The sequence below is a fragment of the Prinia subflava genome, chromosome 12, assembly GCF_021018805.1.
Source record: "Prinia subflava isolate CZ2003 ecotype Zambia chromosome 12, Cam_Psub_1.2, whole genome shotgun sequence".
In the NCBI taxonomy this organism is placed as follows: Eukaryota; Metazoa; Chordata; class Aves; order Passeriformes; family Cisticolidae; genus Prinia; species Prinia subflava.
The window spans coordinates 10754039-10825226 of NC_086258.1; the positions used below are offsets into that span (position 1 = coordinate 10754039).

A 71188-nucleotide genomic window follows, 5' to 3' on the forward strand; every position below is an offset into this window, starting at 1 on the left:
ATTAATTATTTACAATTATTCACCATATCATTTCTGAGAAGAGTTTTCGGACTCTCACTTGTTTGCTGACAGTTTGTTCAGGTAATTAATATTCAGACCTTTCCAGGCAGTGTTTGTCTCCTGCAGTGAGTGTGGTGCACTCCGGGCTGGGGAGGCTCAGCTGCCACTTTGCAGCAGCTCCCGGGGGACAGGGAGGGCACTGGCTCCATGGACATGGCCTGGGCAATGCCTGGACGGGATTCTCCCACGTGAGGCTTTCACCCCTGGGAGCAGGGGATACTTCTCAGGCTCTGCTCTCTCTGAGCAGCTCTTTGCTTCCACCACTCATGCTCGCTGAGCTCTCCTTTGGCCTTTGGCACCCTGGATCAGATTCACAACCCCACAGCTCTGCCCAACCTGACCTTACAGACCCCAGCACAGTCCTGCAGACAAAACCAGAAGCAAGGTTTGAATGTGTTCCCACAAGATTTAATCACCTGAATATGTGTCCATGCAGCCCAAGTGAGTTTGCTCTCCATTAAGTTAATCTCAATGACTCTTGCTATCCTCAAACACATCTGAGTGTCCCTTCATGTTTTACTTGGAACAGTTGTTAATTGCTCTGACACTGTTGTTCTACTCAGATTTGGTGTCCCTTTCTCATTTGGATGCACCACCTTTGGTTGGGAGGAGACTTTGAAGCTACTCTCTTTAATTGTAATTCAACTACTTGTGATATTTTGGTACCAATTAATATTGATTTTACAATTGGTTTACAGAGATGTTGTTTTATTACTAATATATTTAATGTGCAAATCAATAAGAACACTTGTTTGGCTCTCTCCCTAGAAGGTAATAAAATCAAATATCTCAAGAGTAAAATGCTATCTGATCCATAAATGGCAGCAGCAGATGCTTAATGTAATAGTTAAAGACTATGCAGCATTCTTGGCACCTTCCACGCGTTTTCCACACACACTGTAGTAAAGTGACACTCAATAACTTCCTAGTTACAAAAAGTTTAGCAAATTTGTTGGCACCACATCAGCCTTAATGAAGGCTTTAGTGTCAAGGAATGATGTTACATGGACAAAGTGGATATTCCCTCCTGCTCCATGGGCAGAGCTCCTTTGGGTTTCCCAAATGGAGATTCCACAGCAGAAGACAAAAGCTCTTCACGTCTCTCCTGCTTCCTGAACCCCAGTGGATGGTGAGCAATTTTGTGGAAAAAGCTCCTGAAAGGGGAGAGGCAGAGGGGCTGCCCCAGACTGACAGCTGTCCAACCTATTGGAGGGATTTAAAGCTCTGCAGATGCTTCTGGGAGCCATTTGCAGAGGAAACCCTCAAAATGAAGTTGAATCCACCCAACATTTTAAACAAAAAGAAATATCAAAGTTCTCTGCAGAAGGAAATGCTGAAGAACACTGACAACTACTCAGGTCTTTAGATCAATTATTCTCAATCCAGTAAAAATACTGCCCAACTGCTCCAAAGAAAGACCAACTGGATTGATGCATTTTGGCTTTAAATCCCCACTGTGATTGGATTTGCCTTCTCTCACAAAGGACTTCAGATTGGCAAAGCTGCCTCCTCCAGCAGAAAAGCCTTCCATGCATTTTTCCAGTGCTGCAGGTTTATTGGACCTGCCACGCTCCTGCTTTCCCCAGAAGCCAGTGAGGAGTGCCCCAGCCCAGAGCCCCTGGCTCACACCGTGGCTCTCCAGGGCCTTGTTGTCACTTTGAGTCTGAAGATGTAATTCCCTGCAATTAACCCAAGGACACGGAGTTCCCATGAGTGACCCCACACTGCTGCCTCTCTCTGAAGGGCCTCTGGAGAGACCAAGGACCATTTTGCCCAGGAGCTGCTCCAGCTGCCCAGTGCTGGGTGGGATTGGGAGCCCCCTCACACAGACAGACTCTCTGGGCGATGGCAGCTCACTGTGTCCCCTGAGTGTCACAGCCCCCTGCACAGACACCATGCCTGCAGCTCCTGCCTGAGGAGCACGAGGGGCTGCACATGAGCTCTGGCAGTGTCCCTGGCTCTCGCTGGCACAGCAGGCATGGGGGCCCAGCAGCACCTAAAGCACATTTGGGCATTCCCCACCTTGTAACCAGAGTGCCCAGCTTGTGTTCTATTGCCACTGTCCCACAAGGAGGCCTGTTGTTACTGCCCTAAGAGTTATTACTTTCATGTTTTTAATAAAAGATGCAATTGAAGTGGATGTGGACGTGTCCTCCCGTGTAGCAGCAGCAGCTGCCAACAGCCCGGCACTCTTGTTCTTCTTCCATCATCTCTTGTCCCAGACAGGTGCGATGGGATGACTGCCATTGCAAGAAGTCGTAAAGTATAAAATGCTTCATTTGCTCATGAAATGGAAATTTGAATGGCCAGGGAAGGCCCTTGCAGTGTGTGCTGCTTCACAGGCAGCCCTGGGGTGGGCATTGTCCTGCTGCCTGCAGGGCAGGGACCCATCAGGGACCTGCTCCAAGGCGTGCAGGGGCTCCAAACAGGTTCCTGCCCCAAGTGCTTGGAAGGGAAAGGAGAGGGCTTGAGAATTCAGGTTTTAGGAGACACTCAAAAAGTGGCTTGTGGCAAGAGGGGGCCTGATGACACAACCTGCATGCTGAGCCCCCACACCCCGCCAGGCTCAGTGTGGCCCGCAGTCACACTCCCTGGGCAGAGATGGGTGAGCATGTCCTGGCTGGGGTGCAGAGCCCACAGTCCCATCTGGAATATGCAATGTGGAGACAATAGAGCAAAGTGTAACCACTGTTTACAGAAAAAATTGTCAAGGATTTATTTATTGGAAGTGACTGAGGAATATGAATTCTACACTCCATTTAAAATGCTTTTTATTTCTCTCAGCCTTGGGGCTCTGAGTACATCTAATTTCACCCATAGCTATAATTCTCCACCAAACAGTTCCTGCTTCTCCTCTGGGTTCCTGAGGAGTCATTTTGGTTTATGTCCTCTCCCGGTGCAGCTCGTGCTGTGGCTGGAGACAGTTACACGCCGGTGAACTTTCCCAGCTCCCCCCTCCCCAGTGGGGGCACACACACGCAGTGTGAGCGAGTGGCATGCACTGGGAACAGCTTGACACCTCACTATATATTTATTAAAAAAAATAAAACTCCAAATGTCTTTATCATGTAGGGGTTTCTCCTGAGGAGCCTTGTATTTCACCGCAGACACTTTGATTGTCCCTACCTTGCAGCTAACAAACTATTAGTTTTGTTAGTATATTTATTCCACTAAAATTGGAGCCTGTGATTACAAATCCAATGCTGTGATTGAGTCGGGGTTTGAAAATAAATCTGTCTGGGGCTCATCTGGCATTTTGGTGCTGGGAGAGCAGCATCAGGCAGTGACTGTGTTGGGGCAGAGGTTGTTACGCTGCCACAGTTTGCTCCCAACCCTTCCAGGGCTTGTTGCTCCATTAGGCTTGTGGCACTTGAGCAGTATCTTGGTGACATGACAACCTTTCTGCCAAGCCAGGAGATGCCCCTTCCCAGGAGGGTGCTGTGAGCTGGGGTGGCTGCTGAGCTCCAGGACAGGGAGCAGGATGCTCTCCTTCCCCATGGCCAGAAGGATGCAGAAAAAGGACAAGGTAAACACATGGATGTGTGTCAGAGCAGGATTTAAACTCCCATTCTTTGGATTTTTTAGGAACAAGTTGTTATTTCCCACTGTTTCAGTTTCTTCTCCAAAAGCAAGGATGGCAGCTCATCCTCAGCTCATCCTCTGGGATGGGAGCTCTGTGGCAGCTCTCTCTGCAAACGGGCACACACATTCTCAGGGACTCAGTCTCAGCCTGGCCCCCCAGGATGGCTGTGCCAGAGGGGTGGTGGAAACTGGGGTGCCCCTGACTGGGACCAGGCCAAGGTGAGAGATAAGGAGAGAGACAGGAGAGGGACAAGGTGCTGCTCTTGCTGTTCTGATGTCCCTCCAGATTATTTCCCAGAAAGCTTCTTTGCTGTGGAGTTTTGCTTGCTTTGAAATAAACGAGCTGTTCTGTTTGTGCAGGTAGGCAGTGACAGCATTTCCACTGCCTGGGTATCACTCCTTGCAAGCTCTCAGGAGAGGAACGAGGAAGACAGGAATCACAGCCCTCACAGGTAATGCAGACTCCCCCGGTGCCACGTGGCGCAGGGGGACAGTGACCTCGCCCCCAGACACCTCCCCTGTCCCTCAGCCCGCTCACAAGAGCTGCTGCTCCCCTCCCCGGCTGCAGCACAGAGCTGGGGTGATGCAGAGGCTGCCCCTGCACCCTCCTTAGCTGGTGCCCCCCTGAACCTGGCCATGGGGTCCCCATCCTGCCCCCAAACCTGGCACCCCCGGCTGTGCCACCTGCGGCTCCGGGTCCCCAGACAGGAACACATGCACTACCTATGTACATATGGAAAAAACCTGTCAGGGAAGATTAAAACCCCAGACAGTCTTTATTGTAAGATTGTTTTTTCCATTTATTTATCCCTTTTTTTCCCTTTTAGCAAGAGTAGTCAGGGTTTGATATGATTAGAATTGCAAATCTTGCATGTTAAAAGGGAAGCACTGAAGTAAAAGGATGCTGCTTGTGTAATGAGACACGTTTTAAATCCAGGCTAGGTAAATTTGGTGTTGAGCATAAAGGGTATGAAATAAACTCGCAGTGAGCTCAGCAAATGCCCCAAGGCGCGTCCCCATTAGTATTCCCATTTGTGAGCTCACTTCATAAGACTAATGGAGTTGCTACCTGGGGACATTAATTGTGCATGACACCATTGCCGAGCCTTTGTGCACTCTTACTAATATCACAGTGCCTCCTTGACAAAACGCCTGCAAAGATTACAAACATACCTAAAATAACTGCCACATTCACACTCATATTTGACAGGGATCTTCGAGTTCAGTTACAATAGAATTACCATCATTTCTTACACCTCTGGCTTTTTATTACATTAAACAATGGTTGATATTGCTTCCTTAAACCAGTGTCAGATTGTGTAAAATCTCTCTATCTCAGGCTTTTCTATTAAGCCTCCCATTTATCAGAGGAATGTATAGGTTCCATACTTGACTCTTACTACAAATATTATATATTATATTCTTAAGCACGCGTGCACAAGCACACATCACCTTTCTTTTGTGTTAAAGGCACAGCAACATTTTTGAGTCTTTGCAATTAATACGAAAAGGCTCTGCCATCATGTGAGGTGTTCACAGGTTTTCCACCATTAATTATAACATGATCTCTGGGGGAAAGCCTTCCTGGGTCTGGGCTCCCTGTTTTGAATCCCAGTGTTCAGGATTAAGATGATGGATGAGAGGATTTGCTAAATTCACAGCAACCAGGGCAAGATTCTGTTGAGGAAAGCAGATAAATTGGGGTCTTCTGGAGCTCTGACATACCAGGCTTGGCCTTTGCAGGGCTCTGTGGGGCTCCCCACCAGTGTGTCCCCTGTCCAGTCCTGTGGAGCTCCCCTGCAGCCCCAGTGGCTCCAGGGGCTCTCACAGCTGCACTGAGAGGCATTGGTGGAACACCAGGGCAGATCTCATCCTTGAAAGAGATGTCAAAACAAGGTATCAAAGTGAATTGCTGTAAAACCTTTGAGGATTCAATGCTCAGATTCTTGGAGGAGGGGTTCAGTCCTTCACAAATCAATTTTTAAAATATATTTATGAAAAAACCTAAATGTTTGTGGGTTTTTTTCTGGCACTGGCACCATCTGTGCCCCAGCAGCGTTTGATTTTGCTCTTTCCTCTCTGCACTAGAGCCTTGTCTGAGGTTTCCTCTCAGAGAAGAACCTTGACAAGCTGCAGATAAGGGAAAACTCATTGATGTGCATTAGAAAGCTCTTCATCCCACCTTCCCTCTCCCAGAGGTGGCCATGGCTTTGCTGTCAGCTGCCCAAGGACATTCTGACTTTAACAGCATTAAATGCCCAAAAGAAAAGTCCAGCTCCATATCCTCTAGACAACAAAACTTTGTCTAGAGAAGGACATCAGAGTTTTCTTCAAATTCCTGACCTTTGAGATGAACCAGGTAAGGACCTGTGGAGACATGAGATAGAAGCTGTGGTTCTGCTCTTGGGGTTACAGCTGGGAGAGACTGGGGTTGGTTCTCAGCTATTGATCAGAATGGCTATTTCTATTTCTATTTCTATTTCTATTTCTATTTCTATTTCTATTTCTATTTCTATTTCTATTTCTATTTCTATTTCTATTTCTATTTCTATTTCTATTTCTATTTCTATTTCTATTTCTATTTCTATTTATATTTATATTTATATTTATATTTATATTTATATTGACAGGATTTATTGGAATTAATATTAATTATTAGTTTGCAGTGGTGCCTGTCAGCAGTCAATCACATATTTCTTCACAAACTTGTTCTACAACTTGCAGCAGCACGAAAAGGCACAAGGTGATCACGGGCAAAGCTGCCTCCAGGGTTCGGAGACCCTTCCTTCCTCGGGCTGGTCCTGTCCCACACCTCCTAACCCCAAACAAATGCAAGGCGGGAGGAGCCCCCAGGGCAGAGCGGGGCTTTGCATTGGGCATTTCAGAGGAGCCCTGAAGAAATGAGCTTGAGCTGAGAAACACACAGCGCATGCATACGGCTGATCCGCCCTGTGGAGCTGGCACAAAGTCTTTTCCTGCTGTCTCATTGACTTCTTGCCAAAAAAGGCTAAAATGCTGGAGTTTTCTCTGGAATTCTGAAGTTGGGACTTAAAAATACTTCAAACACTTGGTTTAATAGACCTTCACATCAGCGTATTCCCAGTTTCACACAGCTCCCTAGTGACACGGGACCTTTTGTCAAGCACATATGAAATTAAGTGAAATAAAAATCATATTAAAAATTATTACCATCTAACAGCCATTAGTCTGCACATTGCTGTCACGTCTTGATGGATTTCTCACTTAGTTCAATGAATGTTCTAACGACAGTGATAAAATCACTCAGAAAAAAAATATAATAAACTGTTAACCCTTCACGTGGCTGCTTGTTTTTCAGATCCCTTTAAGAACAGTTCAGCAGTGAGTTGCTCCCCAGGGTACTCTCCTGTAGATGAAAACCTGTCTCTGCCTGACTTGGGCACGATGGAGAGGGTGGAAATCCTGTTCCAGCCCTCCCCAGTGAGGGACATGGCAGGGCTGGGGACCGTCCCGGCAGCACAGGTGCTGGAGTGACACAGCCCTTTGTCCTTTCAAAGCAAGCCCAGGAGCCCTTGGGCTCCAGTTCCCTCGAGGAGCACTGCGCAGGCTCCACGACAATGATTCTATGGTGCCCAGCACCTCACAGTGCAGGAAACAATCACTGTGTTCCCAAAGGCTCAGTCCCTGGCTTGGGGAGCATCACAGAGGTCCGACGGCGTGTGAGAGAGGAGAGGTGGTGCCTTGGGTCCAAGGCACGATGAGAACAGGGAGATGGAGCCTTGGGTCCAAGGCACGATGAGAACAGGGAGATGGTGCCTTGGGCCCCAAGACACATGTGAGAACAGGGAGATGGTGCCTTGGGTCCCAAAGCACATGTGAGAACAGGGAGATGGTGTCTTGGGTCCCAAAGCACATGTGAGAACAGGGAGATGGTGCCTTGGGCCCCAAGACACATGTGAGAACAGGGAGATGGTGCCTTGGGCCCCAAGACACATGTGAGAACAGGGAGATGGAGCCTTGGGTCCCAAAGCACATGTGAGAACAGGGAGATGGAGCCTTGGGCCCCAAGACACATGTGAGAACAGGGAGATGGTGCCTTGGGTCCCAAAGCACATGTGAGAACAGGGAGATGGAGCCTTGGGTCCCAAAGCACATGTGAGAACAGGGAGATGGTGCCTTGGGGTGCTGGAGCTTGACGGAGCAGCTGTGGAAGTACAGCATGGCTCCCCGAGAAGGGCATCTGCAGTGGGCTATTAACATCGAGCTACTTAACGGGCAATCAGCACGGCCTCGTTAATAAAATACCTCCATTTGAATGCCATGAATTACTCCGTGTGCTGCTGGAGCTCTCTGGCTAATAGCAGCCTCGGCAGCCTGGCATTGCTGGGTTTGTTGTGTCCTGCAAATTTAATGCATGCTTACTGTTACGGAGAATAGCGGGTAAGATGTAAATGACAGACTGCAGGAGCAGACGTGGCGATATAATAAACTCAGTTGGCACTTCTCCTGAGCTGTGTTTAGCCTGCCACGTTCCGTGGAGGCCTGGCAGTGGGCCAGCATGTGCGGGCGCCATGCATGGGACATGCACGGGTGGCAGCAGGACCCTCACGCTCCTGCAGGTGATGTTGGCTGTTGTCACAATGCCTCCTCTCCGCTGGTGCTGCCTGTCAGAATCCATTCCACACAGAACAGAAGGCAGTGTTTAACTCCCTCAGTGTTAAACCTTTGCTCTCTGAGCAGGAAGGTCCCGAGCCCTGAGGGCATTGCTGGCTGCTGGAGCCGGAGGGAAGTGAAAACCTTTTTGTGACTGTTGTCACTCAGCAAATTGTTCTGCAAGACACCTGATTGTGGTATTAGAAAGACAGATTGATGTTCTCAGGAAGATCAATGAACTTGCCAGGCTTTGTGATGACACGCAGCTCGCCTCCCTCTCAGCGCAGTGACAGCCCAACATCCCACTGAGGGGACACCGAGGGCACCTCCCGACACCCCTGGACCAGCTTCCCCAGCACCCAGACACTGCAGGGCATCGCTGATGGCGGGAGGGAGCTTGTAGAAGAGTAGCAGAAATCAACAGCATTTGGAGAGAACCAGAGATAGATGAAGTTTTGGGCAAACTGCCTTAGGAAGAAAGCAAGCTCTGGGCAGGGGAGCCACCAGCCTGGTAACCACTGTGAGCACAGCCAGGGGTGGCAAGTGTGAGCTCCACCTGAAGCCGTCGAGAGAGAAAGCCCCTGGGATGCTGGAGAAGAGGCAGGGCTCCTCTTGGTGCCTCAGGGGAGGTGGTGAGGAGGCCGTGCAGAGGCTGGCGGGCAGAGCTGGGCTGGCACAGCCCCCCCGGCCCTGGGCCTCCCCTGCCAGCGCCGGGCCGGGGCCGCGCTGCGCGGGAGCGCCTCGGCCGCGGAACAGCCAGGTGCTAAATGGGAAATCTGATTGTTCATCCTTTGTCTTCCTCCTTCCATGCCGAGAGTGAATTAAGTCAAAGCCAATTCTGAGGAAAAGCGGATCTCTTCTACCATCCATCATGGACGAGAGCACGGCTGGGCAGATCTACAGGCCTCTAAAGGCCTGTACGGATATGTTGTCCCAAATCTCATCTCCATGGCTCATGGTGATTGATCTCAGCTATTCAGACCTGTGGAGCTCAATGATTTCTCTCTCCTAACCTCTACCTGGTTCCTGCTGTATTTCATATGGAGAAGATTCTTGTAGAGGTGTTATGTGTTGAAAATAAACCTGATCAGGTCCTAAACAATGGGGCTGAATCCTTTTGCTGCTGTAGCTCCAGCATGGATGGCAGAGTTGCCCGTGGTTGTCCTGTGCTCCCTGGCTGAGCTGCTGGGCTGGAAGGTCTCTGTTTCCCACACCCTTGTGTTTGTTTGTAGGACATGAAGGAGCTGTATCCCCAAGCTGGACATTCAGTAGTGTTTTTATGTAAAGAACTACAGACATGTAGGCATGGAACAGACCTCACCTAATCTGTCTCTCTGCAGTGAGGCAAGATCACAGACTTAACCTGCTTATGGTTTGGGAGTTGCTGCCTTATCTCACCTAGGTTTTCCTTCCTAATGGCCAGAGCTCCTCTGCTCCATGCTAGGTAATTCCTGCCCCACCAGCTTCCATGCACTGCATTTTCTGAACCTGCTGAGTTTCTGTTGCCTCTGGATTCTTTCCCATTTTCTGTTCACTTAAAAGGGAAAACTGAGGATGTTCCTGGAAAGACCAAAGTTGAATTTTCTCTCAGGCTACAAATGTGGGATACGTTTTCCCTGCATTTTATCAGAGCATCACATTCCTGACAGATGCCATGGTTATTGCAGAACCTGGATCTTCCCCAGTTTCTGCTTACTCAAGCAGTAATCCCTACTCTGCATTGTGTGTGATTTTTTCTCTCCCATGTAGAACTACTCTGTGTCTGTCTTCACCAAATTGCACCTCACTGGTTTCAGACTATTGCCAGTGACATGTGGATGAGTTTAAATTCTGTTCCTGCCTCTGAACTGCTCACAAACCCCTTTGCTTGCTGGGGCCTGGGCAGCCACATGGGTTCTCCTGGGGGCTGCTCAGGCTCTGCCAGGCAGGTGACACTGGTTCCTTGAGCATGGACCTGTGGGGGGTAGGCACTGCCCTCAGAGTGTGTGCCCGCTGTGCCGTGGGACTGGCAGGGATGCAAGGGATGTAATGCATCTCCTGCCTTAGGAGGGACTTCATGGGGACAGCCTGGGCAGGGAAAGGCAGAGGGAAGGGGAAGAGCGGGCTCCAAGCGTATTGCCAGTGTAAATTATCTCAGGCTGTTACTGCTGCCCATAAAGAGGTCTGTGTAACTGCAAGTGCACCACTCCAGAGACAACTGCAGGGAGCTTTATCACTGCAAACCAAAGAGGATGCCCTGCTTAGAGGTTCCAGAGGATAGGTTACAGAAATGAACAGGTTACAGGGCAATGAAAGCCAAAGGACTCAGGAACAAGGCACTTCAAGCTCTTCCTCCTTGTGTGGCTCTGCAAAGAGCAGAATCTGGAATCGTTAGCTATGCCCAAATTCTGCTGAATGCCCGAATTCCTCTTCATGCCCAAACACATCTTATTTGTCAGTGGAAAAGTTTCCTCCTAATGAATTTGCTACAAAAAGGAGAAAAAAATGCCATGGCCTAACATGGAGAAAATGGCAAATCTGATGGTGGCAATTATGCAGAAAAACGAGACAGGGATCTGCAGGCGGCCCGGAGAGGAAGGGGTTAAATTGCCATGGAAACAACCAATGCATTATTTACATGGCCTAATGAATAAAACATTTAAGTAGTAGGCTAATAAATTTTCAGAACACAAAAGCAAAGTAAGCTATGATTTAAATATATGCCTCTGATGAATATAACTTGAGTTATAGAGCTGAAGCAGTGGGAGACCCAGCTCAGTTTTACACCCTCACTCACTAACATGAAGGTATATCTTCTTTTTAATAAATGATTTTTCCAACGAGCACACAAATTGGCATGAAATTCTCTCCTGTCAGGCATCCTGAAGCCTTTTCTAATAGCTTTTCTTGTGAATTTCTGTTGAGGTAGGGATGCTTTTGTTTTGGTTTTTTCCCCTCCTGCACATTCTGCCAGATTTCCGAGCAGGATAACATTAGCAATCAATTTGTTAAACTGTTAGCAGAACATATGTCGGAAGGTTTCAAACAGACCCAGACTGAAAGATGTGTTGTTTATTGTGTATCAGATATACGTGTGATCCATATGGCTCCAAGTGCAGGATCCCTTTGTTTTCCACCACTGCAGATTTCCACCCGTGTTCTCCGCGTGGAGCTGGGGGAAGCGGATCAGTCAGGGACACAATTTCAGTAGGGCAGACCACGGCACCTCACAGGAGCCCGTCCCAGGAGCGCTGGTGCTTGCAGGGGCACACGGGGTGCCTCAGGGGGGTAAGGGTGTCTGGCAGGCTGGGAGGGCTCCCTGTGTGCTGGTGGGACACGGTGCTGAGCTCCAGGAACGAAGCAGCGTGGCCAGTGCAGGGCAGGCCGGGCTTTCTGTGACCTGAGCTGTGCCAGCTGCTGAACAACAGCCCATCCACCTTGGGGGAGCAGTGGGTAACGTCCCACAGGCGAGGGACAGCAGTGCTTGGGAGCATCCCTCTCACGTTTCCCTCTGCTTCAGTGGTCGGTTGTGAGAAGCCAGGCTGGCCCACACGCCGGGGAACAAAGCACAAGCCCACCAGTGACAGAGTTCCACCCTCTGGAGCCATTTCCACCTCTGCCTGCTGCTGCAGAGCCAGCCCTGTGCCGCAGCCACAGGCGGCAGCGGTGACGGCGCCGGCAGGGCTGGGCAGCTCCAGGCAGCCACAGGGCAGGGCCCAGGAGCTGGGCAGGTGTGTGCCAGCCAAGTGTTCCAGGGAACTCCCAGCAAATAAGGGAACCCTGGGGCTCCTCTGCCGGTGGGGTGAGCAGTGGCTGTGCTCGGGGTGCTGCGGCTTGGCCGCCTGCCTGGCAGCCAGGTGGGACTCTTCTATTTCTTGCACCATTTTTCCTTCCATGGGCAGGTTGAAATCTGCTGTTGCTATTTTTAGAAGGATGGTATCTATCAATCCATGGAGCAGATTGCTGGCCACAAAGATAGATGAAACAACAGCTGGTGCTTCGGAGAGGGATCAGGACAGTGGAAAAGCTGCTGCTTGCTGAGCCCACATACTCAGCTGTCAGTGGCCAATTTGAATGTGGGAGCTCAGCAAGCCCAGAGGCCCTGTGGTGGTTTGCTCTGCTGGGAACCCCAGTCACAGCAGCCTCCACTCAGGCATGTGACCAGGCTGGGGTGTCCCCTTCCTTCCCTTCCTTCCTTCCTTTCCTTCCTTCCTTCCTTCCTTCCTTCCTTCCTTCCTTCCTTCCTTCCTTCCTTCCTTCCTTCCTTCCTTCCTTCCTTCCTTCCTTCCTTCCTTCCTTCCTTCCTTCCTTCCTTCCCTTCCTTCCTTCCTTCCTTCCTCCTTCCTTCCTTCCTTCCTTCTTCCTTCCTTCCTTCCTTCCTTCCTTCCCTTCCCTTCCTCTTCCTTCCTTCCTTCCTTCCTTCTCCTTCCTTCCTTCCTTTCCTTCCTTCCTTCCCTTCCTTTCCTTCCTTCCTTCCTTCCTCCTTCCTTCCTTCCTCCTTCCTCTCCTTCCTTCCTTCCTTCCTTCCTTCTCCTCCTTCCTTCCCTTCCATCCTTCCTCTCCTTCCTTCCTTCCTTCCTTCCTCCTTCCTTCCTCTCCTTCCTTTCCTTCCTTCCTCCTTCCTTCCTTCCTTCCTTCCTTCCTTCCTTCCTTCCTTCCTCCTTCCTTCCTTCCTTTCCTTCCTTCCTTCTTCCTTCCTTCCTTCCTTCCTTCCTTCCTTCCTTCCTTCCTTTCCTTCCTTCCTTCCTTCCTTCCTTCCTTCCTTCCTTCCTTCCTTCCTTCCTTCCTTCCTTCCTCCTTCCTTCCTTCTTCCTTCCTTCCTTCCTTCCTTCCCTTCCTTCCTTCCTTCCTCCTTCCTTCCTTCCTTCCTTCCTTCCTTCCTTCCTTCCTTCCTTCTTCCTTCCTTCCTTCCCCTTCCCTTCCTTCCTTCCTTCTTCCTTCCTTCCTTCCTTCCTTCCTTCCTTCCCTTCCTTCCTTCCTTCCTTCCTTCCTTCCTTCCTTCCTTCCTTCCTTCCTATCCTTCCTTCCTTCCTTCCTTCCTTCCTTCCTTCCTTCCTTCCTTCCTTCCTTCCTTCCTTCTTCCTTCTCCCTTCCTTCCTTCCTTCCTCCTTCCTTCCTTCCTTCTTCCTTCCTTCCTTCCTTCCTTCCTTCCTTCCTTCCTCTCCTTCCTTCCTTCCTTCCTGCCTTCCTTCCTTCCTGCCTTCCTTCCTTCCTGCCTTCCTTCCTTCCTGCCTTCCTTCCTTCCGCCTTCCTTTCCTTCCTGCCTTCCTTCCTGCCTTCCTGCCTTCCTGCCTTCCTGCCTCTGCCTTCCTGCCTTCCTGCCTGCCTTCCTTCCTGCCTGCCTTCCTGCCTTCCTGCCTTCCTTCCTGCCTTCCTTCCTGCCTTCCTTCCTGCCTTCCTTCCTGCCTTCCTTCCTGCCTTCCTTCCTAGCCTTCCTTCCTGCCTTCCTTCCTGCCTTCCTGCCTTCCTTCCTCCTTTCCTTCCTTCCCCCTCTCAAAAATAGTATTTAATCTTAAATAAAAAAATATTTACTGAAATTATATTTTGAATAGTGTATCTCTTTGCAAAAATGCCATTTTTGGTCCTAAAAAGTGAAGCCTGAAGGGAGAAGTCTGAAAGACCAAGCAGTGTTGCTGACAAATCTTCAGAGAGACAGTCTGTTCATTGGGTCAGGATGTGCCCAAAAATAACTTCACCTTTAACAACTAGTCAGCTAGTAAATAAAAGAGAGTTTAGCCTTTGTCTTGATCATCAGGACCATGACAGTTTTGGTTCAGAGAGAATGATTTTCTGGATAAATCCAGAAGATTGAAAAAAGAAAAAAAAAAAAAAAAGAATGAAGGATCACATTGCCGACTGGTAGACAGGAGATGTGGTGGGGGAAGAAACCCAGATGAATTGTGTTGTCTAAACAATTTGTTATGAATTATCCAGTCAACTGTAAATGAAAACATATGGGCAAAAATCACAAGAAACTCCTCCAGTGTTTTAAAATGTGAGTGATGCTGATATTGACTGGGGGCTCTGTGTATTGGGGTTGCAAGAGGGGACACTGAAAAGACCTGAGGGGACCCAATTTCCAAAAGGGAAATGGAGGAGTTCTCAGCATTCCAGCGAAAGCAAAGCACTGCTTTCATTGTATAGGAGGTTTAGAAATGGCTTTTTTTGTTCTGATTTTGAGAAAAAGCATGGGAACCATCAGAATTTTCCCCAAGAAGAGGACTCCAAGCCCTGCCAACAGGCAGCCTCTCTTGGGCGGGCTTTGCCTGGCGCTCAGGGAGGCCGGGGCCCTGCAGCCCTCCTGCAGCACCGAGGGGCCCGTGCTGAGCCCCCTCCTCTCCCCCCGGGGCCTCCTCAGGGCTGGGACGCCTCTCCTCACCATGGAGCAGTGGGGACAGAGCTGCGCACGCCACGCCACGCCACGCCCGCCACGCCACGCCACGCCACGCCACGCCACGCCACGCACGCCACGCCACGCCACGCCACGCCACGCCACGCCATCCATGCCCATGCCATGCCATGCCATGCCAGCACTTCTGCCAGCCGCGACCCCTCTGCCCTCATTAATACCCGCACAAAATTAAGTGACAGCCATGCAAATGCAGCGCGGGCGTGGGGAGTGCTGCTGCCTGCAGAACAGCCCTCACTCTCCTCCAGGTAATTAATTGCCCTGTAAAGTGCTCTCAGATACACTGGATGAAAAATGCTGTATAAAAGGGACTGATACAATAGAGCTGTTGGTACTTAAACTGGTAAAAGCCAAGATAGGATGACTGAGGGAAATACATTTTTAGTGACTCTTTAAATTAGAAAGGTGCATCAAGAGAAACTTGGGCAATTCATTGCCCCTGACTGCTGCCATGCTGTGTTTAAGGTACACACATAGGCAGGCCAGAATCACAATCTCCATATGAAACAGTTATTTATAACTACAGACAGGAGGAATTATGTGAAATAAACATAATTTATAGTTATTCCAGGAAAAGCCATCAAAATGAAAACTAATAAGGATTTCTTTCAGCTAAAAAGATGTCAATTTGTTAAAAACCAATGGCCAATGTTAGTGCAGATGACAGAATTATTAATATATTGCAAACAATGTACATGTTTTTACACAGTCCACTTCTCTGGGCATGGGGATGCAGTAGAGAATCCAAGGGCTGTATTCATTCAGACACTTTTTTCTTCTTTAAATTTGCAACTCTCATTTTTTACAGCAAACACTAAAAGCATCCCCAAAGTCCTGACAGGCATGAACTGCTCACAGGGGCTGGAACAGAGGTGACAAGTGGGGCAGCACCAGGAAGCCGAGAGCTGTCAGAGCCTCCCCGGCAGCAGGGACTGGGAGCTCGGGTGACTCATTCTCTTTTCTCCTCCGTAGTTCCCCAGAATGCTGCAGGGAGGCGGTGACATCCTCTGCATCGCTGCTCAGAACGTGCCGGCAAAGGCTTCCCAGAGCATTTCACCTGCGGCTTTTGCAGTTCGAGGGCTCCCACCTGTGTTTCGTAGAATTTTGTGTTGACAAAAAATTGGAGAGAGCAGCCGCAAATTCAAAAGATAAATGAGTGAAGAGAGACTCCTGATCAGCACCACGTTTCTCCTGAGGCACAGGAGAGGCCAGGCTCTTGAGGGGCAGAGGCACGCGTGGCGCAGGGAAGCTCCCGCCGGCTGCCCGGCGCTGGCAGTAACGGGCTGGCCGAGCTCCAGGGCTCCTCTGGACACGCTCCCTCTGTGACTCCTGGAAGTCCAGCAGTGCTCCCATGGTCATGGTGCTCCCTGGGAGCAGCAGGGAAGATCCCCATGCCCACAGCAGTCGGGCCACCTGGGCAGAGGGCTCTGGTTCCAGCCCACGCCAGGGTCCCTTTCTGCAGCCTGGCAAGGCTGGCTGAGTGGGAAGCAGACAAACCCAGCTGGGATAGCCCCGTTCAACAAGACGGACCCCAAAAGACTCAGACTTTAGCCCTGATTTGGGATCTGTTCTCACACTGTTGGGTCTTTGTCACTCGATGCTGCTGCTGAAGGTATCCCCTCGGATCCCATGTGAGCACCGTGCCTGGCTTATCTGATGCTGCTCTCAGTCGGTTCAAATCTTATTTATCAAATAGACAGCATTTTGTTTCGATGGGTGATTTTTCATCTTCCATTAGTGAAGTTGTTTCCAAGGTTCCCCAGGGCTCTATATTGGGCCCGTTGTTATTTTGTGTTTATATGCTGCCACTGGGTTATATTATTCATCAGCGTGGAGTAGCTTTCCATTTCTATGCAGATGATTCTCAAATTTATTTGTCTGCTAACCCTCATGCTGTCTCAGCTGTCTCCACACTATCAGCCTGTCTCTCTGACATCACAAGATAGATGTGGCAAAACTTTTTGCTGTTAAATTCAGACAGAAGAGGTGAGGCCTGCCTCGATGCCAGCATTTTATTTCCTGGGATGACATTTCCAATACGATCACTTCCAGGATCTCATCACCGTGCTGCCCCTCGTGCGCTCCGGCTTTACCTCGCTGCTCCCTCCATGATTTGTGACCCTGGCTCAGCACTCACCTCTGTCTGCAGCGGGATTTGTGGCTGCTCTTGGCATTGCTGTTCTGATGCAGATTAAGGCAGCGGGCTGGGGACCAACCTCCCCAGCTCTCACTCGCTGGCACCCCCCACAAAGACCTTTGTTTGTTCCTGCCTGCTGGCAGAGGGGATGTCCCATCTCACAGAGCCACGTGGGCACTCGGCACACTGATGTCAGCAAAGTGGAGAGGTTCACACGTTTCTCAGAATCTTTCTAAGTTTTTTAATGTTTACAATTCAGTGGGATTTATAAAACATAACAGCAGATAATACGAGTCTCACATAGCACCATGCATGGCCTTGCTGCTTGCAGGGATTCTTTGGTAAAAGACAATGAACACTCCTGAAGTGCTGCTGAGGAGTGGGGCCAGACCCCTCTGTGGGGACCCAGCATCTCCTCTGGGACCCTGTCTGGGTTTGTTCCTCTCCGTGGCAGCGTGGTGTACTGCATGGCACAGCTCTGCCAGCATCCAGGGCCCCTGAGCTCATCCTTCTCTGAGTGATCCTCCCAGGCAGCCCAGGCTCCCCTCCCCAGTGTGCTGCCCGCAACTTTAAAATCCTTCAAAAACAGTCAATTTGTTCCTATAAGGATGAACCAACTAGTACTCACAAAGACATCAAATAAATCTACTTCATACATTATTTGTTAACTTCATCAAATAAAGTACAATTTTATGGCTTAAATGTCAATCTCCACAGCTCATTGAGTTCTTTAAAACAGCAGAGACTTGTCTGTTTACAGAAGCAAAAATTAGGCAGGCGACTTTCAGCTGGTGCAGGGATCCCATTGGCTCATGTACAAGGAAGAATCATAAAATGCATTTGATGTGGAGACTGTGCAATTTGACAAAGACAATTTGATTTGTCCATGGCTTTTAAAATATTCATCCCACTTTGATGGACTATAGTTTTATAAATATGGATTACCATTAACTGGCACAGGCGGTCTCTGCCTACAGAGTGTTCCGTGAAGCTTGTTGGGAATGAAGGCCTCCAATAAAAAAAATCATTATCTCTGCCTAAAAACACTAATCAGTAACATTTGGTTCATTTGCAGCTCAGAGGTCAGTAATTCACTTTAACTGCTTCTGTGTTTGCAGTGTTTGGGAGGAAAAAGAGTTCCCAGTTTTACTGCTCAGATGTAGAACTGGCTGCTGCCAAAGGGGAACTGCTGAGGCAGGTCAAGAGGACATGTGCAAAATTTAACTGCTGCTTCTGTCAGACAACTAAATAGCTTCTTTTTTTTTTTTAAGAAAAGGAAAAATTAAGAAGTTCATAATAAAAGAAAAAATAAATTTTGAATCCAGGAAAAATAATTATAAGATTTGAGAAGGCTTTTGTTGGCTTCAGATCCAAACTGAGGTCTGAGAGACCGGGTTAGGAGCACATTAGGCACTTCTTCAGACCCATAACAAGCTGGTTCTTAGAGCCAAGAACTCTGTCTATAGCATGTCCATAGAGCCAAACACCCACAGCAGAGGTGGTGAGTGCAGTGTGCAGTCCAGGGATCTAAATGAGCAAAAAGCTTTGAGTTTCTAACAGCAATTCAACAGTAATTCAACTTGTGAAGTAGATTCAACTTCCAGCCCAAAAGTTTATTCAAGTTAAGAAAACACATCCTTAGATTAAAAAGAGTATTGCACCACTGTCAATTTTCAGACGTTGCCATCAGGAAAAAAAAATTACATTTCAGGCTGACGAGCGACTAATCAAGGCAAGTGAAACGGTGCTGCAATAAATTACTCCGCAGCGAAATAAACCACACAAACAGACCGATGATAATAAATGTAAATTATTTCTCTGAAGAAATTTTCTTGGTATATGAGTAATACGAACCATCAGGAAGGAGTCTTCCTTAACATTAATTACAGAAAATGACAAGTGAGCTGATGACTGCGAAGGCTCATTATCTGAGAACATATTCACAACTTTGCAATTTGCGCGAGATGTACTCGGGCTAAATTAATCTCCCTTCTTTGCATGAGCCTCTTCTAATTTTCATGTTATTAACAGGTTTGCAGTATCACTCAGTGCTTGTCACTCTAATCAGGTTTCGGCATGTTCGCAAAAGCGAAGTGTCATTTATAAGGATAAGCCCTCATAATGGCGCTCTCTTTCATGTGGAGAATTCTACAAGGTTGCTTTTAATAAGGTCCTTTAATCATCTCCCTTTGCTCAACTTTTGGCCCCTCTGTTTTTTCATGAAGAGTCATTAAAAGACTTTGAAGTTCATCAAGGATGAAAAATTCATGACATTGTGGCAGGAAGAAGGCCAGGGGATGAAGGGACACGCTGGGCAGGGGATGGGCACAGGCGCGGACGGGCGCTCCCGGGCTCTGCCGGGCATCCCCGCGGTGGAGCCGCTGCCGGGCCCGCCCGGGCGCTGTCCTGTTCCAAAGCACCGGGCTGCAGAGCCGGCAGGACAGAGGGGTGCCCGGCAGGACAGAGGGGTGCCCGGCAGGGCCGAGGGGTGCCCGGCAGGACAGAGGAGTGCCCGGCAGGACAGAGGAGTGCCTGGCAGGGCTGAGGGGTGCCCGGCAGGACAGAGGGGTGCCCGGCAGGACCGAGGGGTGCCCGGCAGGACAGAGGAGTGCCCGGCAGGACAGAGGGGTGCCCGGCAGGGCCGAGGGGTGCCCGGCAGGACAGAGGGGTGCCCGGCAGGACCGAGGGGTGCCCGGCAGGACAGAGGAGTGCCCGGCAGGGCCGAGGGGTGCCTGGCAGGGCTGAGGGGTGCCCGGCAGGGCCGAGGGGTGCCCGGCAGGACAGAGGGGTGCCCGCCCGGCCGAGGGGTGCCCGGCAGGACCGAGGGGTGCCCGCCCGGCCGAGGGGTGCCCGGCAGGACCGAGGGGTGCCCGGCCGGCAGCGGCAGCTGCTCCTCCCCGCAGCCGCCAGCGGCTCTCCCGGCGCTCCCCGGCCAAGCACGGCTCGGGAGCGCTGCCACTGACGAGTGTCGCTGTCCCTCCCCTTCCTGCCGCAGCCCGGGGTGCGCTCGGGGGTGGCACCGTGGCTGTGACGCCTGGGCTGCCCCGTGGGGACACCGGGGTGTCCCGGTGCCGCGGGCACAGCGCGGCACGGCCGGTCCCGGGGCGGGTCGATTCGGCCGCCGGCAGCAGCCGGGGGGACAGCGGAGCTTTAGAGAGCAGCGTTAATCAGAGGCGACATTCCTCGGGGTCTGCGGCATGGCTGGGCTCCTCCAGGTTAACCTTATTCTTCTTCTGTGATTTGATAACACTGGACTGGTGTTTATGCTGGAGCATTTGAACACAATGGAAGGAGGGGGAGAACTTTATTAAATTTTTGAAATTCATTTAAGCGGGGCCAGCATAATGAATTGCCAGATCTTGTGTGCACATTGTCCCCGGAAGCAACAATAATTTAGGTGGACATAAACCAATATGTAGATTAAAAATGTTTAAGCCAAGTGTCGTAAAATATATAAAAACATAAGGCAGAATTAACATATCAAAGTTTAGCATTATAAGTAATGACGGGTCAGATATAAGGTTATGTCTGCAAAATTGCATTTCAATATAATAAATCCATTCAAACTCTGTCCAGAGACATAAATTGAATCTATAGACAAAGCAACTGCAATCCATTGAATGCTATGAAGTATTCAAGTGAAAACAATGCATTTAGGAAAGGAAATTGAGTGTATTTTAAATATACAGGTGCTTGGAACTTCCATATCGCTTTATGCTCCTGCAGATTTGTATACACTGCATACACAGCCTACTTTTGACAAAGTCCTCAAAATGATGAATTTCTGATGGAATACTTGATATTGCAGCAGATCTGTTATGCACCGCTTATCCTGTAACACAAACCATTAATAACAATCACGCTCCCGCTGCACTGAGCTCTCTTGTTAAGATTTCAAAGCTTCTGCAACTCTGCATGTCCCGCAAGGATGTGGCTGCGGCCGGGTGAGAGCTGGCCCAGCCCTGGGCACCCCATCCCTGGCAGCTGCTTGGCTCTGTGGGCAGCCAGGGGCTCCCAGCTCTGCACCCCAGCACCTCCATCCTCCGCTCTGCCCCACTCCTGCTGAGTGGCGTTTTTCCCCCACACACCAACCTGTCCCGTGGGCAGATGCTCCCGCCCACGGTGCCAGGGCTGGGGCGAGGGTGCTGATGAGAGCAGCAATCCCTGGTGCTTTATCAATATTTGATAGGCACAGCCCTTCCCAGGCATCGTTGACCTGTGCTGGCACTAATGCCATGCTGTGAGGGGTGAGCTGGGCAGCAGGACAGAGGTGGGACCCTCCTGCCCCAGCTCCTGCTCCGTGCTGTGGGCAGGGGAAAGGCTGAACCCACAGCAGCCCTGCCCTGGCACCCACGCCATGGTCCGGCTGAGCACAGGCCACGTGTGTGCCCAAATCCTGGGCACTGTGGAAGCGTGGGGAGGGAGAGCCCTGCTGGTCTCCCTGCTGGGGACTGCAGAGGCAGGAGGGACCTGTGGCTGCATGTGCCAGGATGCCCACGCTGGCAGGGGCAGGCAGGGAGCCCTGCTCGCTGCTCCTCGGGGGCAGGAGCAGCCGTGCCTGGGACCCCTGCCCTGGGACCCCTGCCCTGGGACCCCTGCCCTCGGCACGGGCAGGCTCTGGCAGCAGCCATGGGAGCAGAGATAAAAGGTGCTTTTGGGATCTGGCATGATGGGTGGGGAGCACAGGCTTTAATAGACATGTTCATCTTTCAGCAGTGTGTTTTGCATGTAATAATGTCAGCACACTTCTCACTCTGGCAGAAATTCCACAGATAATTGGAAAGAAGTAAAAATGAAAACATTAGAATTTGCCATGTCATATGTTAACTTTTTATTATTGTATGATGCCAATGGTCCACTGACAGATGCTGTGTTATTAACATTTGATTAAAAATCACTTCAGGTCTAAAGCAGCCTGTTCAGAAGAGAACATCTTGACAAGCCTGGTGGTTTGTGATTGACAATTAATAACATTCTGTATGTCACAACACAGATAGTGTGACTTATTGGTGCTGGTGTAATGCAACACTTTTCATCTGAGCTCTTCAAATTGGTACATAGAAATAGGAGAGAAGGAGCCTAATTCAGCTGACTTTGATTACAAACACACCAGCCAGTGCAGAGATCTCCATCCCAGAGCAGATCAGCAGTGCTCAACAAGACAGGCCCTCATCCCAGACCTCCACTGCACGGGAAAGGACTTCACATCCCATTTCACCACCAAACTTCTGTGCAGGAGCTCACTATTCAAATACATGGTTACAGCAGCTACTTGCAGCAAAAAACTACGTATCTTATTTCACCAAAACTTAGAAGGAAAACATTAATTCACTTAGATATTAAAATAATTTGTAACTGGAAAGATGAATGGTCAATCCTTCAATGGTTTGGTCAGGAACTCGTAATTGCACACTACTGCCAGTGAGGTCTGATGTTCATGTGTTAATAGGGAAATTCATTAAAAACATGTAAATTACATTCTTTGGGTGAGAGTTGGAATGTACCATTTCAATTGTCTCTGCTCTAGCAAAGGGGAAATTCTGAGAAACTTTGCTCATGCTTTTCCTGCTTTGAAATAAAGGCTTTGGCAGCCCTGGGCACATTTCTGTCCAGAAAAAATGCTAAAAATGCTGCTGTGGACTCACATGCTGCACCATGGCCACCAGAAGTCTGGGCAGCCCTACATGTGAGCAGGCTGAACCTCTGCAAATCCAACCAGCTCCAGACAAATGTGTCCTTGCCATCTTCAGTGCAGGATTTACTGGAAACCCTTTTCCTGGCTGTATGGCCCCAAAGGGCCACGGTGTCTGCCCTGTCCTGCCCTGTCCCACACGTGGCTGCCACCCACCTCGTGTGTCCCTGCACTGCTCCCCTGGCAGGGCAGCCACTGCCAGCACCACCTCGCTGTGCTGCACCCTGAGCAAACAGTTACGTGCTGGAGCAATGCAAACACTTCCCAGCCCTAATGCAGTAAGCAGGGGAAATAATTACAGATTTCCAAGGTTCAACAGGGAATACTTCTGAGAAATGCGTCCTCCACTGGGAGTTTCATAACCATTTAATCTAATTTTTCTTGATGTTTTGATCTTCCTCTTAAACAAGGCATTTGTCATTAGCTTTCAAGGAGACAAGTTGCTAATACATTACACTCTTAAAAGGCCCACAGTTAGTGTCAATGTCTTCTGATGGCTGTTCACTAACAGTACATGAAAGAATTGCCAGTGTCAGTTCCTTTCCACATGGCTTCAGCCGTGATGGCAGGACGGTCCTGTCCCAGCAGTGCTGGCAAGGACACTGTGCTGGGGGGCCCAGGGTCAGCCTTGTCCCCTCCACCGTCCTGTCCCCTCATTGTGGTGGTTTTGCCACCTGGCTCACGCTCAGGTGATTCTGAGTTTCTCCTGATATTTCTGGGCAGACATAAAGCAAAGATATACCAGGAAAAGGAAGCACAGGAACCTCACCACAGCCATTCCTGCCCCCAGCATGTTCTCTTGCTGCCAGTACAGGAGCACCTGCAAAACCCATGGCACGTGCTGTGCCCTCCACCAGAGAGCCAGAGAAACCCTGGCTGGACTGCCCAGACCCACCTGCAGTCTCTGCTCCTTCTGCTCTTCCAACAGTGTCAACAAAGCAGGTGGAAAATATATATTTTTAACTTCTTGGATGACATAACTTGCATATTAAATAATAATGAGCCAATAAATTACAAGAAACTAAACAACCAGAAGAATATGTATGTGAAGTTTGGAGTGTTTATAATCGAATAAATCATTCATGATGTATAAACTCTGTATAGCTAAATGCATCATTTACTGAACTTCATCACCTTTCACAACATCCCCACCTCTACCTGGCTGGTTTCGGAGCAGCTGTGGATCTCTGCAGAGAGGCTGGTGATCAGCGGATTACAGAGATTGGCAGGATTTAGGCAATGGAAGGAAGCATCATAGCAGGAGAGGCACATCCAAACAGAGCATTTGCTTTTTACTTGGGAGGCACCACAAACCTTTCCAGCAGCTGCTGGAATTCCTGATGCTGGGGCTGGCGGCAGCAACCCCTGCAACTGTAGAAAAAGCTGCTACACCTGGCTTCTCTTTCTCTCCCTGGTGTTGACTTTGCAGTGCAGAAATGTCCCTGTTCCTGCCGTGTCCTCCCGGCCCTGCACACCTGCACACGGCCGGTCCGTGCCCAGCCCGGGGCAGGCGGGGCTGCTCCAAGGGGAGGGCGCAGCGCTGCCGCTGCCCTGCGCACAGCGGGACAGCCCCGGAGCCTGCCCCACCCTGGGGTCCCGATTCCCCACGGCCCCGGTGCTGCCGGGCTCCCAGGCCGGGCTCGGGACTGACCGTGGAGGAGCCGGTGGCACTGACCGTGGAGGAGCCGGTGGCACTGACCGTGGAGGAGCCGGTGACACTGACCGTGGAGGAGCCGGTGACACTGACCGCTGCCCCGGGCTGGTGGCACTGACCACTGAGGAGCTGGTGGCACTGACCGCTGTCCCAGGCCGGTGGCACTGACCACTGCCCCGGGCCGGTGGCACCGACCGCAGAGCAGCCGTGGCCGGGGCGATGCTCTTGGCGCACCTGTCACACGGTAATTAATGGGTGGGGGATTGCTTTTGACAGGAATTCAATGGCCTGGAACAGACTTTGTGCCAGTCTTTTGTGCCTCAGGCAAAATGCTTGCTAAGTAATTCTATGGATACCAAGCTCAAACATTTCACAATTAGCACTTTGTTTGCGCGAGCTGGGGAGAGGGAGAGCCTGACTGCTGCCCTGCCTGAGCAGCTGCACCCCAGAAAGGCTGTGGTGCCCCAAAAGGGCATTAACGAGAGCAGCAGGGATTGCTGCGGGGACAGGGCAAACAGCCCCGAGGCAGCGAGGAGCCCCGAGGGTGCTGTGAAGCCTGAACCACCCACAGAGGCCCCCGGGCAGCAGGATGGGCAGCAGGCAGCTTCCCACCTTGGGCGTGCAGATGTTTTCCGTGCTCGCAGGTGGAACGAGACCCATCCTGCCTGCAGCCAGACACGGGGCCAGCCTCGGGGGCAGAGCTGCCCACCCTGCTGGCCCTCCTGCAGGCCACCCACGGCCCGTCCTGCGCACCCCTGGGAGTGACTGGGAAGCGCAGGGTGTGTTCAGCTGAGAGATACCTTACTGTAAACAGAATATTGTTTTGTATGAAACCATTAAAAAGGTCCCCGAGGGCAGCCCTAAGTATATATTTTATTTTACTCTGAACCCCTGTTTTGACTTGGCTTTACAACAAAAGTGTGTTTTCCGTATTTAAGCAGATGCAGTAAAGGAAAGGTCGTGACTGGTGCTGACATGGAAATCTCATTTGGCTCATGGGTCCCCTTAGGGCCTTTATGCTGTGTGGTACTTCAAACATATTTCAAAGTACAACACTAAATGTCACTCTTTAATAGACAGAGGCATTCCAAGTGTTTCTTGAATTTCCTTGGAAAGTGCTTCCCTGAAGCCAAAGGCTCAGCACCAGTTTGGTTCACCCCCAGCACAGCAGGGACAGCTCCATGGCAGCCAAGGATGGCACCCACGGTGGCACTGGGAGGGCCTGGGGGCATGGAGCCTGGCAGCTGCTTATTGCAATAGCCAAGAATCAGGAAGAAGTGCAGAGAAGAAAAAAAGAAAATAACCCAAATCCCTTTGAAACATATACCATATTTTGAATTAATTTCCATTTTTCCCTTTCCTCATCCAATTCTTCACACTCACTCAGCAGCTCTTTTGGGATGTGAAAGTTATTTAGATTTTTTTTGAAGTGTTTCACATCTTACACAATCCTCACAAGTCACTACAGCCCAATCCCCAGTCCTGAAGACTCTTGAAAGCAGTTGGATCTTTCCCTGCTGCTAAGCTTAGGCTGTAGTGAGGATGAGTAGCCAGCCAGATGGCATGGAAATTTATTTAGCTAATTCCTTCTACAAATAAGGAATTTACTGATGAGTCAGAGGGATTGACATCGCTCAAGAAGAACCTGAATTATTAGTGAATAATTTCTGCTTTAAAATGTAGCTAAAGCACTGAAAAAGTTTATTTTCCTTTTGATAGTTAAATTAGACTTAGTCTGAAAATGGACATTTTCATTTGCAGTTTATTCTACACAAGAGAGACACAAACACTCTGCAGAGCCTCAGAGACCAAATGGCTCCTGCTTAGCCAGGCTGATCCCAAAGCTAGGGGCTGTTTCTCATTTTTCCTTATTTCTAATTTGGGCAAGGAAAATCAGGAGAAACCTGGTGGCTCCAGCTTTGACTCAAGTCAAGAGCCATCAGCTCTGGCATCTCTGCCAACAGTCTGGAGGGGGGAATCAGCAGATTCTTGCTGGTGCTCTCCACAGGGCCAGGATTTACAGTCAGTTTATGCCATGTGTACTGTATGCAAGCTTATTTTTCTCTTAGCTGCTATAAAAATTAAAGATTTAGCTATATACTGCAAAAGGTACTTCCAATTTTACGTAGTAGCATTTCTCTCCTATGACCAGGGCATAAATCCAGCTTTTTCATTATGTCTATAAATTACTCCATATCAACAGGGCAGCTACAGGTCACCTCAGCAAGGTCAGATAAACCTGTGTAACTTCTGGCTGCTCTGCTAACATTGAATTTCTCACACACTTTGGGACTACTTTGTGTCTTTTCTCACTATCAAACACTGCTGTTGGAAAGGGCACTTCTAACAGCAATTTCCAGCTCCTGAATATTTACCAAAGGCTGCCCAGGGCAGTGGTGGAGTCACTGTCCCAGGAATGATTTAAAAAACATGTAAATGTGGCACCTGGGGACATGAGTTAGTGGTGGCCTTGGCAGCACTGGGTTAGCAGTTGGACTTGATCCCTTCAGAGGGCTTTTCCAGCCTAAACAATTCTCTGATTCTATCTTTATTCTGTCTGTCCTCACAAATCTCATTTACAGTCATCATTGTGAAAAATAAAATTTTGTAGTGCAAACGGAAGCAAATATTTGATGTCACATGGAGCTTTCTTTGTATTAATTAGCAATTTACTGAATAAATATTGCTGTGCAAACCAACAATCAGTATCTTATAATTAAAAGCTTGTTCATGTTTATCTGCCATCTTTCCCCAAAGATAAAACCCTGTGAATACCACAGGCTACAGATGTTTCCAAAATGGGAGAAGTGTCAATATAAAGAAACTCCTTGAAATCCAAAGCTGTGATGTGTGTGAGGTACAGAACACAGGGCACGGCCCTGGGGGCTCCGTGGGGCTGGCACTGCCCTGCTCTGGGCAGGGCCAGGTCCCAGGGAGCTCTGAGCCCTGTCCTTGTGCAGTTAGAGAAACGCCTGCCCTGAAGCCCCTCTGGGTTGTGTCCAGCCCGGGATCTCCATCCCTGCACCCACAGAACGCTCTTTCCTCACTGCTTTCCTTCTTGGGTGCTCGTGTGCTACCAGTTAATGTTTTGCAGAGTCAAACCATAAAATCCTCACATTCTGCAGAAGCCATACATCAATAAAAATAAACACTCGAGTCCAGACCTGTTTGTGTCTGACCCAGTGCCTGTTCCAAAGCTCACAAAGATCTTTAGCCTCTAGATTTCCCATGGTCAAACAAAATAAGGTCTGAGTGGCATTAAATATCACTTTTGCATTACACACATTTTTCTCTCACACAGAGTGTCATAAGTGGATAAAGAACCTGATATTGTGGGTACCTAAAGCCCAACACAGCTTCTGCTGAGGGACCTTCAGGGATAAGAGGCCAGTGTGCTGTTAAAGATTAAAACCCAACCGTCTGCTTTTATGCTTGAGAGTCCTTCGCGACTCCCCGGTGACATCACATTCATCTCACTGTATTTGAAAAATGCATTTAAATGTCAAAACTAAAGTACCCAAACAAGGGCTCCTTAGCACACTAACTGTTAACACATTGCTGAGCCAAACGCCTTCCCCAAGACATATGGGGCCGACTCTATCCATAAAATACACCACAAGTAACACACAGAGTCCCAGAGGAAATAAATACTCTCCGCTCTAGTCTGACCTGGTTTTTCCTCCCAAAACACACTTGAAGGAGTGTTTCACTGCAGGAGTGGACATCAATTTCAAATACCTTTGTACAGCACTGCTGGTGGCTGAGGAGATGCTCCAGGCCACGCCTGTGGGGCTGCGTTCACGGGGAGGGGCCGTGGGCATGGGGCCACTGCCAAGGCCACTCACTGGGTATGCTTCACCCCAATTGAAATAAAACTGTTCAGATCAATGAACTCAGTAATTTACTTCAGACAGACCTAATCAGTGCAAGGTAAAAGAGAGGCAACTTTGCAAAATGTAAATGAACCCGACGCCAGAGACACAAGTAATGGGAATTCAATGGCAGCTGGTGCCAGAGTAGCAGAACCATGAGCTGTCCCTGATTCCAGCTGCCTGGAATACAGAAAAGGTGGCAGAGGAATAAGCTCCTTCCTCTTGCCCTGCAAAACTTTGGCAGCAGGATGCTCAGCTAGGGAATTAGAAGCTCTGCCCTGCCCTGGGCTCACTGATGTCCCAAAAACCCCAGAGCCTGGGGGTAACCAACCTGCTGGGATCTTCCTCCTCCCTGTACAAGTCCCAGTGCCTCTGAAAGTACAGCAGGAAACTGGCCCAGACCATCCAAATCCCAGACAGAGAGAGAAACTGCCCACAGCCAGTGGCTATTAGAGAGCCAGGATCAGTGGGGAGGGCAGAGGCAGGGAGAACTCCATGGACCCAGAGCATCAAGCTCACCCCCAAGCGCTGTGAGCCCCATTTTCCTGCTGGAGCAGAGCCAGCCCCTGGCCAGCCCCAGGGCTGGGGGGCTGCAGGGAGTAGCCATGGGAAGGAACAAAATGCCTGTCTGCTCAGGGAAGCCCAGTTTTCCTTGGGCAATGTGGGAATGCAGCCAGGGCACGCAGTGCTCATATCACAGTGCTGGCACCACTGAGGCAGCAGCAGCTTTTACAGAGAAGAGCAGTTAGGTCTTCATAATGGACTGCAACTTTCTAGAATAATTTAATTTTTTCCTACTGTTACGATGCCAGAATTTCAATCAGACAAAACTGTATAATGGATTTCTTTTGCTGGGCATGTTACATAAATTGCATATTCAAGTACTATAAAATATTTGTAACAGACAGGTACTTTTCTAAATTGGGTCTGACAGTAAGCGATAGTGACTGGAATATTTATGTGATGGCACCTATGCAACAAGGCAAAATGCAGGGTGTGGGACTGGGAACATGGCAGCAGGGATCCCACACAGGGTTTCCAGCTTTTCTGCCCTGCTGCACCGAGCTCCCCAGCCAGCTGAGTCTGTGCTCGGTGCCATCGGGTGGCACAGCCACCATGCAGAGAGCCCTACAGCAGGGATTTGGACAGATTCTCCCTCCCTCCCTCCTCCTAAGTCTTAAAGCACAGTTATTTTGACTCTTGGCACTCCCCTGCCCAGCAGCAGAGGAAGCAGAGGGCTGGGGACCAGGCTCCTTGTCCAGGGCAGCTGCTCCCAGCTCTTGCTCGAGTCTTGCTCTGTTGCCAGACCCTCCCTGAGCTTGAGCACTCATTTTGGTAACATTTCCTTGACAATCACAGTTGGCAGGACCATACTTTGCTATTTACAATTAAAATATTGTATTGATACAAATAGGTTTTGGCAGGCGCTTCAAGAGGTTTTTAATTGAATGATTATTGTATTAAATAACTGGTTTTAATGGAGCATGAACTTGCTTAAATGATGACTATAGAGCTACTGGAGGTCCAGCAAATTTCCCAGATATTTCCAGCTTTTCACAAATAAATATGTCTTGCCAGCAAAAGAATTTCCTGGCTGATCATGGAGGGTGGCAAGGTAGAAGCTGCCAGTCCTGGGCCGAGCCCTGGAGCTGTGGCTGGTGATTTCTCAGGCTGCTGGGGCAGCCCAGCATGGCAGTGCCCGGGGGACATGTGCTGATCCTGGAGTGCCAGTGCTGGGTGGGCAGGAGGATGAGGGGAAGGAAAGCCGAGCTTTGTTAATCTGATCACAGTCATCTGCAGCACCAGCACCCCAAGAACCCCCAAACCACCCACCCTGAACACACCCTGACCCCCAGCCTTGTGGGGGTTTGAGTCCTGCCAGGACATTTCCAGTCATTCCAGCCTGTCAGGAGAAACCTCTGTGGCACAGACACCTCCGCCTGCCTCCCTTCAACAACAGCTCACGTCAATTTGCATTATGCACGGAGAGCAGAAGCAAACATGAAGATGAACCCTCTGAAAAAGGCTTGCACAGCTCTTCAGCATGGGCAGGATTAATCACAAATAATAATTACCATACCAAGAGATAATACTTCAGCAGCTCAGCCTTGTCTCAGCTCCTGGGCAAGTCGGACCTATCCAGAGGGGGGATAGGACTGCACCAGCAGTCACGGTGCATCCTAGCATGAACCCCGCTCCCCCCACTCCCCCACTCCATTTATTAAATCATCACTCACAATAATTCTGGGTTCCATGATTTATCAGATCAGAGAAACAGCACCAAGCCATCAAACCCCAGCCCTGTGCAGTGCTCAGCACCCCTTTAACCCTCTGCTCCCACTCACAGCAGCACCTTTGCTGCCGCAGGACAAAATGCTCCCTGGCCCTGGGGTCACCACGGAGGTGGCCACCAGCCTCCTTTTGTGTGCCAGGGAGGTTTCCAGCTGATGCAGCCACATGACAGCAGTGGGCACTACTAGTTTATTGCCTCCATTAAGGCTCCAATAATTTAACAACAGATCAATAAACCATTATTAGCCTCCAGCCTTGAAAACCCAGTCACCCCAAACCCACCCAGCTCTGACAAGCTCACAGTTTTCATCATGAGGAGCCAAGACAGCTGCTTTGCAGAGCCTGGCTGCCCAAACACTCCTTCCTGCAGGGAGGGGCTCCCCCCACTTCTCCCAAAAGGAGGTCAGGCCTCCCAAGGTGGCGGGGACTGGTGGCAGGTAAAGGTGCTCCTGACGTGCCCTCCCTGGGCATGGGTGCCACGGATGCTCTGTGAGAGCTCCCCTCTGCACAGCCCGGTGCCCCCAGTGCCCCAGTGTCCCCAGTGCCCCCAGTGCCCCAGTGCCCCCAGTGCCCCCAGTGCCCCTAACCCCTTCCATTGGCACCACTGGCCCACAGCTGGGTCCTCCCCAGGTCATGGCAGTGCCCCCAGATCACACACCCCAGCTCGGCCGCAGGAGCCCACCAGCCTCTCCTGATCACTGCAACATCAAAATCAGGGTTGCTCCTTTATCTTTGAAACACCTGTGTGGCTCTGACTCTAAGAGAGAATTTGCAATTTGAAGTGCTAATGATTTACTTAGCCAAAAAATTAATTCAGCAATTTTCCATAAATTATATGCAGCTCAATAATAAAAAATATTTCTAAATTTGGAAGCTTTCCATTACTGGTCCTGCTCCTTTGCAGAATAAAATCGCTTTTCAGAAATAGAACTATCTGAAAGTATTTTCCAAGAAGTGGTATTGAATTGATACATTAGAGGAGAAAGTTGGGCTCCTTTTGTAAGAATCATACATTTCACAATAGTCTGAACAAAGGAAGTTGTCTCTGAATGCCGTAATTTAGTCCTGAAAAAGTGACAAACAAATAATTCCAACTAAACTAGAGAAAGAAAAGTAGTGACTTTTAATTATATAATCTTTTTTGATGAATTTATTTCTGACAGTTTTATAGGCTGACAAGAGAAAGTGTTTTATATGCAAAAAACATTATTCACTCTCAGCTGTTAAAGCATAAAAATTGTCAAATGATTTTAATACAGTTTTAAGTTTAATGTTTATTGTCAGGAAAAAAGTCCACAGCAATTACTGAGTCACATGGCCCTTAATTCTTTGTTTCTGACAGCAAAAACAATAAAATATGCTTTTGCCCAAACATTTTACGGTACAGATTTATGAGGTTTAAAAGACAGCTGTTTTTCTTATTTCTTTGCATTTAAGGAACTAACTTCCAGACATTTCCAGCATGAGAGATCCTCCTTAACCTGAGCAGGTTCTTACAGAGGGGGTACCTGTCTGTGCACGCCTGGGGCTCCTGTGCAAACGCCTGCCCTCCATCCGTGCTGGCATTTGGGAAATCCCTTGGTGAAAGAAAAGCTGCTGCACTTCCTAGCAACCAGGACCACTGATTTTCCCCAAACCTGTGTCCTTCAACAGAATAAGGAAACTCGACTCTGTCCCCAGTCCATTGAAAATTCAAATATTTTTCAAGGAGACAGAGGACATTAAAATCCAGCATCTCTCCTGGAGGAGAGGAAGGGCACAGCCATCTGTGGGACTTGAGCAGGGGCTGGTTCCCCTTCCCCTGGAGCAGGGTCAGTCCCACCCGCGTGTCACAGCCCGCGGTGCAGCCAGGGGTGCTGGCCAGGGCACACCCTGTGCCAGGTGCCACCAGGTGCTGTCCCAGAGCTGTCCCCGGGGCTCTGCCTGCAGGGGAGCTGCTGCCCAAAAGGGCCCGGCAGGGCTGCAGAGGCTGTGAAATGCCACATAACCGATGGGGCTTCATATCAGAATAATGAAACCAAGCTAAGAAATATTAATCTTTTTAAAAATGTAAAGAACCAGGGCTCTGTTTCCATGGCAAACCACATCCTGCACATTATCTATCACCTGGGGATTATGGTGGCATGGTAAATAGAGGGGTAAATACAGGAGAGAGGCACTGCTCTGCTCGTGGCAGATACAAGCCGTGCTGCCAGTATAAAAGCATAATGGCATTTTCTAGATCAGCCTCCTCAAAACAGCCACGTTTCCATGCTTTTTCCTGCATTTTCCATGCAGGTTTCCCCTGTTCCTTGGCTGTGCCTCCAGCCCCAAGGCACCCCTAAATCCCCTGGTCAGCTCCAGAGCAGCGTCCCTCTGCAGCAAGCAGGCTGGTCCACCACAGGGACTGGTTTGTGTCAGCAGCACAGGTTGTTTAGATTGGTTTTTCATGTCCTCATACCCTCCCTATCCAAGCAGAAAGCAAAAATCCTACCCAAACCCCTCCCAACTTCCAGGAGTTTGCAAACCCCTGCTATAAATAGACCTCTAATAGGAGCTGTAATAGGATACAATTTATTTCCAGATCTGATGGGCTGACCTTCATCATCACTCGAGGCTCTACTTGTCATGAATTATGGGCAATTCACTCACTAGTGGAAATAAATTGTATTACCAGTGCTCAGTATCATGTCCTCCGCACAAGCACACGGGCTGGCAGCTCCTCCCTGCGCCCGGGACAGCCTCCCCCGGAGCCCTCCGGACCCCGCGGGGTGGGCCAGGAGCGTACAGCCCGGCTCCCTCCGGCAGGGGCCGGGCGGGGCTCCCAGCGGTGCCTGCTGTCCTTGTCACAGCCAGGGACAAGCCCGGGGCACCCCTGCCTGCATGGGCACCCCTGACTGCATGGGCACCACTGCCTGCATGGGCACCATTGCCTGCATGGGCACCATTGCCCTGCATGGGCACCCCTGACTGCATGGGCACCACTGCCTGCATGGGCACCATTGCCCTTCACAGGCACCACTGCCCTGCATGGGCACCCCTGCCTGCATGGGCACCCCTGCCTGCATGGGCACCACTGCCCTGCATGGGCACCCCTGCCCTGCATGGGCACCACTGCCTGCATGGGCACCATTGCCCTTCACAGGCACCACTGCCCTGCATGGGCACCCCTGCCTGCATGGGCACCACTGCCTGCATGGGCACCATTGCCCTTCACAGGCACCACTGCCTGCATGGGCATCATTGCCTTGCATGGGCACCACTGCCCTGCATGGGCACCCCTGCCCTGCATGGGCACCCCTGCCCTGCATGAGCACCACTGCCCTGCATGAGCACCACTGCCTGCATGGGCATCATTGCCCTGCATGGGCATCATTGCCCTTCACAGGCACCACTGCCCTGCATGGGCACCCCTGCCTGCATGGGCACCACTGCCCTTCACAGGCACCACTGCCCTGCATGGGCACCCCTGCCCTTCACAGGCACCCCTGCCCTGCATGGGCACCACTGCCTGCATGGGCACCGCCCGCCCCAAAATCTGCTCCTCACTGCTCCTGCTCCAGCACGGGCCCCTGGTTCACAGGACATGGTGGGGACAGGGTGGAGCAGCCGGGCCCTTCCCCTGCTGGCTCTGATCCTGGGCTGGCCAGAGCAGCCCGAGTGCCACCAGAGCAGCAGCTGCCCCTGCCCTCTCAGCCCGCCCCTGCTCACCCCGCTCCACACAGGTAATGAGATCAGGAGCCATGAGGAAAGGGGTCACTGCATTAATCAAGTGCAGTTAAGATCAATATGAACAAAAGCAGTAAATACCAAAAAGAGCCATGTAAGTGTTATAAACTGAGGTTCCGCTGCCACTGGGGAGCACAGCCCGTGCCAGCCTGTCCCTCTTGCGCTCCAGCATCTGTTCATTCTGCCAGACCCTGGTTAGTGGGGGAAACAGATGTGCAGAGATACTCAACAAGCACCAAACGCTGAGCCAAAACAGGTCTGTGAGAAAACCCCTGTGCTGCTGCAGGCTGGGGTGTGGAGAGCCCTCAGGAGCTGCCCGGCTCCAGGGCTGTGCCCCGGGGTGATGTGCTTGCCCAAGCATGCACAATAAAGGGTTTCTTGAGCTGTGCACTGACGGGCTCCTGCACAGCTCACATCAGAGATGAGCTCATGGTTAGTGTCACACAAGGAACACACCAGGCAGGAATTCATTATTTCGCAGTAGAAAATGGGTGTCTGGAATTCTCCTTAAAAAACAGTGACAAGCAGCTCAGACTTGCTGAAAACAGCAATCCCACTCTTCCCCACTCCCTTTTTTTTCCCAGTGCATCCTCATCCCTGCCTACATCACAAAAATTCACTAATGGCCACAGTCTGTATTAGAGTTTATCAACAATTCTTCAAGGCCTGGTACAAGCAGTGGCCTCACACAAGATAAATTATAATCCATGGCATTAAAGAATAAGCCATCCATTAGCGCACTGGCCCCTGGTTTCTCCTCAAAGAGAATGAGGCATCTCTGAACCCTTTCCTGGGGTCCTGCAGGGTGCACCTGGCTCTGTGGCACACAGGTGATTTTCTAGGAAAAGGATCTTGATATGGGGGCTGCAGAGATCAGCAAGAGACTCTGAGGATCTCCTGGGCACCCATGTCGCAGTCAGGGAGGGACACAAAGGACACTGCAGGCAGATTCATTTCCAAATGATCCATGTTTTCCTAGAGCTGGCGTGGCCCTGCTGGGTGATAGTGCCCCTGTTCCCATGCCAGACAGGCAACACCTCCAGGTCTTTGTTGCAAAAATCTCCCTTTGTTTGGAATGATTTAAATAGAGTAAAAAGAACAGTTTATTTTTAATAATAGATGATTACTGTTCATAAATCAAAAATGTATCACAATTATTTTTGCAGAAAGCTCCTTACCCAATATGTGGTTTTCAAACAGGAAGATAGTACCAGGGTATTTCTCCTATTTCTCCTGTTTTCCCAGCTGCAGATGCACAGCGAATCCTAATTAAAACCTTTAAGTCTTATTCCATTTACAAGAAGGAGTGTATCATTTTTCTTTTAGCTTTTTTTAATACAGGGTCTCAATGCCCATTACAAAAATTCCAATGCATCTTTGAAGTTAGCAGCTAATTATATTTCTCCAAGTTATATATCTGGAGTTCTAGATGGGGAAAAGGCAATTACTTTTTCTCTCATTTAGCATAACAATCTCTGAAGCTTTACTGGCGCTCCAGTGAGTCACGCTATAGATCAGAGCCCGGGCTGGGAAGAGGAGGAATTTGGGGGGAAGGCAGGATGCTTGCTCAGCTTTTCCGGGCTCTCTCCCTTGTTAGCACGCTCTCCCCACCAGGACACTCACTAATTGTTTGTCAAATGACCGCGGTGGCTTTGCCCGGGCAGCTTTGCCGCGAGGTCATTCGGCACATTCATTACGGGGCACCTGCTCGCGCTGCTGGAGCAAAGGGGCTGTCAGCATTTTCCAGGAGTTTATAACTTGGCTGCAAATGTTTGTGTGGAGCTGAAAATTGTTGCATGATTTCTCGCAGGCAGAAACCGGCTGGTTCAGCCCGTTTGTTCCCGTGTCTCTTTGCCCAGGTGCTGCTGGCACTGCTGGCACCTGTGAGCCCCTGCCCGCCGGGCTGCGAGCTGGCACCGGGATTGTTGCTCTGGGGAACTCCTCTCTGGCTCTGTCCCTCTCGGCAGAGCGGGGACAATGGGATGGCTGCTGGGCAGCACTGGGGCACAGGGCTGTGGGACACCCCGGGGGAGTGGCAGGGACACTGGGCAGCCCCAGTGTAGGGACAGCTGGTGGAGTGCTGGCCACAGGAGCCTTGACCTCTGACAGCTGAATTGCTGTGAGCTTCATTTTAACGCTGCTCAGGCACCTTTCTGAAAGATCTATTACACTTGGAGCATCTTGCCTCTTTCTCAAAACTGAAATTTAAAATGCCTCCAGAAATGGGTCTGGAATTTGTAACCCCAGAGATGTGAGTTTGGCCAGGCTGTGTTGCCTTGACTGTCCCTGCATGAAAAGGAATTTTGTGGGTTTCCTGCTCATCAAGGCTGCACCTGTGATTATGTGAGGAAAACAAACAAAAACAAAACACCAAAATGAAAACAAAGGAAAAAAAGCCAGAAAAAATGAATTCCCTTGCACATGCTGGAACAGAGGGAGAGACGAAAGCTGGTTCCCAGCTGGTTTCCAGCTCGGTGCCATATTTCCACCCTACAAGGGGTTACACCACACTGGTCCACACCAGCAGACAGTGTGCTCACTCTCCCTGGCAGCTGATTTATTCCTTCTGCTTCTGGATGTGTTTTGTTGCTGGGGCTGCCCTAGACCTGACTGTTTTCCCAGATTTGTATGTGACAATGACACCAGAAGTGCTTTTGGAAGCAAAAGGGTGGAAAAGCATTCAAACGAGAGAAGCCCAGAACTGGTGCAGAGAGCTCTGTTGGCATTGGGATTGCTTTGATTTCCTGCAAACTCTCACTGTTTTTACAAACTGGAGGAATGCTGGTGGCCTCAGGACCAGCACACTGGCTGTCCCTGCCACAGGGCCCGCAGCTCCCTGATTCATTCTCTGTGGTGCTGAAGCCTCTCTCTGCAGGGCTGTCCCTGCCCGGCTCTCCGGGCTGGGAGCGCTCCCGGGGCCCGGCTGCCCCTCTGCTCTGTGCCCACCCAGCCGTGGTTGTGCAGTGACAGCCAATGTCCCCTCCGGCACCCGAATGTCCCCTCCGGCACCTGAGCCCGGCACAGCTCCGTGGCGATGGAGCCCTGCTCTGGTCAGCGAGAACGGGGCGGCCCTGACTGCATGGGCACCCACTGCCCCGGCACAGGGGATGGATAGATTGTCAGGGTATCCCTGACTCCAATGGGCATCCACTGCCCTGGCACAGGGGATGGAGAGGCTGCCAGGGCACCCCTGTCCCACTGCCCCGGCCTGGGGAATGGAGAGGCTGCCAGGGCACCCCTGTCCCACTGCCCTGGCCCGGGGAATGGATAGATTGTCAGGGCACCCCTGTCCCACTGCCCTGGCCCAGGGGATGGAGAGGCTGCCAGGGCACCCCTGTCCCACTGCCCCAGCCCGGGGGATGGAGAGGCTGCCAGGGCACCCCTGTCCCACTGCCCCAGCCCGGGGGATGCAGAGGCTGCCAGGGCACCCCTGTCCCACTGCCCCGGCCTGGGGGATGGATAGATTGTCAGGGCACCCCTGTCCCACTGCCCCAGCCTGGGGGATGGATAGATTGTCAGGGCACCCCTGTCCCACTGCCCCAGCCCGGGGGATGGATAGATTGTCAGGGCACCCCTGTCCCACTGCCCCAGCCCGGGGGATGCAGAGGCTGCCAGGGCACCCCTGTCCCACTGCCCCGGCCTGGGGGATGGATAGATTGTCAGGGCACCCCTGTCCCACTGCCCCGGCCCCGGGGGTGCAGCGGCTGCGGCTGCCGGGCGGGAGCTGTTGGAGCACTCGGGGCAGCGACACTGAGACACTCTGCTGCCAGGGAACCTGTGCGAAATTAAATTCTCCACTTGGCTGGTCCGGGTGACTTGGCTTTGCTCTGCTGACTTGTTCCTTCATTATTTTTTTGGCCGATAACTGACTGCAAGCTTGTCTTGTCTGTTTAATACCAGCACAGCAGCTCCAGGAGAGGCTCAAGCTTGTCAGTCTCGGCGAGCGCGCACTGTATTGCTCTCCCCACTTCATTTACTTCGTGGACAGGAGGGGAAAAGCCTCGAGGCGCTGCAGAGCTTGGCAGCTGGGATGGAGGGATTCTCAGCAGGCTGGGTGCAGCCCCCTGGAGCAGCCCTGGCAGGGCAGGCTGGGGCACAGGGAGACCTGCATGTTTCCAGGGGAGACCAGCGCTTGGATGGAGCCAGGCAAGCTAAGGACAGTAATTATTAAGATTAATCTCTCCCTCACACCTTGGAGCATGCCGAGGAAATCTCCAGGCAGCCTCGCAGCCAGGTTTGCCGTGGACTTGGCTGCTCTTGCTCTGAGCACCTGGCGCAGAGGCAGCTGTGGCTGTGGTGGGAGCTGGGTGCAGGGTTTGCTCCCTGGACAGGAGATGCCATCCCTGAAGGACCTTCTCCCCCTGCCCGTACTGTCCCATGTGGACTATTGCATTCAGGGAGCACAAGGGTCCTGAGCCCAGGCAGATGCAGCCACACTTATCCTGGTTGTTTTGCAGCAGGGACAGAAGAGGGATCAGCCCAGTCCCCCAAGACAGGTCTGTGCCTGGAGGACTTTGCCTGCACTCAGCTGCAGAGCCGGGGCAGCTGGGTCCTTGGAGTAAGGCTTAGCAAACACAGTTGGTTTTTGTTTAATTAAGAGCAAGCAGAGAATTTAAAGACTGGGTTTTCTCCAACCTGTGATAAATTAACCTCCTCCTTGCTCAGGAGGACAGGAACGCTCCAGATCAATGATCTTACTGATGCCTGGCTTCTCTTCCTTTGGAGGGAGAAAGGGACAGAGAGCATCAGCCCCTGCCCCTGCTGCTGCCTTTGGGGTAGCGAGTGGAGTGACTGTGGGTAATGATGATGAATGGCATGATTAAAGCTGGAACTCAGACCTACAGCTGGAATTTTAGACCCTATTCACAGAATAAAACAGCTCCTGCTGTGCAGTTTGGGGGCACTGAGAGTGCAGCTGAGGGCAGTGGGGTGCTCCAGGCGAGCCCCCCGACAGACAGGCACCCCTGACCGTGCTGTGTTCAAGGGACCAGAGGGCTCCTGCTCCCATGTCAGTGCAGAGCCACTCCCAGTGTGGCTGTGGCCGTGCCAAGGGGTGCCAGCATCCTGTGACAGCCACCAGAGGATATGTGGGCACCCTCGGGTGGCATGTCCCAGAGCAGGGACTGCTGGATTGTGGCTTTTGTCCCTCTGGATCCTGGGCAGAAAATAAGTCCCTATTTTTTTTTTTTAAATTTTATGCATTCAATAAAAACTGGTAGATTTATCAATTTCTCAGAAATCACACAGATAGATAAAACATCTGCAGCTCTGCTTGAGCAATGCTGGGCCTTGGCTGCAGTTTTTGCTTTTCTAAACTCCTTCTTTAAATGTATTTTTATACAGCAGTGTTGACCTTTTCTGCCAGCCCCTGTGGAGTGAGTTTGTATCTTGTGTAAAAGTCATATCAAATGGGCCACAAAAAATCACTCTTGCCTGATTAAAATGAATAGTCTAGACAACGTGTGCATTTTCCTTCTGTGTCGTTAGCTTTGTGCGAGAGCTTGCAGCAATCAGGGCTTTTATGGGAGAAACACAGCTACAGGTACTGCGAGCTGCCTTAGCGGATACTAATTACAATCCCTGCAAGGATTGATTTGCAAAGAAAATTTCTATTGCCTCAAGGACAAACGTTTGTGCAAATCATATTATTGTGTATAAGAAATTGGTAACACTTTATGAAATGGCTCGTTTATACATACTTTACTATTTATTAAATTAAATGGTCTTATAACAATCCTTTTGCTAAGTTAAAATATCATAAGTGTTCTGGTTTTGCATTATTTCTGTGCTGTAAAGCTAGCTGTTAGGCCTTGGTTGGCATCACCTGTTAAGACTATTGTTGCTGCAGTTTGTACCATGCCATGCCTGAATCGTGGTGCCCACACACAGTGCTGGGGTCAGAGCAGCAGCTCCCCTGAGCATCTCCTCTCCCCTTCTTCATTTGGACCTGAAATTCTAGAACAGCATAATTTTGAAGTTGCCTGTTTCCTTGAGTGTGGGGTTTGGCAAATAGCACAAACTGTCCTTGCTGCATGTTTGGCTCATCCAGCATGGCTCGTGGCTCAAGCAGTGGGTGCCCAGCCCTCAGCTGTGGTACCAGCAGATCCCTGATCTGCCCAGCAGCAGATCCAGCTGTGTGTGAGGAGGATGAGACTGTTTCTGTACCTCCTACGTGCCAGATCTGGACCTTTCCAGAGCATGTGGGAAGCATTCTGTGTTGCCTCCAAACTTTTAGACCCATTCAGACATTGGTTCTTGTGGAAAAGCCACCTGTATGCCAAGGTAAGGGGGCTGCACTTCGCTCCTGGTTTAGATCTTCAAGACCCAGTGGGTCAAGAGCTGCTTTCCCATTTTTCTGTGGGAGCATTGTTTGCAATCCCACAGTGAGTGGTGCTGTATCCAGGCTGCCCACTGTCCCCCTGACCGTGCTTCCAACATGGCAATTGTTCCAGTCCTGTTATGCGTTTTACCTGGAAAATTAGAAGAGGAAGAAGCATTGTCTTGCACGTGAGGTGTGTGAGGTGGCAGTGCTCACCCTGGGTGGTGCATGCAGCCAGGGAGATGCACAGGAGCAGTGGTCACATTTGTCAGGAATCGAATTCCTGTTGGTCCTGCACGATACTTGTGCTGTGCCAGCACTCCCAGGCTGACCGGGTTCATTCCGACTTCAAGAAGTTGCCCTTGCCTTCCAAAATTCTTGTCTGCTCTGGAAAACAAGCAGACAAGACATCTTTACTGGGCTAGAAATTTCTCTTGAATGTCCTCTCTCTAATTTATGTTCCCTCTCACTCCGTTGCCTGCAGCAAAGCCCATTAATGGTGGCAGTTTGTGACACAACCGAAGGCTCCTCTAAGGGCAGCTCTGCCGCGATTCCGCCGCGCTGACTTTGGAGGCGTTCGCTGGTGTGGCGAGCTCAGCTTCCCCCTCTGCTTCCCAGGCTCCAGAGAATAATCCTTCCTCTGGCTGGCTCTGCTGCTGCTATGGCAATATTTTCTCCCCCATCGTGGTAATCACGCAATGGTCTCTGAGAACAGCAGGAGAAGCTGTGCCTGGTAGATGCATAAAAGGTAAGATGAACTACATGTCATAAAACTTTTAAAAGTTCCTTTTTTGTGTTTGTGCGGGGGTTATTTTATATGGCTTTTGATATGAAGCTAAAATTGCACATCAAAAAGGATAATGCATCTTTAAGCTGTTACAATGACTTCTAAATTTTTCATTTAATGTCAGTGAGGAAAAAACCCCTCAGTTGGCTGAGTTACGTTGGTGAGATGGCTGTTTCATTCCATAAAGTGTCTGCAGTGGATTTGAACAGTAGGAAATCCAAGGGTGATAAATAGCTATTTCTAAGTAAATTTCATGCAATTGCCCTTTGGTTAAAGTCTTTCCTCTCAGCACTTTCCTGTGCACATAGCCCAACTAATAATATTCAGGAGCAAGTGCTTTCCAGTGTGACAACTGATTGCACTTTGAAGCAGTAAATGGCTGATTTCATAATTGGTATAATTTTTCACAAGTACCTGAATGTCATATACAGAAAGAATAAGCAACCTGGACTTAATACGGGAGCTTTTTCAATTCTCCTAAAAATCAATAATGTATTAAACCCCTCTAACTGATTAAAATAATGTGAACCCTGAGTAGGTTTTGTGAGGAAGGCAGGTTTCTTCAAGGGTGGCAGATTTATGGCAAAAGGGTTAATACATGGGGAGAACAGGGATACGTTACAGATGGAGTCCGTTTTCCTAATTAAACTTTTATCAAGATTTTCCCGGTTTGAATTGTTTCACTTAGCATGATGGGAAGGAGCATTTCCTTTGGTGTTCAGGGCAGCTACTGCCGCTAGTGCAACACCCAGATCTCTGTCCTCATGGAAGGGGTGAGGATTACGAGGAGAAGAAAAATGGGATCCATTCTGAAAGCAGCACGCTGGCTCTGGGGGCTCCGGTGGCAGGAGAGGGTGCAGGGCGGATTTGGGGCGAGCTGCAGTGGTGGCAGCGCTGGCCATGCCAGGACCCGAGCCTGGGGCACAGCACAGGGCTGGCCTGGGGCACAGCACAGGACTGAGCCTGGGGCACAGCACAGGACTGAGCCTGGGGCACAGCACAGGACCCGAGCCTGGGGCACAGCACAGGACCCGAGCCTGGGGCACAGCACAGGACCCGAGCCTGGGGCACAGCACAGGGCTGAGCCTGGGGCACAGCACAGGACTGAGCCTGGGGCACAGCACAGGGCTGAGCCTGGGGCACAGCACAGGACCCGAGCCTGGGGCACAGCACAGGACCCGAGCCTGGGGCACAGCACAGGACCCGAGCCTGGGGCACAGCACAGGACTGAGCCTGGGGCACAGCACAGGACCCGAGCCTGGGGCACAGCACAGGGCTGGCCTGGGCAGGAGGCTGCTGTGGGGCTGTCCTGGGCTCTTCCTGGGGGGCACCTTCATGCCCAGGGGCCTCTGTGCCTGGAAGAGCTCAGTTACTGTCACAGAGAGGTGACTGTGACTGCAGAGTTACAGAACACAGAGCCTCTCACCAGGAGACGAGCAGGAGATTATTTTTTTCCCCAGGATTTCATGATTTCTTGAAAACCTTTCATGCTATTGTGAAAAAATGTCTGAGGATCTTTTGAGAGAGTATTTAGAAAGCTAAAGCAAAGGTGCAGCCCGATGGCAGGGATGTGCAGGTGGCCCGGGCACAGGTGGGGAGGGTGTGGAGGGCAGGTGAGGGCAGCGGGCACCTGGCACCTGGGTGGGTGTGTGGGGTGCATGTGGGGGTCAGAGCACGGGATGTGCGTGAGTGCCTCGAAGGAAGATTAACAAACAAGATCACAAATGTTAAAGCCTGGGCAAGGCTCTGGAGCCCATGGAGTCCTGTCAGTCCCCAGCACTGTGGGGATCCCCCCAGCCTGGTGAGGGGGCACCAAGGCTCCTCTGCCCGGGGAAGCCACGTCCCCACTTGCTCCCACATTGGGGGAGAGTGCACGTCACTGCCAGACCTGAGCTGGCATTTTACCCAGGAAGAGTGCACTCCCTCCCAGGGGATCACAGGCAGGTGGATGGAGGAATCTGCTTAAACTTCTCTCCTCAAGATCATGATCAGACATCTTAAGCTCTGCATTATTCACGTTTGTCTGTTGTTTTTAACTCATTTCCTATTTTCCAGCTGAGGGACTCTGCCAGAAGCACTCCTCGCCAGAGATTAAAACAATTTAGGAAGCAGACACCCAATTCCTTTCTTTGGATAGTAGGCAAATTGGATATCTGTGAGAAGCAAGCAAATTTTATTATCAACAGATAGTTTGCTACTTAACTATCCTTAAGAATCCCCCAGTATCTGCAGGTGTTTGTTAGTTGTCCTGAGCCCAAAGGCACACGTGGCACATTCCCTGCCCGTGCCCTGCCCAGCCTGTGCCCGGTGCCCCTGCAGGACACTGGCAGCCCAGGAGGGCAGCGTGGGGAGCAGGTATTTAATGGCAGCAAAGGTGCTGGCAAGCAAATGCACCTGGAGGAGGAGCCCGGTGCAAGGAGTGCTTGGGAGCTCTGGCTCCATGGACTGTGCTCTGCCCATCTCCAGTGTCTGTACTGAGGCCACGAGACACAGGAAATCACGTCTACGTCATTAGCTGTGGCTCTCCTTGGTTTGTACCAAAATAGCTGTTTTAAATGTAATTATCACTAATTTGGGAAAATGCACCATTAGATATGTAAATTTATTGGCTAATGGCTGCGCACGGCAGATCACAGTGGATGGGATGTGGGATAACCAAATTGGAACCATTTCTCAGCTTGCTAAGCAGGTTCCCAGGAGTGAGTTTCAGTATCTGGCAGTCTCCCAGGTGTCTTCCCTATGGGGCACCTGGGACCTGGAGATTCCTCCCAGGGAAGGTCCCATCCTGCCTTCCCCAGCGTGTTCGAGGCGGTGCAGGAAGTTCTGCAGGAGCACAGGAAGACAAAGCAGATGGCTCTTAAAATTATACAAGGATCCAAAAAAAAACCCATGGAGTCATTCATCAGGATTGCTGCAGTTCTTGACCACATAGTCAATGATTTATTTAATCTTAATATATTCCACAAAGAGTCCCCGTATTTCCATAAATATGTCATATCTACCTAATACATAGTAATGAACCTGCTCCAAGGGTAAATAAATAAGATCTAAACTCAGAAAGCCAATGTTTATCAAAGGGAGGTATAGAGATATTGAGTCCTTTAAAGTACCATTCTTCACAGCAATCACAACCAACTTTGGCAATTTATAATGTGCGAGTCAATTAGAATTCCCGGGGGCAGCAGGGCTGTGCACACCCCGGGCGTGGCTGACACCACGAGTGCCACACCCTGCAGGGAGCCACCAGCACTGCCCTCCACGGGCACCATGGGCTGGCAGCAGTTCTGAAATTTGGAAAACCCCTCTGAGATCATCCAGTCCAACCCAGCGCTGCCAAGGCCACCAGGAACCCCCGCCCCAAGTGCCACATCTGCACAGCTTTTGAACCCCTCCAGGGAAGGTGACTCCACACTGCCCTGGGCAGCCTCTGCCAATGCCTGACCACCCTTTCCCTCAAGAGATTGTTCCAAATACCAATCGAAACCTTCCTGGCACGATTTAAAGCTGTTTCCCCTCCTCCTGTCCCTTGTTCCCAGGCAGCAGAGCCCGACCCCTCACCTGTCAGGAGCTGTGCAGAGCAGAGGGTCCCCCTGAGCCTCCTCTTCTGCAGGCTGAGCCCTGCCCCAGCCCCCTCAGCCCCTCCTTGTGCCCCCTCCCCAGCCCCAGTGCCTGACTCTGCACACAGGGTCTTGTTTACAGCTGCTGCTCGCAGGTAAGGATTTCATAAGAGGGACTTTTAGATTTCACATAGAGAAGAATTTGCTGATTTTTGTTTTGAGAATTGTCAATTATGAAAAAAAAAAAAGAAATAGTTTTAAACAGAAAATTTGACTTGGACTGGTTTAATTTATCTTATTCCGTTTTTTCATGGAGTTACATACAGCTGTGCATAACATGATGTAATATGCTAATGTGAATATTTTCATAGTAATACATTGAAAAATACCTAAAAATGTGGCTGCAAAGGGAAATAACTAATTTTTTATAGCTTGCATCTTCTTAATCTTATTTTCTGCAGCAAAGTATTTCATGCCTTTTTTATAATTAGTTTGACAAAGTCAATAATAATAGAATATTCTGATTATGTCAATATGACACGTAATATTATGCACTTCTCTACTATTATGCATATTATGACATGACTTGACATGATATGACAGGTCACATTATGCACTACTACTGATGTCATAAAATAATGTAAAAGTAATGAAAACAAATTTTGAAATGAAAAATTTTAAAAGGAATTAATGACTTTTCCTAAGAGAAATTCCAAAGCAAATCTTTTTCCTTTCTGTTTTTAAGTTTGCTTCATTGGGTTACCACACTCTTCCCCCGGTAAAAGCTTTCATTCCTCAGCTCTGCTGCCTGCTCGTTGCTTTGTTCCCCTCAGCAGCTGGGCTTGGTGTTGGCTTTCGGAGCCTCCCGGGAGCGTGTCAGGAGCACAGAACCCGGGGCTGGGGATGTGTCCTGGCACAGCAGGCGTGGGTGACAGGGACACTGGCGGGCACTGGGCTGGCACCTGTGAGCTCTCGTGTGAGGCACACAGCGTGCTGATCCGGACTGCTATCGGGTTTTACAGGGATACAGCGAGGGTAATTCCCACCTCCCAGAAATGCGGGAGGGTTCGGAACACCTTTGCAGCAGGTCGCCGTGGGCCTGCCCTGTGCCTGATGGATGGCGAAGCCGCCGATTCCCTCCCCAGTCGTGAAGGAAACGTGGCACTCTTGGCAGGCAGGTGGGAGTTTCAGTGGCCCGGAGACGAAAGCAGGAATCCAGCACGGGCACCAGGGACTGCAGGCTGTGCTCGATATCCTCCCACAACGCCTGCGATTCGGATTCATTTTTAATGAGACGCTTTTTGCTACAATCCTACAGCAGCCCCAAACGGTGGCAGGCAAGAGGACGCCAGGTGGAAGAGCTGCTCCCTCCTCGCCTGCTTCCCTTGTCCCCCGTGAGGGAACAGCGGCGGGGACAGCGGGGACAGGGCGGGCAGGGACCCCGGGCGGGCCGGGGGTGGCCGGAGGGGCAGTGCCAGCGCTGGCGGGGGCTGCGAGCCGGGCAGGGCAGCGCGGGGGCCCGGCCTGTGCCCGTGGGGCCCGGCAGAGCCTGGGGGTGCCGGGGACACCCTCCCTACGGAACGGGCACCCCTGCCCCACGGAACGGGCACCCTGCCCTATGGAACGGGCACCCTCCCTATGGAACGGGCACCCTCCCTATGGAACGGGCACCCCTGCCCCACGGAACGGGCATTCCTGCCCTATGGAACGGGCACCCTCCCTATGGAACGGGCACCCTCCCTACGGAACGGGCACCCCTGCCCCACGGAACGGGCACCCTGCCCTATGGAACGGGCATTCCTGCCCCACGGAACGGGCACCCTCCCTATGGAACGGGCACCCTGCCCTATGGAACGGGCACCCTCCCTATGGAACGGGCACTCTCCCTATGGAACGGGCACCCCTGCCCCACGGAACGGGCACCCTCCCTATGGAACGGGCATTCCTGCCCTATGGAACGGGCACCCTGCCCTATGGAACGGGCATTCCTGCCCCACAGAACGGGCACCCTCCCTATGGAACGGGCACCCTGCCCGTGCTTTGGTGCCGCGCTCCAGGGCAGCCGTGCAGGGTGAACCGGGGGTGCAGCCCTGCGGGGTGGCCCCTGTCTGGCCGCACTGGGGGCACTGGGGGAGGCACTGTCCCCTCCCTAGCACCTCCCGCCCCACTGGGGCCTCTGCCCGCAGCGCACGGGGTGGGCGATGCTGATGACAAGGTACTGCCCGGGTGAGAGACCCTGGTGACACAGGCGAGGTCACCCAGGGACCTTAACAGCGTCATCCTCAAACAGAAACATCCTTTTATTATTATTCAGAGCTGACAGAGGGCTCAGAACGAATGCAGCTGATGGCTGAGGGAGCTTCAGGTCAGACAGCTCGGGCCCAGCTCCAGCCTTGTCCCGCCTACGGTGGGCTCAGAGCCCCTCGGAGCCCCCAGGCCCCTCCTCGATGGCTGCAGGGCTGCGGCCACTGGCCGGGGGCTGCCGGTCCTGGGAGATCGCAGCGAGGGGTCCTGCAGGGTGTGGATGGGTGGGAGCCCCAGTTCCAGGGGTCCTGCAGGGTGTGGATGGGTGGGAGCCCCAGTTCCAGGGGTCCTGCAGGGTGTGGATGGGTGGGAGCCCCAGTTCCAGGGGTCCTGCAGGGTGTGGATGGGTGGGAGCCCCAGTTCCAGGGGTCCTGCAGGGTGTGGATGGGTGGGAGCCCAGTGAGTGCTGGAGCTGTGCAAGTGCTGCTCCTCTGGCCTGGGCTGCAGGGGAGCCTGCAGGAGGGAGGGGGCCTGGAGGGATCCCCAGGCGGGGAGCAAGGACTGGGCTCAGCTCTCTTTCCCCCGGCCCCGGGGCTGAAGTCGCTGGTGTTCGTGAATGCAAATGAGTGGGGTTCGGTCCAAATTGCATTTCCTCTCCTAGTATGGAGTATGACGGCACATTAAAGCCTATAATATTCCGCTGCTGCTCTTTTGCATGATTTTTTAATTAAAAAACTATGGAGTAAACAAACATTCTGCTCTGGAGTAGCCCTGCAGAGACCCATCCAGAAGCACATTCACAGCCCTCCACTTTTTCAAGAAAGTTTATATCTTAACAAAAAAAAAATAATAGTAATATCACCCACCCTAACAGTTAGTATTGGGTAAAAGTTTGAAGTGAAAGGCAGCTGGCAACCTTCTCCAGCCCGTGAAATGATATTAACATTTTATTATTCTAAGGTGAGCTTTTTGAAACGGAATTTTAAATGTTACCCTGCTGTTCCAGAACACAAAAACCTTTAATTTTATGCAAATGAACAGCGAGGAGCTGAGCGCTTAATGTAAACGAACACTTTCTTTGTAGGAGAGGTTGGAAGGGAAAAAAAAAATTCCCAGGGATTCTTTAATTGCTGTCTGAAATTATGTAAATCCCAGCGCTAGGCAGAACGCAATTATCCCGTGCCCCTCTCTGCCAGCATTGCTAATGTCTAACAAAATATCGGTGGGTGACATTTAGTCGAGGTAATGCAAATGAGAATTAATTTTTTTTCCAAGACAAAGGGCAGCTAAAAGATCACCTCGTTCCTGCGCGGAGGGGGCAGAGCGGGGGGCGAGGGCACTGGGAACCGGGGCGTGCGGTGCTGGGGCAGCGGGACCCAGCCCACAGCCCCTCAGCGCTGCTTTCTGCTTTATTTCTTAGCGGGATGGAGCCTGGGGAGCGGAGAGGGGCGATGGGGAGGGGGGGAAGGTTGATTGTTTGTTTTTCTTTTTAATTCATGGTCATCCCAGCCCGAGGGCAGGGTGGGAACCATGATTGAAACCCACTAATGGCTCTGGCTGGTGGTGGGCAAAGGCGGCAGTGATTTATCACCTCCCCGTGCTGATAACTAGCAATAATTCTATTAAATATTCAGAGTGAGGCTTTTGCAACGCAATTATCAAACGGGGTTTGTTAGTGCAGAAATGCTCCTCGAGCACAAAAAGGGGCTGCGGGTGCAGGGAAGGGGCTCCTCTGCAGAGGACAAAATCTGCCCACCGTGTCACCTCAGGCTGGGGGACAGCTTACCCTGCTCAGGGGCTGGGGGTGGCCCCAGTTTCTGCAGGATAAATCAGGGAAGTCATAAGGGGATTTTCCTCCTTTTCTCTTTTAATTTTTCTTTTGGTTCTTGCATTTCAGAGCTCTCTCTTCTTCAAAGGCCATAAGAGCCTGTGACTCCACCAACCTCTTAAATGGAAAAGGTAATTCCCGTGGAAGCTCTTGTGAGGCAGGGCAGGGCTGTGTGAAGAGGGATGAAGGACATGGATGCTCAGAAGGCTCCAGATCAGGGTAAGAAGTGCTCGTGGAATTATCCTTTGAAATGTACACTTTGCAGGAAGGCCCCAGGGATCATCAAACTGAGGAGCTGGGCTGAGTTGCACCATCTGCTTGGGATTTAGGACAGGCAGAGCTGTGAAAATATGAATTAAAAGTCCAGAGAAGCAGGAAATAGTTTCCCCTTGCCCCATATTTTGGAAATTGTACCCAGCAAAGCTGGGTGGCGGAAGCCACTCTCACGCTGTGACATTCCCAGTGACAGGGCTGGGTCACTGGGGCCCAGCTGGCACCCCAAACACCAGACCTGCCCCGTGGGCTTTGCTGCCTGGCAGCAGCCCTCCCTGAGCAAGGCTGCTCTGGCAGCCTCAGGCACAGCCCCAGTTCCTGTATTCAGTTCTTGCTGCATCGGCTCCCCAGGCAGCAGGCAAGGGGCCGATGCCCACGCAGAGCCCTGCACCCCTGGGCTCTCCTGGTCACCAGCTGCCTGCTACTCACTGCACAGTCCTGATTGTGACTTTAGGAGCTCCAGGAATGGGTATATCATCTGTTTCTCATTGCGTTCCCTTTCCTGTGGCTTGCTGAAGCCGATGTGCTGAGAAATGCATTCCCTGACACCACAGCATGAGCACCAGCCTGCCCAGCCCCTCCTCGGGCATGCAGGCACCCAGGGGCTGCACACCGGGGCAGGCCTGCCCGCAGGTACCTGCCAGGGGAGGATGGTGAGGTGGTGCAGCTGCAGGCAGGAGCTGTCCTTCACCTGCAGGACCCTGCTGCCGTCCAGACTGAGGCCGTCCTTGTCCTCTGAAAATTTATAATCTTTATAATCCAAGATTTAGACTCTTCAAAGCTTTATGCCTGTCTTTAACCTGTAGCATATGCATAGTCTCAATGGGATTTCTCATCTGCTAAGAGTTAAGCACGTACATAAATCTCTGCAGGCTGGGGCCCAAGGCATTCCCAGGCACACGCATTCCTGCACTCACGCGTAATGGAACAGCCCCGAGCGCGCACCGCGGGCGGGGCGGGAGAGAGCGGAGCCCCCGCTGCTGCTGCCGCTGCTGCTGCTGCTGCTGCTGCCGCTGCTGCTGCTGCTGCTGCTGCTGCTGCTGCCAGCCTGCTGAGCCTCCTGAGCCTCCTGAGCCTCCTGAGCCTCCTGAGCCTCCTGAGCCTCCTGAGCACCGCAGGCAGTGCCGAGGCTGTGCGGGGTTACCCTGCTGGCACACCCTGGGCAGACCCACGCCCTGTGCCAGCCTCTCCAGGAGGCAGGAGGGGAAGCAGCCGGAGGTGAGCCAAGCAGGGAGCAGCCGTGCACAGCCCCAGACAGCTGGGTCAGAGTGGGAGCAGAAGAGAGCCCAGGACAGCGCTGCTGTGCCGGGTACCTGCCATGGGAAGGGAGGCGTGCTGAGGGCTCGTGGTGCAGCAAGGCTCTCTTTGCCTCCCTCCCCGTGGACTGCCTGCTCACAGATGTGGCCAGGGCAGTGTGCGAGGACCCAGAGCAGCGTGTGCAGCTGCTCCACCCCAGCCCAGCTCACCTAGAGCAGCCTCAGACACTCACATGGGTTTGTCACCAGTGCTATTGAGTCAGCTTCATTTTCACCAATGCAAGCTGCTCCAGTGTGACCCTGAGTTAAGGTGATGTAAGAAACCACCAGATTTTTTGCCAACTGGTAGAACTGAAGTGTATGCCAGCCACAGTACATCCTTCTGCCAGACTGTGCTTATGGGGTGACTGAGTGTAGCAGCACAGGATTTTCAGGGCCTGGGCTATTAGATTCACTGTATGAATCTCCAAGCTTTCATTTCCATGTTGTAATTTCTGCCATCAAATGACAAAAAAAGAGGGAACACACTTCACATTTTAAATCATGCCAGTGAAGCTCTTTTTTTCTCCTCATGTAGTGTTGTTTTAAGTCAGGTGATGTGACCTTCCACTAAACTCTTTCCACTTCATATCTGGTGTTTTCAATGGGAACAGATAAAACCTCTTCCATTTGGGGTTAGAAAATCCAGGCAAAGCCATCCAGTGAGAAGCAGCATTTCATGAATGTTTTGCGTTCTGCAGCATTCCCATTTTTGAGGGCAAAATTGCATTAATTTCCCTAAAGCCTCACCTGCCCGGGCAGCAGCCGTGGCCGGCAGCAGCCCCCGCCCCGCTGGGGTCAGCTGCCATTTGTCAGAGCAGCCCCCGGCGCAGCGCTGAGCGCGGCACGGCACCCTCAGAGCTGACCCGGGCACTTAGCCTTTCTGAGAAATATTTATGGAAAGGTCAGCAAATGCTTTGTGACAGGACGCTGGCACATCCCTAACCCTCTACTCCCACCCCCTGCCTCGCCCACGTGCCAGGGCTGGAGCTCCCTCACGTTTCCCCCTCCAGCTCGCACGAACCGCCAGCCCCGCGCCGGGGACGTGTTTCTGGCCATGGCCCATCTGTTTCCAGAGGATGTTCCTGCATCAGCCAGATGATCTCCCCTGTGCACCCACACCATCAGGCCTGTGCTGTGGGAAGCAAAGCCCCTCTCGCCGTGCCCTGCCTGGCCTGGTCGCAGCCTCTGATCCGCAGTCCCCGTCTCTGCGTCACCACCTTCCCCTGGAGCTCAGGTCTGGGAGCTGTGGGTGGACAGCAAGGGCAGAGCCTGGTACTGCAGAGTGCTGGAAGGAGGCAGCACGGTGTGGGCTGACAGCAGGATGGCTCCGGGCACTGACCGTGGCAGCACCAGCTGCCTTTTCCTGATGGCACCAGGGACCTCAGGCTCCAGAGCCAGCTGCACTTCCCCATCCTCTTGCCAGTGGTTTCTGGATCAAATGTGCTTTTGCTGTGCTTGCTGTGACAATCCCAGGCAGCCCCAGCTCCCAGCACTGCTGCCCCATCTGCTGGCTCCATCTTTGCCTCCCAACCCACTGTCAGCAGTGCCAACGACCCAACCTGGCAGCTCCTACCTGTGAGGAAGCAGACAGACAGACAGACAGACAGGAACCAATCACTCTAAACAGATTTACCAGCTAGAAAGTGTCCTGTGAGAAAATAGAGCAGTGGGGAGCACATGGTCCTGAGAAGGAAACAGGCTTACATCCCTGAGCCCTCCTGCCCTGGCATGGCCTGGGCTGCTAAGCAGATCAGAGCAAAACCCTCCTGGAGCTGGGTAATTCCGCCTCTTTGTGGTAATCCGGTAACGCCGCTGATGGGAGTCTGGCAGGAGGAGCTGTGATGGGAAAGCACTGCACCTCCACACACATGGCAGATTAAAAAGGACTTAATCACAGAGCAGCCACAATGTGCACTATGTGACATTATTCCTCTGAAATAAAATTTTAAATATAGCCTATCTGAGAGCAGCACAAAATAAATACTTTAAAAATCTATGATTACTGTAGGTTTTTTTAAATTTTATTTTATATTGGTGGCTGAGTTCTGCTCTTGCTCCAAAGGATTAGAGGGATAATTCCATTACAATTTAGTAACAAGATTAAAAGAGCCAGTTATCCATTTATGGGGGTCTATGGAAACGAGCAGTGGCTTCTGGAGGTCTTGGGCTCTGGGTAGGTGTATCACTCACATCGCAGACACATCCAAATCAGGTTAAGGCACAGGCAGGACATACCCGAGGTGAAAAGGTCTCTGGGGCCACCTGTCCTGGCTTTACTGGGACAAGTGTTCAGGGCTTCACAGGGTGAAAGGACACAGATGGGGAGATGTCCTAGTGTGAAAGGTCACGGAGCAAAGGAGAAAGGCAGGAAGAACAAGGAGTACTCTAGAGACAGGACCCTTAGAGCAAGGGCTGGGACAGCGGCAGTTTGGCATCTGTCCTGCCACTGCAGCTGGAAGAGGAATCTGAGACAGCTTCCATGGCAAATTTAGTTTTGTCCATTTCAGGAGCAAATTCCAAAATTCTTGAACACTTTTGTCTCCAAATTCTCTGTGATTTTGTATCTGAAAATGAGCATGGTAGAAGGTGCAAACACAGGAGATGTGGAGGAAGGAAGCTCTTTAGCTGTGTCCATGAGTGCCTGCCCCACAGCTTGGAAATCCCAGTCTAAAACCATCCCCAGGAAAATAACATTCCTTTCAAGCTGCATATGTGGGACTGGCATGAAACATCCAGGGTTAGAAACTGGCCATCATAACCTTGTGGTGTGTATCCTGTGTACTGATTAACTGATTAATTGATATTTAATTGATTGCACTGTCAGAGCAGGACTTTAGCATGTGCTGATTGTCTCACTGGCTGTTGCTAACAAGGCTGGAGAGCATTTAGTATGAATCCATAGGATTCACGCTTGCAAAAGATGCAGGAACTGCTTTGGAGGCAACAAAGACCCGAGTTCATGGTTCATGGAGCAGTGACTCTCCCTGCTTTTAAAATAATTGTTGAGAGAAATTTAAATGGGGAGCACAGGCTTCAGCCCCTGAGGGGTGGGTGAGCCCCACCCCTGAGGATGGCCCTGTGCCCACACAGTGCCCGTTTGCTTTTCAGCAAGAGCTTCTGTAAGGCCTCTCACTGTACAGTTACAACCTGGGGCAATCCTTTTCTCCTCAAACCAACCGAGGTGTCCTGATCCCTGCGGCGCCAGGGAGCGGAGCCGCCGGAGGGGATCTCCGTGAGGAATTTGAAAGGATATGGGGGTTTCCAGAAGGGCCACCAGACAGTCATAACCACGTTGTCTCTCTGGATTAGTTTAACGTCCTCTTGAATCACTGACCCTGCGGTCTGAAAAGGACCGAATCGGGGAACAGATGGTTTTTCCTATGCAGCCTGACAGCGGGGGTCGGGCCCGCAGTGAAATGCGGGTTTAGGTTCACTTATGGAAATGTGATTTTAGGACCACTTATCGAAATGCTTTGGAAAAGAAACCCGCAAAACCCGGGCGTTGCCAGGGGACGCAGCAGGAGCGAGGGAACGGGAGCAGCGGGTGGTGCGGGGAAAGGGGCAGAGCGACAGAGAGGGAACGGGAGCCCGCGTACCGGGGAGCGGGAGGAGCGGGAGATGCGGGAGGAGCGGGGGGTGCGGGAGGAGCGGGGGATGCAGGAGGAGCAGGGGATGCGGGAGGAGCGGGGGATGCAGGAGGAGCAGGGGATGCGGGAGGAGCCGCCGTGCAGCCGCAGCGGGGCCCGCGGGCCGATGCTACCCCCTGGTGACCGGCGCGGCGGCTCCGCGCGGCTCCGGGCCGGGCACGGGAGCCCCGGGCCGGGGGCGCCGTCGGGGCAGGGCCCGGGGGCGCTGCTCGGGCTGTCCGTGGCCAGAGCCGGGGGAAGGGCCGGGGGAGGATCCCTGCCCGCAAGGGGAGCGGGCCGGGGGTGCCAGGCCGGGCGGAGGGCGCGGGCAGGGGCACCCCGGGTCCCCCACGCCCGCCCCGGGGTCCGGAGCGGACTCGGCCGGGACAGCCCCGCTCCAGCCCCGCTCCTGCACGGCGCTGCCTTACACCGCTCACTCTGTGCATCTTGTTAATGAAAAGCATGGATGTAATTTCAATTAAAGATAATTACATATTTAAACTTAACATTAAATTCTGCACTAAAACAAAATTACATGAAATCTCAGTGTGCAGCCGTGCTGCACGGCAGCGGGTGAAGGAGCCGAGGAAGGAAATGCTATTACACAGAGCGAGCTGATCCTTTCCCCAGGATCTGCTGCTTGTAGGATGTTCCCCTGTCCTCAGGTTCAGCCCGGTGTGTTCCCACATTTCACCTTCGGAGGCAGCCGCTCTCTCCCGCCTGTGGCGGGCAGCCCCCGGTGCTCAGCCCCTGCTGCGGGCACAGCGCACAAACCCATCTCACCCGAGGGAGCCCGGCCCTGGGCAGGGCAGCAGGGACCTGCACTTCCACAGCAGGCACTGCCCCAGCACCGCAGCCCAAGGCTGCTCAGAGAGGCTGCAGCTGGATAAACCTGGTGTTAAACCTGACTCAGGGTCCTGAGTAAAGTTTGAAAAGTGTTTTGAATTAGTGATGAGTTCCCAGACTACTGGGGTTTTTTTTCATGAAATCCAAGAAACCTGTTGGCTTCAAAAGCAATTTTTGAAAATTGAAAACTTTTTGATTGTTCTTTATAATATCCCCTCAAATCCCAAACATGACATTGCATTGTTCCAAAAGCAAAAGCTTTTATTTTCTGTCCCCAAACACACTTTCTGTCCCCAAACACACTTGCAGGGCCCTTTCTTCTCTCCTTGGGCAGTTATTTTCAAGCCCCGGAAGATGCCTGTTCCTCAGTGCACACCAGGAAGGGATGGTTTGCCACTGGGAGAGAGGGAGCTGCAGGATTTGCTTGTTTCTGTGTGGACAGGGCAGGCAGCAGCACAGAGGGCAGCACAGAGGGCACGGCAGCCACCATGCATGGCACAGCCAAGCTCCAACACAGGGGCTTCTCCTCCTCTGTTAAATGATTGCAGTTACCAAGCACTGACAAGTGCCATTAAAATTTATTAGCCAGCATAAAGTTTTATTTAAGGGATGCCTGGAGATTTAGTGGGCTCTGCAAGTCCTTCCTCAGGCCGGCTGTGTCACCTTTAATAACTGCCTGTGGGCTGTGCGAGACTGGGGGTGGCCCTGGATGTCCCTGCTCCTGCTCCCCATCCCTGGGGCCCCCTCTGCAGCCCCCCATGGCACTCATGCTCCCATGGCCCCACATCCCAGCACTGCCAGTCCGGCCTTTGCCATCCCGCCAGGGGCGCCCAGTGGTGTCAAAGGAGCTCCTCTGGCAGTGTTGCCATTAATCAGTTTGGCAATTGTGGAATACACAACATGCATACTGGAGTTCAAATCCCAGCCTCACTAATGGTTTACTACCCACTAAAGCCCCCTTCATGTTATTTAACGTTTAAACCCAAGGAATATTCCAAATCAAAGAGGCTCTGTGTCACACTTAGTCCACCTCAAAGAGCCTGGAATTAACATCCCTCCATGGCTCGACAGTGCCTGCCACACAGAGCCACCACTTGCTCCTTATTAATATTTATGAAGGAGAAAGTTGCATAAATCTTGGTTGATACTTAATTAAACCGCACTTCTTTTGATTTCTTCTCTCTCAGCTTCACTCAGTGCAGACTGTGCAGCCATTAGTTGCTCATCCCACCTGGCACAGCCTGGCACGCCTGGCAGAGCCCACGGGATAAATGGGATTTAGTGCCCGTGGCTGCCCCACTCCATGTGTCAGTGCCACCAGCTGCCTTTGCCACCCAGGCCTGGCCAGCACGGCTGCAGGACAGACTGCCAAAGCCCCACAGGGCCATGTGAGCCAGGACTGGCACAGCATGGCACAGAACAGCACGGCACAGCTCGGCCCCAGCCCTTCTGCCTTGGCTTATCTGCATCTTGTGTCTGATCTGAGCACCATCCACAAGAAAACAGTTAGCACACAGCTGACATATCTGTGATATGATGATCATAGCAAGGAAGCAGCTTGACCCCCAAAGGCTCCTGTGAACAGGCAGGATTGACACTTTACATTGACTTTGCTTCAGGCTTATCAACAAATCTCAGCCAGTTTTATTAAAGAGCCGCGTGTGGGACACGCCAGGCTCAGACAACTTCATCCGCCACGGCTCCGGCACCAGCAAGGGCTCAGCTCCCTGCTCCTGTTTATGCTCTGCTGTTTATGTGCTCCCTTTGCTGCTGAATTTCACTTTACAAAAGCCACTTGTGGTTTCAGTAAAAGCCCATAGAGTTTCCTGGCCCTTTCATGAGGAGGAGAAGAGCAGGTCGGGGCTGTGGCACCTGGGCCCAGTGGTGACTGCTGGCAGTGGGGAGGGGCATCCTGGCATTCCTGAGGGCCTCAGCCCCATGGCCCCCAGGCTGGATAAGGCACTTTTTGTCTCTGCAGATCTCTGAAACCTGTCCTGAATTACATCCCCAGGAAACACTGGATCCTAAAATCCCACTCAAACTCCAGCCAAAGCTGCTCAGGCAGCACTGACTTTTCTAAACTGGTTTCCTTGTTTTAGGCTCTATTTTTTTAGCTCAGTTAAATGTGTAATGTCACATTTTTAGCAGGACAAGAGGACTGGGGCAGGGTCCACTGAATGAGAATCAGGGCAGCAAGCAGCCAGCAGGATACACTACTCTAAGGCATCATTTTGTAATTATGTCTCTTTTTACTCATGCAAATTTTATCAATATTATTTATATATTCAAAGCCATTTATAAATAATATATACATTTATGCTAAGGTAATTGCCTCAACTAGATTATTTGTCCCGTTTTTTATTGTCTATCCAGATGCTGAATATTAAAAGTATGTGTTCTGGTCTGCATTGGTGGCTCAGCACTGGCTGTCTTCCCGTGGGAACAGAACCTCTGCATCAGCAGGTCTGGTGGGAGGAAAAGGCAGAGGATGGTGTTGAGAGAAAGGGCAGGGAGAGGGGAGGGATGTCAGGGAGCAGGGAGGGGAGCTGGGGGCTGCTGGCTGTCCCGACATGCTGGCGCCAGCCCCTCTGCCTGGGGTGCTGCAGCCCATGGGTGGGCTCCTGCCAGGGACAGGGCTGCAGGAGTGGCTCAGGGAGCTGGTCCCAGTGTTGCTCACACCCTGTCCCACCTTCCACCTCTTCACTTACCAAAACTTGACATTGCAATGAAAAAAGATTAGGAGCATTGACAGGCCTGCAAAGGTGACAGCTACAAAGAAATATGGAGCAATCACGTTGTCAGAGTGCCTATTAGGAACCCAAAAACCTCGCCTCTCCTGCATAAGCACAAGTGATTTATTGCCCAGCACAGTTCATGAACTCATCAGTGGTTTTGCATGGAGAAGAGATGGATTTTCTTTCAGCTGTTTATGGTGTGAGTAGACTGTCCTGGAAGTTATTGTTTGATTTTATCAGCCAGCAGTGCTTGCTGGGTGAGCTGAGGGCAGAGCTGGCTCCCCAGCAAGCAGCCAGAACTCCCCAAAGGATTGAGGGAGTGCTGCCCTGGCACTTTGGGAATCCCCGCACGCCCTGCTGAGCACAGCCCTGCTCACACCTGTCTGAAACAGGGACCCTGCTCCTGTGCAGCACAGAAAGCCAAGGTGTGCAGCGTTTTCTGGCTGCCTCCAGAGCACGGTGCAGCTGCCCCACTGCCGTGTGGCTCAGGGTGCTGCCCCAGCGCTGCAGCAGCAGCAGCGCTGCAGCAGCAGCAGCTCTGCAGCAGCAGCACATCGCTCCTGCTGCTGGGGCCACTTCTGGCCACCTGCTGCGGGAAAGGGTTTGAAGGCAGGGATGCAGCCTCAACTTTGTGACAGCCCTGTGCTTGTGTTACACATTTAAATGCATCCTCTCCCCTGGGATTGCGGGATTGCGCCTCGGATGCCCTGGGAACAGCTGTGGTTTATGTCGATTTTAAAGGTGAACTTTCATGCTCAGTGAAATTTTAAAAGCAGCTGATTTACACATGAATCCACTTCAGGCGAGTGTCGATGTAGCTGTTTTCCTTCCTTAATGGTTTGTGACTGAGGAGCTGGGCTGTAAACAGGCGGCTGCCGAGGAGCGTGGGCAGCGCCCGCGGGCAGCCGCGGACCCGCCCGCCTGGGCAGAGACCGCTGCCAGCCCGCGCCCTGCCCTGGGCAGCTCCAGCAGGGGTGGGCGGCACCTCGCAGGGCCCGCCTGGGCCGGTGAGCAAAGCCAGGTGAGCAGCGGCGGGGGCAGAGCGCCCCTGGCGCATCCCCTGCCCTGTGCCTGTGCCCTGTCCCCTGTGCCCTCTGCCCTGTGCCTGTGCCCTGTGCCCTGTGCCCTGTGCCTGTGCCTGTGCCCTGTGCCCTGTGCCTGTGCCCTGTCCCCTGTGCCTGTGCCCTGTGCCCTGTGCCCTGTGCCTGTGCCCTGTGCCCTGTGCCTGTGCCCTGCGCCCTGTGCCCTGTGCCCTGTGCCCTGTGCCCTGTGCCTGTGCCTGTGCCCTGTGCCCTGTGCCCTGTGCCCGGGCTGTGCCCTGTGCCCTGTGCCCTGTGCCCTGTGCCCTGTGCCTGTGCCCTGTGCCCTGCGCCCTGTGCCCTGTGCCCTGTGCCCTGTGCCCTGTGCCTGTGCCCTGTGCCCTGTGCCCTGTGCCCTGTGCCTGTGCCCTGTGCCCTGTGCCTGTGCCCTGTGCCTGTGCCCTGTGCCCTGTGCCCTGTGCCCTGTGCCCTGTGCCCTGTGCCTGTGCCCTGTGCCCTGTGCCCTGTGCCTGTGCCCTGTGCCCGCGTCCTGCTCACGCCGTGCCCACCCAGCCACCGCACCCGCAATCCCGGCCAAACCCCAGCCCGCGTGGGACCCCGAGCCCTCTCCAGACCTGACCCTTTAAAGACACTTGATCTTTTTCCTTTAAAAACACAAACTTTAAATGGCTCTGAATAAAATAAAAGAGAGTAACTGAGCTGTGAAGGGTGATGATTGTATTTCTTTCACTTGTAAGAGAGACCTTTATAACTCTCTGGGGAGGAAAAAACAATAATGGTCCTTCATGGATGAAGTGTTCTAAATATGGTGTATATTTTTTAAAATACCAGTTCTACAGTTATTGAAACAAATTATTGTTAAATGCATTTGCAGCATAATAACTGTGCTAATTTGCTGATAAAAAGCATCCAGCGTTAAACCCCCCATACATTATTTTGTCATTAGCATTTGTTAGCTCCTCGTAGGTATTTTCAGACAGAAGGCTTTGTTCTGTATTTAGCACAAGGGCCCGTTTCCGCTCTCCCCTCCCGCTGGGAATTGCATGTGCGCAGAATTGCAGCTCTTTTTTAAAACTTCATGTTTAAAAATGGAAAATTTATTTCATTTCATTAATGGGTGAGGGAGGAAGGGAGAGGAGGAAGGAAGGTGCGTGATTTAGTGAGCAGCGTGTCACGAGTTGTGTCAGCACCCGCAGCAGCTGGAGCCAGGGTGAGAGTGGGGCACAGCCCCCGGCAGCAGCTGGCTACAGCCTCGGGGGGATCGGCACCACCCGGCCAGGAGCTGGCCTTGAGCCTGGTGGGACTGGTGGTCCTGGCCAGCCCCCGACACAGTCAGGGCCACCAGGGCACCCTGTGGGCACCGCGCCAGCGGCGGCTGCAGGGGGGGCTCAGCAAAGCTGGGCTTGGGGGAGAGGGAGAAGGGCCTGAGAAGTGCCGAGCCCAGAGGGCAGCTCTGGGCAGCGGGAGGGGGCCAGGACAAGGCTGCAGTGAGGGATGTGTCCCATCCCGTTCTGACCCCCGGGAGGCAAGCAGGGCCCGCGGCCGTGGGCAGTGGGTGTGGGATGGTGGGTGGAGCAGGGGAGGTGGTGTGGGCAGGGAATGGGTGGTGTGGGCAGGGAACGGGTGGTGGGTGGGCAGGGAACGGGTGGAGGGTGGGCAGGGAACGGGTGGTGGGTGGGCAGGGAATGGGTGGTGTGGGCAGGGAACGGGTGGTGGGTGGGCACACCGTGGCTCGGAGCAGCCACCAGCGGTCGGGGGGGTTTCTAGAGCCACTGTTGCCATAGCAACCCTGCTCCGATCATATCATCGCCAGGAAAAAGCAGCTTTATTATCAACAGAGATCTTCCCAAATTAACCCTTGTGTGGCCACTTGGCTCCTGCTGCTGGCCCGGCTGGGTGCTGCCAGCCCCCCGTGCCTTGCTTGGCTGGTGCAGGCTGCAGTGGGGCCGGGCCGGGCTCCCTGCTCTGCGTACACACAGCGTGCTCCCTCCCAGCACCACGGGAGTGCTGGAGCATCCCTGGGGGCCTTTCCAATCACAAACATTTATTGTTGGCCATGAGGGTATCAAAACTTCAGGGCATCCGTCTCAGCCGTGTGGGAGCCGTGACAGATGGAGCAGGTGGAGGGAGGAGCGGGGCTCGGCTCCCGGCCCGCTCGCCCCTCCCAGCTCTGCAGAAAGCAGGAGATATATATTTCTCCCCTGAAAAATTACTGCTAATTCTCTGTACAAATGTTCCCTGACCCTTCTTGTGGCCTCCAGACGCATCCATGAGAGATAAATAATGGTAATGAGCAGCGGGGAGGGGGCCAGAGTGTGACACTGCAGGGACCACAGGAGGAGTGTGATGGGGGTGTTTGGAAGGGGGCTGGAGCTGCCCCTCCCCTGGTGGGGACATCACGCCTGCTCCCCGACTGCACACACAGCCCGACCCTCCTGATCACCAACACCGACAGAAAGCCTTGGACAAATCAATTAGATTGCTACTGTATATTGATTAATACTACCTGTGGCTATAAAAATATAATTGATTGCCTGAAGAAGAGCAGAGGTAATGTAGAGACCAGACAGAAAACCTGTCTGAAGAGTGATCAATACTTGCATTCAGGAAACTCACCCAGGAGTATAATTGGACAAAGCAGAACTTGGGCCAAACCAAGCACCAGGAAAATGATTTTGCTAACAACCAGACACCAGGAAGCTTGCAGGACTGGCTGCAGCACTCCTGGGAGAGCTATAGCCATGCCAGCTCCAGTAACATGTTCTATTTTCATATCTTTTGGTGAAGGATGCAAAAGTGCCAAACTTTGTTTTCTCAACCAGACTGGACTGAGCATTCTCCCATTCAGGACAGCCCCAGGACCTCTCCAGAATACAACGATCCCCAGGATATTTTCCAGCTGCTTCTGAATCTTGGCAGTGTTTCACTGCTACCTCAGGGATGCTCTGAGCTGGCCCTGCCCAGACCAGGCTGGTTGTTTGTCGTGGGAAGTGCTGTCCAGCCTGGTGCCAGGCACAGCCCAGCCTCACAGAGGGCAGCGTGGTTAGCAAAGGCACACAGCCAGATTACAAAATGCAATGAAATACTTAAAAGCTGCCCTCCAGACTAAAGTAAATCAGACATGACTTTGACAAGGTGAAACCAAAGTGATGAAACCAATCCATTGTGCTTGGGGAATCGATCTCCCCGGCAGGGAGTAGAGAGGCCATCGATTCACAGCCTCAGCAGTCAGGAATGTCAAGCTGCCTGATCTAAATTTCTATATGCATCACTCCAGATTAAATGATGGAGGAACACGTGTGTGGGCATCCCCTTGCCCAGCCTAACCTCGCCAAGTGGCAGCAGCATGGATGCGCCAGGCCAGGGCAGAAGCCTCGAGAGGTGACACGCTGCCTCTTGCCCCTGCCTCACCTGGCAGCAGCAGGTGCGTGCCTGGCTCTTCTTGGACTTCCACACAACACAGAGAGCCACAGGGGCTGCCTGTGAGGGGAGCCCCCTCTGCAGTGGGGCCAGGAGAGTGCAAAGACCCCAACCGCCCGCACCTGCCCAGTGTGGGGAGGCTGCATTAGAGTCTCACTGCGCAAGCCAGTGCAGCAATTAAGATTTCATTCTTAAAAATTAAATATTTATCTGCAAACATGATCTCTGGCTGCAAGAAGCCTGGGCCTGCATCAGCACGGAGGCTGAGGGCTGTCCCCAGCCCGGGACGGGGGTCCGGCCCGTCACGGTGACACCGCGCTGGTGGGGCTGGCGCCGCTGCCCGCTCTGTCACTGTCAGACCCAGCCAGGCCATTAGTTTTGTCAGTGTGAGAATAAAGAGCCGTCTCTGGGGAGAGATGGAAAAACTCGATCCAGCTCCCAGCAGCCCTGAGGGGGTTGTGTTTTACCATTTCTTTATGACTTACCAGCTGGAACATGAGCAGGCTGAGCCGACGCGAGTGGCAGGACCATTTTCTGCTTCCAGCTCCCACCGGGAGCCTGTGACAGAACATCAGGGACCAGCGCGGGAAGCTGAGAAGCTGAGGAACAGATTGAGGGAGGGTGGAGGGAGGGAGGGAGTGAGGGAGGGAGGGAAGTTGGTGGTTTTCTGTCGTGCCAAATCCAAAACATCTCTGGCACAGGCCTGGCCCATCCCACCCCCATCCCACCGTGCGGGGGCTGCTCCGTGCCCTCAGCCTGGGTTGGGACAGGCTCTGCAGGAAAAGGGAAACTCATGGACAAGGTCCCTCTGCTTGGGGTGTCCTGCAGGCACCTTTGGGTGGGATCACCTCTCCAGGGCTGGCTCTTGAGCTGGTCTTGGGCTGGTCCAGTAAGGGGTGGGAAACTGCTCCTGGTACCCAGCTGGGATGGCTGTGCTCTTGTCACGCATGCAAATCTGTATGCAAATATGTCCTGCCTCTGGACTCACCAGAATAAATATGGTTTGCCTCAACCACTTTTTTTCACCCACCCAAGGAGTGAATTGCTGTTTTGCAGCAGTTATGGCTCATTTAACCCTTATTATGACACATTTAACCCTTTCAGTGAAAGGACTCCACTGTCTGGAGATGATGCGCTGCAGCACAGCATGGCTGGGACCCTGTCCCTAATGAACCAAGCTGCAGGCAGCCCCAGACCTTCTCCATGTCACCAAACCTCCTTTTCTTTATTTCCATCGTTTTGCCTGCGTTAACACACAGCTGTGACACAGCTCTGAGAGCACCTGTGTATGTGAGGGCCTGGCCACTCTGCCCCAGGGCGGTGCCACCTGGTTCTGGGACGCACTGGAGACATTCCCAGGGCTGAGCCGGGCATTGGGGATTCTTGCCTGTGGGTTCAGCCTCTGGGAGGCTCTGCAGAAGCGGCTGGGGAGCTGTCTCCCCAGGAAATGTTTTTTGGGGCCCTTCCTTACAAAAAGTAGGGGTGGAATGGAGTGACCAGGAGCAGCAGGCACCTGCCTGTGGTGGGGCTATAAAGCCACTTATGGAGTCTGAAACTCTTGGAGGGGAAACTGCGTGTGATGGACTGGGAAAGTAGGCTGATATCAGTCAAATAATCCCCCTCATTAGTCTTCTGTAAAGCAGGAGATAAGGCAGTGAAAGGGACAGCTGCTCCCTGGCTGGGTGAGGGTTCCTGCAGCAGAGCTGTCGTGCCACAGGACTGACAGAGCCCTCGCTCCCTGCCCTGCCCTGCCCTGCCCTGCCCTGCCCTGCCCTGCCCTGCCCGTGCAGGGGGGGCTGCCCGGGACCCCCACAGTGCCCGAGGCCGGGGCTGTGCCCAGGCTCATCCCTTGGCTCCGGGGCCCTGGACACAGAGCCCTGCCCCAGAGCCTGGGCTGCCCAGGAGCCCGGCCCCGCCAGGCCTGGGGAACGCCTCCTGCAGAAAAACAAGGCTTTATAAATAACGAGCTCCCAGGTTGGTAAGAGCTGCTAAACGATTTGCTTCTTTTCAACATCACAAAATCCATCTGCAGTTATTTGCAGCAATTCCGAGCAAGACACACACTCCAAACACCCTGGAAAAAGGAAGTAATCCTGGCACATGGTAATTGTTTATGCAAAATAAACCTTCACTGCCAATGACTGGCAACAGGATGCATCTTTGTCAACCTCATTTTAGCAATGTTCCTTTTTCTGTATGAATTACTGTATTTGCAGTTATGAGAGAGCAAACACTACCCATCACCCATACCAACTCCAGCTTCCCACTCCCCCACATCACAAGCTTTTTGCACTACATGAATGCTAGTCTCAAATTTTCATGTTCATAGTTACAGATTAAATAATATTAAACAGCATTACACTGGAAAGATTTGTTTCCAAGTAGCAAACAGATTCCCCATATTATTCTTTACTGTAAGTAGTTGTTGTTATATCTTATTCATCTGGAAAATAATTTCAAACAGCCATGAAAATAGCGGATTTCTCTCTGTTAAAATGATAGTCAGAGCCTGGGCTGCTGACATATAGTAACATGATTCACTTGGACAGTTACTGACTGCACATCCAATTCATTTCTTCTGTAGAGCACCAAGTTATTATCTGAAATGCACAAGGTGTCTGGGGGTAACATATGATCAGCCAGGGACGCTTTTGACGGCTTGAAGAGCAATCAATAAAAATTGTCTCCAGCAGTTTTGTAGAGTATGGAAGTTGGTGGTGAAATGAAGTGATGGAGATTAACTGGTGGAAGTCAATGCCCCGGTGCTGTGAACCCTGTTTTTTAATTAAAGATCCAAAGCTGCTTTTCCCTGGAATGGGGAGTTTTCCCTGTGCACCAGATCCTGTGCTGAGGGATGATGTCCCCTCCCTCCGCGTGTGCCAGTGGTGGCTGGTGCCAGCCCTGGGCACTGTGCCTGGCAGGGACAATGGCATCACTGGTGGCACTGGCCTGGCCCAGCCCTTGGCAGCCCCTCTGCTGCACTGGGCAGTCACAGCTGCCCAGTCTTCGGAAATACATTTTGAGGATAATCTTGATCGTCACATTGATCAAATTAATATTCTCCAAAACACAGCTACACTCTTCATTGGCAGCTGTTATTTCACCCCCAACAAAAAGCTCCTGTGAGCTGCCAGTCCCATAGGACACTCACTTCGTCTGGGTATCGTTTCTGGGGCTCCCTGATCTCTCATGGAGGCTGAGGTAAGTTTTTCAATTAACATTAATAGTGTGTAGCTGGACTCTGCTCTCACTGCAAGAAATGACACTTGGCTTGTGAGGACATTTTTACAAAGGCTGCTGGCTCTTTATTGCTCCTCTGTGCAGTGAAGGGGGTTTGTCTCACCAGAATGCAGCTTTGGCAGTGTCCAGGGGGCACCTGATAGCTTCAGGGGCAGCCCCAGCCTGTGCACCCTAGGAAACCCATTTGCATTTCTGTGTGGAGTGGGTTTCAAAACACTCTGTTAATTTTCTTCCATTAAACACAGCACAAAGCTGTATGGCTTTGATGGTGACACAGTAATAAACACTCAAAGACTTGTTTACAAAGAAATAGTTATTGTCTGCTAAGTAGTTTTAATGGAAAGCCCCCTGCTGGTGTTTAGTGGGGGGCTCTGGATGTGGGAGGCAGGCCCTGAGCAGTGCTCCCTGCTCCTCCCGTACCCACTGCTTAAGTGCACAGAAGGTTTTGTAAGACCTCTAGTGCACGCAGATGAGATGATTGCATGCTTTAGAGCAAATCTGTCCTCCTTCCTAGTCAAGTGCTTTCCTACTAGAGCCATGTTTAATACTGGGATTTCTGTGGATGGCATTTGAGCACGCCAGGTGAGGTTGCCCTTCCACTAACGGAGTGTGTGCCCAGCAGCTGCCAGAACAGATGCTGCTGGAGGGGTCCAGCCCTTCTGCCCCTGTCCCTGCATGGTGCTGGCACAGTCTGCCCGGGCAGCCCTGCCTGCTGCTGGTGTCAGCCCTCCTGCCCACACAGGGCCATGGAACACTGTCCCAGGGAACTGCTGGGGTTTGGACCCTTCCAGAATCCCTTCCTGGGGGTCCATGTTTTGGTCCAGCCAAGCTTTTCACAGACACTCTATAAGGTAAATGACAGAAGAGAAAAGGTGAATTATGTTTTGGTTGTAGCAGGTCTACAAGCTGCCCCGTTGTGCCAATATCCCAATGGACAGAAACAGCAAATGGGGAAACCTGCAGAGGTGCAGGAGAGCAGGAGCCCTTTGCTGCTGTGAGCACGCACTGCTGCAGCCAGAGCTGCTCTCTGACAGTCCTGACGGAGAATTTATGGGCCCACAGTGCCAGTGCTGGTGCCACAGCCCTGCCAGCCCATGGTGCCAGTGCCAGTGCCAGTGCCACATTCCAGCCCTGCCAGCCCCCAGCATTCCCCCCAGCTCACACCTCTGTGATCCAGCAGCGAGGGCCGGGTGGCTGCCTGGGCCTGAACTGCACCACTTGGCCTAATAAGAAATGTATAAAAATAATAAAAATGGAAACGCATGGATATTATTTGTCAAGCGTGTGCCTAGCAACTCCCTGTTATTTCACATATTGTTCTAGTGGGAACATAAGTAAAACACATTAGCAGTAATTTAAAGTTGCTATGTGCATTGATTATTTATACCCTTACATAAAACCCCAGCCTCTGTGTGCAGCACACCAGCCTTGATAAACTGTGTATGTTAAATCACAATCTCCGAATATGTGGACAGAATCTCTAGGCGAATATTGTAGGGTTTTTTAATATATATAGAGAGGGATAGATCCACTCTTTGGTAGTGACTTGCTTGGTTCAAGTGCATCTCTAAATCACACTACACATATAAATAATAAATAAGGGAGGCTCATATCCTTAATATTATTCTCATGTCTTATTAAACTAATATTTCAAAAAACTTTTATTTTTCTTTTAGTTGCAGGTCACTGTTAAAGTTTAAAAAAAATATTACAATCCAGCTCTGACGCTTCACGGGAAGAGTGCGAGAGTCCCTGTAAAGCACAGGCATGAATGATTATTCTAATTGCCTGGAGATGCCTTCTGAGAGATAGAATAATTAAGCAGTGGGATGATTGAGACCTTCAGCACCTCTGTCTGTGTTCCCCTTCTGGACACCCCCCAGCGGCAAAGAAAAGGACCATTTCCTTAAACCGTGTTTTATTTTTCACTTCATCACTATGAAGATTTTATTTGATTTCTTGCCCTGAAGATCTTTTGCTGCAGCCGGGCGATTCCTTACGGCCCTTTCCTGGCGGAGAGGGAAGGCTGAGGGCTCGGGCCAAGCCAGGGTTCCGGGCAGGCCGGCGAGGGGTCAGTTTGCCAGCACGTCTGGGAGGCCAGGCTGGCTGCAGGGCTGTGCTCGCCCAGCTGTGCCCACCCGTGCATTGCTGCCCTGCCCTGCACCCAGGGCCCTGCACCCACTGCAGGCGTTTGCCCAGACCCGCTGCACACCCGGCGCCGCAGCCGCCGATGGCTGCCAGGGCCCTGCGCCCGTGGCCGAGCACTCCTGGCGAGGGCAGGGTGGAGCCCCTCAGGGCTGCAGGGTATTGACTGCCAGCTGTTTGCACAGCGCTGGCACTTGCCCCTGGCTGTGACACCGTGCACGAGCTGAGGCATCGCCGGGAAACTGAAGTGGCTCCTCTCGGCTCGGGAGGCACTGACAGTGCTCAGCTGCAAGGATGCAGTGGGAGGTGATGCAGGAGTGCGCCCGCAGGGATGGGCATGGCTCTGCCCGTCAGACCGGGAGTAAACACAATGCATCAAAATTTACTGGGAATTAACATCCCAAACATCTGCTGGAGCAGGTTTGACAGGTGACTCACAGGGAGCCTGTGGCAGAGGAGCCCAGCGTGGCCGCGGCTGAGTCGGGGCCCTGCCAGGCACAGCTCCAACGGGGCGCTGGGCTCACGGCTGGGCAGGGAAGGGCCAGAGCTGCTGCCAGGACAAGCGAATGCTCGAACAAAGTGTCCTGGATTTGAGGCCCTGCTCTGGAGCAATGTGGGATGTCCAGTGCTCTCCCTGCAGGAGTCTGGCATGTCCAAGGCCACAGAGCCCCCTGATGGGGACGTGACTGGCCATGGGTGACCCTCAGGGTGTGTCTGTGCTGTTCTGCAGGACAGAAACAAGATGGTTTGTAGGAATGTAAGACCTTTGACAAAATTCTGGTTTGAAAGAAAAATTGGGGTTATGGGGCAAGTTTTCCTGATAAGGTCAGAACATTCAGCCTCAACCTTTTTCAGAGCAGAATGTTTCAATTTTCCACTTCAGTCTAATGTTTCATTTCAATTTTATACTAAGAATGTAAATAAAATGAAACTTTGAAATAAAATGTTTATTTTTTCCTGAAGCAAGTAATTTCTATTGACCTGAAATTTGACTTTTCACACGAATGTGTTCCATAGAAGATTCTGGAATGGTCTCACCTCCTGTTCAGGCCATGCTCCTCTTCCAGCCCAGGCTTCACAGGTCTCCACAGTGAGGGCTGGCTTCTGCTTCTGCACTGGTTTGTTGCCTGATGAAAGGGTTTTCTATTCCCCTGGGGTTTGCTATGTTTGCTGTAATGTAAATAATAACATTTATAATTCCACATGATGACGTTAGGAGGGGATGTTGGGAGCCTCAGGTGGAGCTGCTCTCAGTGACACGGGCAGGGCTGGGGGCAGCCCTGGCTGGTGCTGCAGCCCCGGCTGCCCGCAGGCTGTCGGGGACTCCTCTCTGTCATTTCTGAACATTTACATCGGGCTCCCTGTGCCCGGCCCTGCGATGCTCCCCTGGAACGGGCTCGGGGTCAGCTCCGCTGCCCGGTCCGGGGCTGCCCCGCCGGGGAGGCTCCGCCGCGCCCCGCGCAGCAGCGGCTCCGCGCATCCCCGGCCCGCACACGGCAACCACGCTGGAGGTAAATAACTTCCAAGCAAGTTACTTTAATTAATGCAGGCAGTTCTGAGGGCAAAAGCAAACAGCACTTGGCAGCGAGAACTTTTAATGAGAATGTCATTAAGAAATTCAGATGGCGAACGCAGAGTGATTCCCTGTGCACCCGCCTGACTTCTCTGCCTTCCCAGTTCTTCCTGTCCACTAAACATAAAAATGTCATTTGTTTTTATAACCCCAGAATCCAGGCTTTCTTTCTCCTTTTATTAACCAATTTATTAGCAGGACATGAGCAGCCAGCTGAAGTCGGAGGGTAGAGCCCTCTGATCCCTTTTCTTGCGATCGCCTAATTATTTATTGCTATCAGACATCAGAGTTTCTATAAATTAAACCTGCTCTTCCCAAAGTTGCCCCTGGGTTTAAATCAATACTGGGCATCTCACACAATATGTGATTATTAATAAGTGATGTTTGAGACTGTTCCACATAACATCCTGAGTCTGGGGGGTAAACTGGTGAGGCAGGAGGGGGTAAGAGCACGCCCTGGCACAGGGCTGTGCCACTGCCTGGGGCTGGGCTGCCCTCAGGAACCACGTCAGCCTAAAAACCAAACTGTGGTTTGGAATGGCCAGATGCCCTGGCTGTGGGATACACCAGCACCACAACATCCATTTTCCTCTGCATTCCAACAAATCTTTAGTATTCACCATACTGGAAAAAACCAAGCAAACTTTAATTTAGAAGCATGTGACCTTCCTTCTTGATATGATCAAATTTTTTGTGTGTAAAAATATGCCATGAAATACAATATAATATAGATTATAATGTGAAATATTTAATATTATACACAATTTAAGCAAAAATAATTAAAGTAATAATAGTGACTGTATTTATATTGAATACTTCACCTTACCAACCAAATATTAAAAGGAAGAAAGTGATTTAATCTTTCTCCCATCAAAGGTGTCATCGAAGCTGACACCCACCAGTGTTCCCATTCCAACGGAAACGCTTCCCGCCACGGAAAACTGCTTCTTCCAGGAAAAAAAAAAAAAATAAAATAGCTCTGGTGCTCTGGCGCCGCGGGGCTGGGGTGCTGCGGGCTTCGCTCCCCGCGGGTTGGATCTGGGGGCTCCGCTCCTCGCTCCCCGTGGGCCGGGGGCTCTCCCCGGGGGCTGGGCCGGGGGCTCTCCCCGCTCCCCAGGGGCTGGGACGGGGTCTGTCTCGCGGGTTGGGTCTGGGGGCTCTCCCCGCTCCCGCGGGTTGGGTCTGGGGGCTCTCCCCGCTCCCGCGGGTTGGGTCTGGGGGCTCTCCCCGCTCCCGCGGGTTGGGTCTGGGGGCTCTCCCCGCTCCCGCGGGTTGGGTCTGGGGGCTCTCCCCGCTCTCGCGGGTCCCAGCCCGGACCCGTCCCGGGGCTCCGGGGGGCGGCGGCGGCCTCCGACAGCGCCACCTGGTGGGCGAGGAGCGCGGTGACACCGGGGGACACAGGAGGGGCACGGGGGACACGGGGCAGGGAGGGACACGGGGCAGGGAGGGACACGGAGACAAGGGGCAGGGAGGGACACGGGGGACACGGGGCAGGGAGGGACACGGGGGACACGGGGGACACGGGGCAGGGAGGGACACGGAGACAAGGGGCAGGGAGGGACACGGGGGACACGGGGCAGGGAGGGACACGGAGACAAGGGGCACCAGGGACACTCAGGGGACAGTGAGCACCAAGAAGACGGGGCAACGCAGGGACGCCGTGGGGGCACAGGAAGCACTGGGGACATGGGGGGGACAGAGCCACTCTCAACTGGGGGGCATCAGGGACAGGAGAGGCACTGGGAGCTCAGGGGGAACTTACGGCCCATTTACATAGGCCTGCAGGGCACAGGGAGAGGCCACATGAGGGACAGAGAGAGGCCAAAGCCGTGAGACAAGGCTCAAGTGGATGGGACATGCTGCAGGGTGGCACTTCCCTTTTCCTCTTCTTTTTCCACCTCCTCTTCCCCATTCCGCCGTGCTCCTGCAGCTCCCCTGCCCTCTCTGCAGGGTCACCATGAGCAGTGACTCTGGCAGGAGCGAGGCTCTGCCTGCACTCCCAGTGCCCAGCCTGCTCCATCCTGGCAGCCCAGCACCACTTTGGGACCTGGGAAGGTGTTGCCCCACGATGACAGCAGGGTCTGTTCAAGGACAACCCCAGAGTCACAAATGTCAGCACAAACAAGACGTGGGGAAGGAGCCACCACAGCTCAGCACAGTGCACTGCAGGATCACTGTTTGGGAACAGCCCCACATTCATAAACCAGCCAAAAATCCAACTTTTTCTTGTTGAAAATAAT

At 52.0% G+C, this 71188-nt stretch overlaps 1 long non-coding RNA gene across 1 annotated transcript; it reads left to right on the top strand.

The window, feature by feature from the left end:
- Window positions 1-21226: 21226 nt before the first annotated feature.
- Window positions 21227-49563, top strand: LOC134556853 (uncharacterized). Its single transcript, XR_010081946.1, has 3 exons — window positions 21227-24389; window positions 40821-41084; window positions 48822-49563. It is a non-coding gene; the product is annotated as an uncharacterized LOC134556853 (long non-coding RNA).
- Window positions 49564-71188: the final 21625 nt, after the last annotated feature.